The following is a 72089-nucleotide window of genomic DNA, read 5'->3' on the forward strand; positions in this document are numbered from 1 at the left end:
GGGCCCCACCTGTGCCACGCCGCAGGCCGCAGGCAGGCAAGTCTGGGGACCCCCGTTCCTAGAACGCCGACAGCTATTCCGTCCAAGCCAGTTGGCTCTCGATGAACACGACGACGACATAGTTTCTCCGTTCTGACCCAGCCATGTAGATGAGCCCTGGCCACGCGTATGCGTGATTAGGCGTTCGAGACCCCGCCCGTATGTACGTACGTGGCCGTATTTACTTTCTTGCACCCTGGCCGCTGTACATACGTGTACATGCTACGTGCACGCCTCTACTACGACACGTGCCCTTCCTTACACAGTCACGGTTCATCGCTGCAGCCTGCAAGCAGACCGATTGACCAGTATGTACGTACATGTTCGCGACTAGAATGACAATGCTACATACGCTTCAACCAGGTGGGTCCTGACTGTCAGGCACTTCCTTTCGTGCGAAGATGTAGCTGGTGGGTCCCAACAGTCAGGGGGGAAACAATTTTTTTTGCAAAATACGGTGGCTCGTCCGGTGGTTCCCTACTGTCAGGTGCAGGAATAATTATTTTGTGCATAATAAGGAGGCACTTCCTTGTTGCTGCCATGGACCCAGCTGTCAGCCTCTCCACGTATAGTACTCTTCTGATGGAAGTCATTCCTTGATCACGTTGACCACGCCATCCCAAGAGCACCAGGGCGGTGGACGACGGCGAGGCCTAGGAAGGGGACGACACGGAGCCAAGGAAGACGCGGCAGTGGATGCCCATGCGGAGGGGAGTATGTGGGTTGACTGCTTCGGCTGCGGTGTGAGGGTGCCGTCGCCGGAGAATAACAGGATGTGTGGGTGAGTATAGCGGGATGGCATGGCCATCGGTGGCAGGATCATGTGGCACGGCCGATGCTGGTTTGGGCGGCTGGAGCAAGAAGACCAGAGGTTGAATAAGCACGACGGCCATCGGATGGATATCGTACGGTCACTCTAGCTAGAGTCGTTTATATTGACTAAGTTGACAAAGCCCTTGGTACGCGTCAATTTAGTAGGCCCATAGGTCAGTCTCCGAAATGGTGCGCCCCAGATGTCAGGGGGAGGAATCATTTTTTGGGCGGCTGAAGCTAGAATATCCAAGATTTAAGAAGAAGCACAACATCCGTTGGATGTCCACTGCTGCTAGAACCATGTGTTGACTATAAGTTGACAAAGCCTTGCATATGCGTAAACTTACTTTTTTAGGGGACACGTCAACTTAGTAGGCCCACAAGTGTGTGGCAGAGAACTTATAGCCCATTTGCAATTTGTAAGAATTCACAGCCCATTTTTGAATTCTAATGGAATTTACTACAACCCATTTACAGTTTGTTAAAAGTACATCCCATTAGGACAACGATTAATAATTTCAACCAACCACTCAAAACAGAATTCAATAAAATTTCCCACATTTTGATGGCATCCGAAATATTTTTATCCTGAAATTTCTAGTCAGATTAAATACAATTTCAATATAAATTTGTATTACGTTAAAATCCAACGAAATATTGTGCGCGAAAAATTAATGAAATTGAAAATTTTAAAATCCAAAAATAATATTTTATAAACTAATTACGTGTTTGGTGCATTTTTTTTATAGTTACTGCCTGGTTTTTATAATTACATCCCATTTATTATTTCTACCATTTTTTTGTTAAGCCTAATGCATCCCTTCTAGGAAAGATTTGCAACCCAGCGGGGTGGAGAATAACAAGTTGACCTTGCGTGGGTATTCCTCAAAAAAAGTATAGTTGGGCTAGCCATTTTCAGCTTGAAAAAAATTAATATCTGGGCTGGATATCTGGCCTGGGCTAGACGGGCCATAGCCCGCCCAGTTAATACCCTGCTCTCCTCCGAACAACAACGAAAACATCGCTCAAGAAAAACTCTACAGTGCTCACACCTCAAAAACACAAATACTACTCGAGCTGCTTGGTCCTAGCTGTCGGCCGCTCCTTGTCAAATTCTCTCGTTTATTGACTACATAGGTTGACAATGGTGTGGGGCCGTGATGTCAGGAAACTAGGAGGAAGCAAAAAAATTATAGTTGTATATAATAAGCAGGCAGTTGCGTACGTGCAGATATGGCCCTGGTGGGTCCCCACTGTCATCCTCTCCAAGTAAAGTAATCTCCTCATTCCTCATGTCCGTTGATCATGTTGACAACACGAGATGGTGGCGCCACGTTGAGCGCAACAACTCAAAGGACGACGGAGAGGGCCTTGCGGGCCCTACGGATGGTCTGATACAGCGCCCACTGCAAATTCGGGAAGCCAGGATCATCTGGCCACATGTCTGTGACGGCATTGTCGTTCGCTTGTTCACCAGTGCTTGTTGAGGAGACGGAGGTTGCAGCACAAGTTCTCCTGTGCTTGTAGCTCTTCCGCCATTAGGGCATCAAAGTGCGGCTGCACCTTCTCTATGGTGAACACAACATGAATCGGCTTGGACACTGGCGCCGGATCCTGGTCGGAAGCTACGTCCATCGTCTGATTGTCGCCGCTCAGCTCGGCGAGCTCGCTGGCGAGCCAGCATGTTCGGCTGCTGGACCGACCCGCTGCCAAGCACGAGTCTGACTGCCCTGGCCAACCCAGACCGCCTCCCTCGCCCACGTGCGTTTTCCGCCCAAAACGGTCAGCGCCGCTGGCCTCGCTTCTCGATGCAGGCGATTGCTCCGCCTTCAAAAGACACAAGGGTCGTTCGTCTGTCCGTTTTCCGCCCACATTAAAGATATGCGGTTGCCGAGGTGGCTAATCCGGCGCCACACGTCCGTCCCTCCGCCGCCCACCATTGTTATATAAACTGCTGCGCCAGCCATAGTCACAGTAATCCACCTCTATTCCCTTTCTCCTGTCCACACCACTACTACCCACCATGGCTTCCTCACGCTCCAGCGCTCTTCGGGACGGGCGGACGACGGACCAAGCCGGGAGGCAGCCGGAGGACGACGATGTCCCAATCGAGAACATGGTAGTCGACAATCTGGCGCTAACCCCCTCCTTGGCGCCATCCTCGCCAGTGCATTGCACCATGACCATCAGCGAGTCCCGTGCTCAATACATGGACACGGTGAGGCAGAAGCTTGAGGAGAAGTTCCGGGAGGTGCAAGCCGACACCGCCTACAACCACCATCTCCTCCAGGAACACCTGTGGGCGGAGGAGTAGATCACCGCGCAGCGGGCGGAGCAGGAGGCGCTGCTCGACTCGTACCGCTCTCTCCACGAGGGCCGCCTCGAGTGCTGGTGGTACCGCATGCTGGTGGCGGAGACTGTGGCCAAATACAAAGAGGTCGATGAAGTGGGCGAGGCGCTGTTTGGCGAGACCGAGGACAAGGCAGAGGACAATGCCGGCTCTGACGAGTCCCTGCTCCGCTAGCATCGACAAGGCCCTACTCCACCGAGGCCCCGTGGTGCCAATAACGAGGCAGAGGACACCGCCTGCTCCGCTGATGCCCCGCCCCGCCGGCACCGAGGCGAAGGATTTCGCCGGCTTCAGCGAGGCCCTTCTCTGCCGAGCACCCGTTGTGCCAACAATGAGGCAGAGGACATCGCCGGCTCTGCCGAGGCGCCGCCCTGCCGGCACCTAAGCAGAGGACCTCACCGGCTTCGGTGAGGCCCTACTCCGCCGAGGCCCCGCCCCGCCAACAATGAGGCAGAGGACATCGCTGGCTCCTCCGAGGCCCCACCCTGCCGGCAACGAGGGGGGATTTCCTCCGCTCCGTCGAGGCACCGCGCCACCGACAACAAGATAGAGGACATCGCCGGCTCCGTCGAGGCCCCGCCCCGCTGCCAACGAGGCCTTGCCACACAAAAACGAGGAAGAGTAGAACACCGCTACTACCCTCAGGTTGAAGCCAAGCTAGGCAGGTTGACCATTGATGGCCGATTAGCTTCTTGGCGGTGATGTGGAGTCAGAGAGCTATTTTGGAGAAGGAGGCTTCTTCAATTACTTAATTGCTGGTGCAGTTGGGTCACTAACATGTGGGCCCAACAGGCATCTGGGCCACATGTCAGTTACGCAACTACACCTGTAGGTAAGTAACTGAAGCTCGGTCCGCTAGAGAAGAAGCTTCAGTTCGGCTCAGCCGGACACTGGTGGGTAGCTTTGGTTAATTAATTATACCTCCAGTGCACCCCTTTTTATTTCAAGAATGTATGAAATGTAATGAAATCCGGCATGTTTATATGAAATCCGACCATGTATGAATGAATTTAGTTCGATTAGTTCGAATTATTGTATCACTGGCATTGGATGAACATGCAAAACAATACGTACTAGCATTATTCCCAGGGTGATCACCTCGTTTGCAGCGGTTTCACATGTACTCCCTCTGGTCCTTTTTAGTCTGCATACAAGTTTTGTCTGCAGTCAAAGTATCTCTACTTTGACCAATCTTATAGAAAAAAGTATGAACATTCACAATGTAAAATCAACTGACTTGAAAAAAAATCAAATATGCGAAGTAAAAAGGAACATAGGGAGTACAAAGAGTTTGAGCAGCTTTTTAGCATTCCTGTACATTGCAATCAAACACACAGGCTTGGCAATTCATAGAGAATATTCAAAACAATCAATTATTATGCATCTCAGCGATTCACATGTCAGAGCCAATATTTACTTCACAATTAAATAATAAAGAAAAATCGATCGATGTTGGGCGTCCCATTTGAAAATATCAAACGCATGTCTTCTTGCTAACATCAATGAGCAAAATTTGACAAGGTTGTCCCATTCCAAAATATCATATGCGTGTTGTATTGCACAGATCGATGAGCAAACTTTGACAAGGTTTTCCCATTCCAAAAAATCAAATGCCTATGATTGTGGAATGGGCAGGGTTTGCCATTAGTTCGGACATTGACATGGCACCACGTGCTAAATAAACCAGCTGTTCTTTTTGTGCAGTCCCACCAAAATCAACCAAATTCACGCGTAGCTTGTATGATTTCGCCTTTATATGTTGAAACGCCTTGAACATATCGGCCCCTCCTTTCTTGTGGTGGAAATGAATGATTTGATGTATTCATGGACATTTTGTGCAGTTCCCATTGAAATCAAGTTGAGCGCCCCTGTTTGCACAAATACAAAAAAAAGTGATTAGTATAAAGCAATCTGTACTATGAATTGACAGCTTAAACAGGCACCTACATGGTCCATGTAGAGCACACTTTAAAAAAATGGAACTCACCAGAAAAAATCCTAGAACAACATTGTACTTGCGCATCACAGCAAAAAAGATGGAGATCTGTCAGTCCTTCTGAGCTGAAGTTAGTTTGGTCTTTTTCGGAGTAATGTAACCATCCTTCAACTATTCCTTCTGATGAGAAGATAGACATGGCTTCTTCATCCTGGCATAATCGGAACTAGTCACTTCACATACTCCATATTCTTCTTCAGAGGATGATGATCCTGTTGTGCAAATACAAGAGGACAACTAAATGCCAGCATCCCTGTTTGCTCGAAAAAAGGAAAGGAAATATTTAAAACAACATAGATGAAGCACTTCTCAAGGACAATACCACTTTCTCATGACAGTATCTAAACAGTAGCACAACACCAATAGAGATGACAAAGCTCAATCATATGGATGAAATCTGTGGGCGAGTACCAACCATTGTCAGGAGGCTTATTGTGTAAAGCATACAAATCAAGCACTTCTCCGGAAACATCTGTTGTTATCTACTGTGGTTGCCATGCTTACTATATACTCCTCGATTAGTTTAATGTTTCCAACATCTTCTTGTGCAGTTCCACTAAAATATATGGTATCTTCAAAGAAGATCCCTGTTTGCACAAGTAGAGATAATTACATATTAGATTAAGAGTGGCATCAAATCAGTGGCAAAACAATTGCTCATTCCATCCATAGCAATAAATTAAGATGCAAAACTATATCATTACTTGTGTCATCACAGTTCCAGTGCTTCATTACAGCACCGGGAGTTGATTTTTGTTTTTCTTCCACTTGTTCTTCCCCTTCATCACTTGGTTCAATAACAGACAAGCTTAGCCTTCAATGTAAGATTTGGCATGTCAATTAGGGAGCACAAGTATAATACTAAACAATGACATTAATTTTCCGATGGAAGTGGAAAAATAAAGGCCAACAGTTGTGAAATATCCTTATCTTACCTCAATGGGATATTATGGTGCACATACAGATTGGAAGTCTTGTCTCCATTTGTACAGTTCACTAAAATTAAGCAACATTACCGTACAAGTAGCACAACATATGAAAGCACACTGCACAATCATGTGAAAGAAGGCTAGTACTGACCTCTCATGACGCGGAACTCAAACAACTCACAAGAAGAAGATCTGAACCAAATTTGCAAACACGGATAGGAAGTAAGATCTCCTCTTGTGCAGTTCCCCTAAGATCAAGCAATGAAGCAATGTTTTTGGTGTAGGACTAAAAAAGTCCCTTTCAGTCCCATATAAACCAAATAGGAGGGACTTTTAGGGACTAAAAGTGGGCATTTGGGACTAAAGAAAGAAGACCCCGAGGGAGAGTCTTTTTGGGACTTTTTCCAATAGTTGCCCTTGCCCCGCATCGCACCTTATCTTTATTTGTTCATTACTAGGGGTAACATGGTCTTTTAGCATGTCATTTAATAACCTCTAGTCCATGTTTAGTCTCTGGAACTAAGAAGGTAGGGACTAGGGACTTTTTAGTTGGGACTAAAAAAAGTCCTAGGACTTTTTACCCAAACAGGGCCTTAGATTAACAACAGCTAAAGAGTTGCACAGGACAGTGGACGCACCAGCACCATGTGCATCTACTGATGTATGAAGGGGTGATGCACAGTTTGTTGCAACAAAGAACAAACAACCAAGGAGCATATTTGTGTTGGTCCCAGTTTTGTTAGGTTTAGATACCTTTCCCTATGTGAGCGCAGCAAATCTAGTCCTGCTCAAACTCTACAGCCTTGTCCCCCAAAACAAAAATACCAGTTCATTACAGATGTGCGTACTGCGTCTATACTAGTAATTTCCCCCTTCCTTTCCTCTTTGAACCACGTCCTAGATTCATGCTATACAACTTTCCCCCTTTCCTCTTTGAACCACGTCCTAGATTCATGTGATACAACTTTCACCACTACTTTCCTCCTTACTTTCCTTTTTGAACCATGTCCTAGATTCATGCTATACAACTTTCCTCACTACTTTCCCCTATTCCTTTCCTCTTTGAACCACGTCCTAGATTCATGCTATACAAATTTCCCCACTACTTTCCTGTTTGATCCAACACCTAGATTTGAGTGCAGAAGCGGAAAAATCCCACATGCAACTAGAGCAATGCATGTGGAATAAGTAAATTATACCTTAAGGTTCTTGGAGTGTGGTTCGGTGGGCGACCGGAGGCCGTTCTGCCCACACTATGTACAATGGCGAGGAAGAAGGGGTCCGAGGCCCTCCTGTGCCGCCGCTGGGTGAAAGAGAACAGCTGCGCCGATAGTGGATTCCTTCCCTCGCCGACGGCGACAACGTTAAGCCTCCTTCCCTTCTCGGCGGATGGATCCTGCTGTCTCTTTGACCAGCAGTGAGGGGAGAGAGAGGCCAATGAAGTCTTGTTTAGATCTAGAGAGGATGGGAGAGTGTGAAGAGAGCCACTACAAGCGCTGAGGCTCCAGCGTGTATATATATAGTAGAGATAGTGTGAAGAGTGCAAACCCTAGAAAACAAGCACCTAGGCTACAGCGTATATAGATGGAGTGGTTTTCTTTTTCTCTCCATAAAAATCGATTTAAATTATGCACGAAATAGAACTCTTTATTTAACGTAGTGAAGAAAAATACTAGGGGCAATGCTAATACGTGAAGAAAATTTAACGCTCGAAGGAGTCAAGTCGCAATTAACAGTGCACGCCTCCCGGTCGCGCTTACTAACGTTCACGTGTGGTACACGACCCTCCAAAAACAACTAAACCACACACGGTCAAAATATCGGAAAGGTGGGATGCACCAACCTCCAATTTTAAATATTTTGGGCACTTGTATTTGGCCTAAGTTAGTGTGCCACCGTATGTACTAAGGTTACAGCGGGTGCTAAGAAACTAGGGCGTATTGAGAGTAATTGCTAAGTTCACTTTGGTCACTGTACTCAAGAATGCGGTCACTATATACGTGATGAGGTGATTGGCGGTCACTAGGAGATCATATAGCTCCGTATCCATCCATTTTGACCAGTCAAAGAATCCTCCTGGCATCGCCCCAGATCACTTTCTGTCTCTGTCATGCGGGGCCTACCTGTCATTGGGTGGAAGAAAGAAGTCAAACAAAAACAAAATTATGCTCAAGTGCGGTTGAACCTGAGACCTCAGGTTTGATGAGCGAACAGGCTAACCAGCTACACCACCCTCATGTTATGATTAATGAGAGGAAAATAACCTTTTATACATTCCTGCATTCATGTGACAAGCATGCCGTGTTTTTTTGCGTGGGAGTCATTGGGATTTAAATCATAATTGTGTCATGTGGCTTTTGTGGTAAGGTCTTTTGGGATTTAAAGCAGTGTTGGTAGTACAGAAATAATGCAGCCTTAGTCACCTTGCCTCTCTCCACGTAGTATGTTGGGTCCCATCGGTCAGAGGGTGAAACAAACAAATTAATAATAAAAAAATAGAAGCGCCAGTGGTGTATCTTACCTCACACATCTCGCTACTGCTCGTGAACACTGTCCAATTGGTCCCTCTATTCGCTCACATACTATTTTAAGTGAATCCTTATTATAACACGCACACAATACACATGCATGCACTCGGACACTAGCACACAGCGGGCAAACACACACTAGTTAGCCGCAGGGTCGTACTTCGGCAGTCGCACGGCAATCGTGCGCACAAGGCGAGTAGAGCGACCTAGTGTGGGTGTCATCATAATCATCATTGATGGCCATGTCATCTCACGCAGATGGAGTTCATATGTGTTGCGCCACAAGCAGCGAGAGCTTGGACTTGGCATAGTGGTAGAGCAACAGGTCGACGACCTCAGGTGGCAGGGTCAACAACGGGAACAGCGGACAACAGGCGAGGTACTGCACGAACTTGCGGCAATAGAGGCCAGCGTGTGACTTGAATCCGTGCTAGTGTGTGTGCATGCACTGCAAACTGTGCGCTGCATGCGTGTGCCGCTACTAAATGTAGAAAACTATATTTGCCACTAGTTAATCACAATTGGAGGTTTTTGTGGTCAAAATGGATGAATACAGAGCTATACGATCTCGCAGTGACAGTATAATCACCTCATCACGTATATAGTGACCGTATCGACCGTATTCTTGAGTAAAGTGACCAAAGTGAACTTATACGATAAGTTCAGTGACCAACAGTGCATTTTACTCTTATAATTATTTAGTTTGTACACTTTGCTCTCTTCCAATAATTTTGGGCACTTGTATTCGACCTAAGTGGGTGTGCCACCATATCTTGTACTACTCCCTCCGTCTAGGTGTAAGTCACGTTAGAAGGTGTAGCGGAACCAAGGTGCAAGCAGATTGGAGGAGGAGAAACATGACTGGTCCTTCCTCCAATCAAAGCCCTGATTTCTGTCGCTACACGCAACAATTAATCACAACAACTAAGAGATGTCGTTTTAGCTACCATGCAAGGCAACGTATTAACTTGCATGCATGCCGACTTTGATTTCTTGACTGATCAACACGTAGTTGCGCTCCATGCATTGGGTTTCCAGGGGAGATAACAAGGGAGAATAAGGAGATTTTGGTTACATTGCTTAGGCTGGTCATAGTGGTGAGTAACTTGGATTAGTAACATGCATATGTTACTAGTCTATGTTACTACCTTCATAGTGGGTAGTAACATATGGATGGTAACATGCAAGTCTTCATTAATTGAGATATAGACTCATTTTACCTCGGGGTGTGTTACGTTACAGTAACATATTATGTTACCACAAGCATCTCTTTCCTCATTAACTCCATGCCACATAAGCAATTTTTTCTTGGGATGTGCTATGTTACTAGTACCTAAGTTACTCCCACTATGGCTAGCCCAGCTAGCCAGCTTTTGCTTTGCCAACCTTGCCTGGTCAAACGGTTTAGTGCTTTTTCTTACCAGCCTTGCCCCATGAAAATCCTTGTCATGAGCGGGTCACCGATTTTTCCGTGCGCAAAGTTTGCCGTCGGAAGCGAGACGATCTGGCTCTCCTGAGCTAGCAAGGTTTTTCTAGCCCACCCAAGCTAGCTGGCTCACAAAAGCTAACATATTTTAATAGTTCCAAACGCCTAACCTTGCCCGCCTAGGCTATAAACTGTTCTTTCTAAGGATCCAAACGGTCCCTAAGTAACAACACTCGCTAGCAACAAGGCCAGGAGGGGATTGAGATGCGAAGTTAATGGACGGCGCCTAAACATTTTGGGAATATCTGATTTTCGTAAGATGACGTAACACCTAGACAGAGGGAGTACTACTCGTCAATCCAGGTTTGATGGAATATTCATCACCTCTTCTCTTCTTGTACATACTCCATTTGTATCTCGCTTCCTGTGGCTTCGCACTCACAGGATATTCCTATTATATGAATTTGTGTGTGTGTGTGCGTGTGTGTGTGTGTTTAACAGCATGTGTGTGCTAGAGAGAGCGATACATCGACCTACTCCTACAGAGAGATGGCGTGTATTATACGATTTAGTTGCGACAGTCGGTGAATCCTCTCATTTCCGGGCGTCCGGTCGGGACAGGCAAACAACTGCCACGCCCGCTCCTAACCAACATGGCCCACCCAAATCCCCTCCATCGCCCGCGCGCGCTTCCGCCCGAAACGGCCAGCGCCGCTCCAAAGAGTCGGTGCTGCATTCATTCCCGGGCAGTGCGGACACGACCTCTCACTGGCGCCTGCTTTGAAGGGAGAAGCGGATTCAAGAGTGATGGTTGCTTCGTCCGTCCAACTTACTGCTGGGTCTATGTGATTTGATGGCTCATTGGTCATTATTACTGAGGTGGTACGACTGCTAGATGTCCCACGCTTCGGCAAAAGGAGGTACTACTAGATTACAATTTTCTCCATTCTTACAGTGAAGGAGTGCGAAAGCAGTGAAAACACTCGCGCTCAGTGATTACATGGCCCACCTCACACTATCACCATATTTTATGGACACCGTGCGACACCTAACTCTTTACTTAGTACTAGTATAGTACGTACTGTAATTTCTCAGTGATAAATTTGTACAATTCTATGAAGCTTCCAGCTTCTGTTTCATGTATCTTGCGTCCAAGGTTTCCCGTTGCAACATTTCATCAAATACAAAGGAGACTAACATGCATGCTATTGCATCTCAATTATTAACAGATCATAGCCAATATGTACTCCCTCCATTACAAAATAAGTGTCTCAACTTTATGCAAACTTTAGTACAAAGTTTTACTACTACTAAAGTTGACACTTATTTTGGAACAGAGATAGCTAAAGAAAAAAACAATCCATGCAGTCCCTAGCCCAGCAACCGTAAACTCTAACCGGGATTTAATTTTCTGGCAACGTTGGAGCTTCCGAAGAAATGAAGTTTGCAACCCTTTGACCATCGAATCATTTTGTGCAGTTTCACCAAAATCGAGATGAGCATCCATGTGGCAAACAAATTGAAGAAGCGTGATTAGAATAAGATTACTGGGACTAGTTGATGAGACATAAACTCATCACAAATACCGTACGTAGAAGCCAGTAGAGGTATGTGCGGGGCAAAGAAGTAGAGAAATATCCACATGGAGTGATGTGGGCAGCTAGAGGAGTGGTGCAAGTTGGCTGTAAAGAAAGTTGTACCTGAGGGATGTCGGGATGTACCTCAACCTAGAGGAGGGCGGCGGGAGGCGGCAACTGCCCACGTCACGACAGTGAGCAAGGGACGAAGGCAACCTCACCGGCTTTGTGAGAGAGAATGGCGGGGACCCCTGATCAGGACGTGTCGACAGTGGGTTTTCACCGTCGACAATAGCGACCGCATCTACACTAAGCATCCACCCGTTCCCTCGGCGAACGTGATCCGCCCGAATGTTAGAGATGTGGCCACAATCGTTTTGTGCGAGAGAGTGTGAAGAGTGCAACCCCAGCAAGCAACCGTCTAGGCTCGTCCTGGCTATGTATACAGTGGAGCGGTTTCCTTTTCTCTCCATATGAACCTATTTATACTGCGTACGTGGCACTGAAGAAAAAACTTTATTTATAAATGATGCGGCGCCATTCATGCGTGGTTCCCGACCCTCCATTATTTATAAGTGAGTAACTACTACTAGACGCGTCAAATTATCACGTGGGTTGCATCATCTTACAGAAATGAGCTCCACCATGTCACGTGTGTGGTTGGGGAAGACGCAAAAGATGCAAAGAGTGCTACTAGTACACTACGTGCGTGGGTGCGTGCGCCTCTTCTCTTCCAGCATGGTTATTAAAAGTATAGCCCACTACTGTACTACCACGCGGTTATTATATATGGGCAAAGAGTATAGGCAGTAATAATGACTAATAAGCCATGAAATCACGAGGCCCACCTTTCTCTATGTTTGACCGGGGAAGCAGCCATCATTTCACTCCTCGTTGAATAATATTCATCCACTGCTACCTCCGCGAATAAATAAAAATCCGCTTCTACCTCCATAGCATGGTTAATAATATAGCCATGTCAATCACGACATAGAAATATCATTCACTGATACAACAGGGCTGGATCTAAGGCTGGTCATTTTTTTTACTTTGTCTCTTTCCCTTTTTGTCTCATTTACTCATTTTACATAGGAGCACGTGTGGAGTATGGCTATTCCTTTCGATGGGACTTCTTCATGGGGTTTAAGACTAAGAAGCTCCGAATAATGCCCGTTGCCCACCACTCTGAATCGTGCCATCTATAATAGGGAGTAGTCCCATTGCAACAATGAGGTCCACTAGGTCTAGCACATCTTGTAAGAAGAGACTGTCACGCAAAACATACATCTTGTTGCCTTCTTCCTCGTACAGTACGTACCACTGGTACGTACTACTAGTACTACTACTACTCGTTCTCCTATAGACCTCGCGCTTGGCATCTCCAAAATATTAACCTTGCGATTGGCTCTTCGCCTCTTCGGGAACTCGAGCAATAATGGTACTGTAGTATATATCATTCTGGCTATATGAGACCTAATGAATTGATGCACGTCCACCACGTGGGCCAGGGTCGAGGGGCGAGGGAGAGTGCGTACTATTATGTCTGTTTCAATATATATGAAGCAAAATGAGTGAATCTACACTCTAAAATACGTATATATACATCAGTGTTTGGAATATGTACTAGTGGAGTAGTTCATATTGAAATCTACTAAAGGACATATATTCCAAACAATCTCTCTAACCAAGGCAGTGACGAGGACTAACCAGAGGGAGTAGTAAAATTTTCTCCTCGTCCTGTGAGCCACCGCGCGCATGGGCGAGGGAGCGGGCGTAAGGCACCCAGGTGCTGCTCTGGCCCATCCTAGGTGTTCTGGTCCATAAAAATTCTCCAAAAAGTTTCGTGGTGTTTGGACTCCGTTTGATATTGATTTCCTGCGATGTAAAAAAACAAGCAAAAAACAACAACTGGCACTAGGAACTAGGTCAATAGGTTAGTCTCAAAAAATTATATAAAGTTGCTATAAAATGATTGTAAAATGTCCAAGCACTACTAGGAAAAAGGCTACTAGCAGCGCGGGTAAAAAGGCTACTAGCAGTGCGGGTACCCGCACTCCTAGTATCCCGCGCTACTACTAACTTTGTTAGTAGTAGCGTGTGTGACACCCGCGCTACTGCTATTACTGAACCGCACTAGTACTAACAAAGTAGTAGTAGCGTGCTTATAATACCAGCGCTACTAGTATCCTAAATACTAGTAGTGTGCAGGTTTTTCCCATCGCTACTACTAACAAATTAGGAATTAAAAAATAAAAATTAGATGAAATATTCATGAATAGAGATCAGAGAACATCCAGTGCAAAATAAATTAAGGTCACACAACCATCTTAACTCTTGCAGTGTTCATGGATGCAACGTTGAACATCAACTCGAAGAGATCACGTGGACGCACACAACCATCATCAAAAGGTTGGTACGTTTCACCACCAACCTAGCCAGGCTACTTCTCTAGATGTATCTACAAAGCATCGAGGTCCTCCACCTTGAGGAACTCCGGACGGTGGCGTCGTCCTCCACCTCGATGACCTCTGAACGGTGTCGTCGAGGTCCTCCACCTCGGGGACCTCCGGCATCGCAATCACCCGGACAATCATCTGTATGACGTGGTCACGGGGCTTCACGGTGAAGTCTACCCGGCCCCGAGTAGTTGAAGAGCACGACGCCCATCAGGCCGTAGTAGTCCGCATCGATCACCCTGCACCCAGTCGAGAAAGTGAAAACTTGTTAGTTTGCATCCTCGTGTAGATCCAGTAGGGTATTTTCTTCAATTATCTGTCTCTTTTAGTCTATTATGAATCTTCAAAACGAAAAAACACCTACTAAATGCATACCCTAGCTGTACGTGTTCATGCTATCTTCTTGTTTTGGTGCATTCAAGAAATACTAGTGTATTTGAGCTATATATTCTTGAAATATTTGACAGTTAACATTCTGTTCAAAATTTATTATTGCATGGATAGGGAAATCGCCAACAAAGGACTTCAGAAAATTGATTCCCACTGCTCTTTAAAACATGGAATAAGCGAAGTCTATTTTGAATTTTGATATTCCATGCCAACTTCAAGTATATATGCTACCATGTAATCTTTGAACGTAGATCAAAATGAGATTTCAGGCTTTGTGGGCCTTACCATGATCAGTACGTATTAAATTCTCTAGGCTTCTCAACCTTTCCCCGTAGGCAGCATTTCTTTCACCAGGTATGTCATTGTTATGTTTGGGAAGAAACCTGGATCCGTTCAAATAGTCAACCATATCCTGAAGAAAAAACAATATACATTTTCAGTGACTCACAATATATCATCGAATACTGCTCAAGTTACTTCTAAGAATAATTGTTAAAGATCAGCCAATGTTTTCTTACGATCTTCCACTCTGCGAAGTAGAAGTTTTTTTTAAAAGCTAAACACACATTAAGATTACCTACGTAAAATTCTTCAGATAGCGAATGCGCGATGGACAAAAAATATATACTTCAGATAGCAAGGAGCAGGCCAACAGGCAACAAAATAAGTTTTTTAGCAGGGGCAACAAGTTACTACCGAGACATTGCTGGTGAAAAGATGAATTTTGGGTACCCTTCGTCCCCGACGAGCAGACTTTGTTGACAGTGGTGCAGGGTACAGTGCTGGGCAGGCGACGCGGGGAGAGGCCTGCCTGGCCGGGGCCTAGCCGAGCTTGGTGCTGAGGATGTTGCCCATGGACACCTCCGGCACCAGCGCCGGGTCGACGTTGACTCTCCGGAGAGCACCATTTTAAATCAGGCGTCAGAGCATCACTGACTGGGTGCTCGGATCCAACTACCATCTACTTTGACCATCCGAACCACATGTGACAACAAGACTCATCTGATCTCTTGTCCTCTACTCGATGTCATGAGATATTGAGATCCAATGTTATTTGTCCAGGTCTGCTACCATCTACTTATACTAATCAGAAGGCAAACCAATCCACTTACGCCCAGCCTGTTAGGACTAAACTTGTACTCCTAACAGTGGGGCTGTAAAATTTCCACAAGTGTTCATCTGGGTCTTATCCTACGCCATCTCCAAAGATTTAAAATGCAAAAGTTTTCAATTGACACGACACTTGCCATTATATATTGCAAAAAAAGTTTATGTCATCCTTGCAAAAAACTAATGCTGAAGTTCTTTCTACTGCCTTTTTTCTGAATTATTAGTTGCTGATGCCAATAAAAACAAGTACAGTTCGTCTAGCAGCATACTAAAAAATATACACAGCTCAGAAGTTGAAGATACAATAAATAGATACGGCTAAAAGCATGAGACCTGCTGCGTTGGAAGATAGTAACTTTCAGTATCCTGGAGAAGGCCTCCCTGTTCCCCTTGAGCGTCCACTGATCCTCTGCGCCGGAGGCGTAGTAGTCATACACCATCTTCAGGAGCTTCTCCCTGGCAAGTTTCCACTACTCGGACACGTTCGTAAACATCTCCATTCCCCTGCTCAAATTATTCATCGTCAATTCCCAGTTAATCTATCTGCCAAACAACAAAATAGATCATCTGCTTTTTCTCTGAAGAGTGAAGACGCTTGAACCTGAACTGTACATCCTCCGGATAGTTTGACAGGGAATATGAGAAATCAAGAAGGATGGCAAGACATGGAACAAATCTGGAGGCTGATCTATCCGTGGAGGAGTTGATTAGCTGAAGAATCGATCCTGGATTCCTGATTCGGTATCATATATATCACTCCATCAGTAGTTTGGGATGTTGCTTTCGAATCAGCTGTACTGAAAAACGAAATAGAAAGATTGAGCCGAGGTGATTTGACGAGTCTTGTTGTCTCATGACATTGAGTCGAGGCGATTTGAGCAGTTGCTTAACTAGTAGCGAGGATTGGAGTAAGAAAGCAGAGAAATTTCGTTACCCTGGATGGCGACGGAGCCGAGCTTGGTGGCGGGGAGGGACGAGAGGCAGCCAAGCAAGGCGTTGATGGGCATGCTGGCGACGCCGACGACGCACACGTCCATGGGATCCAGGCCGCCGTCGGGGGCGCAAGTGCTCGGGGACGGCGCCATGGCGTGCTGACTTGGCTGTTGGATCTTACCCCTCTGTGTGCTAGGGCTCACCGGTGGCGGGTGGATTGGGTTTGGCCGGAGAGAGTGAGAGGGAGAGGGACGATAGCGATCGGAGAACAACGACCACCACACGGGTGGACGGCAGATGAGAGGAGAGGAGGGTGGAAGGGAGGCCGGTGGTGGAAGGGATCTCGACCTGATCTAAATCGAGGGTGGGCGGTGTGGGAGTGGATCAGGGGTGGGAGGTGTGGCATCTGAGTGACACGCTTAACGGTAGCGTGGGTATCTCAAAAGCGCTGCAACTATCGACTTAGTAGTAGCGCACGTTTTGCAACCAGCATTATTAATATGGTCTATCTGCGGATCACGGTTAAGAATATTTATTAGTAGCATGTTTTTTAGACCACGTGCTACTAGTAATATTTAGTAGTAGCGCGGGTAAATGTAGCTCGCTACTAGTAAGTAGCAGTAGCGTGGGTCAATATAGCAAGCTATTAGTAAGTGTCTGCCTATAAGTTTTTCCCTAGTAGTGAAGAATGATAATATAATAACATGAATACTTCATAAATTATAGATACATTGGAGACGTATGAGTGGTGGCTGGAGTCCTTCCACGCCACTGCGGGTCATCTTCCACTCCGCGCCATCGTCGCAGATGCACATCACCAAGCTAGGGTATGTGTAGCACAAACTCGGGCCTCCATTTCTCTGTTCAAGTTCATTCGCGGTAATTTTTTCGTGAAATTTTACCGTATTTATCATATCTTCACCAATTAGGTAAAATCTGCGGATGCGGTTTGTAGTTGTCCCTCGCTCTTGATCAAATCTAGGTTTTGTGTTCTGTTTTGAGCGAATGGAATCGTTCTATTCCCTCGAAAATTGTTTTGTTTCAAAACCTTCGTCGTGTGCATTTGTAACCCTATCCCATTTTCCCTCGCATGTACTCTTATTCACAGGAAAATGCAGTCGATCAAAGATTCTGCCCAACCAGTGCGTCAGACTGACAGAGAGGAAGATCTATTCTTGGGCACGACTGATGAGTCAAAGGCACCGAATGCAAAGAGCCCAAAGCTAGGCCCATCAACAAGCAAGCAAAATAAATCCGATGATCTAAACAACGAGCAGGAAGAGACTGCTCCAAAGAAAAAGAGAAAGGATGGACGACAGCCATACACAAACAATGCTCAATATATATCTCATGACAAGTACAATACTATCGAAGGAGAAACCGAGGATCAAAGGGAAAAGCGTCTGCAAAAGATTTGACATCACTGGGTGTGAAAATGGTTCTTCTATAAGTTCATTCACACACGTTATGCCAAGAATATTGCTTTCCATCCTCCATGGGGCGATTGCCAGGAAATATCTCCCATACCTCGTCAGGGCCCTGAAGCAAGACCTCCTTCTCCACCTGATGCTGATGAATCATCTCTACGGAGACCCACTAACTATCCCGATGAATTACTCAAACAACAAAAGAATGCTGCCATTCGAGCCAAGCATGCCGAAAATAAGAAGCTCAAGGAAGCTCAAAACTTTCGCCTAATTAAAGATGATCTTGAGAAGAAGAAGGCCGAAGGGAAAGTTGAAGGTCGCTCTAAACATAAGCATGATCCCAGCTCTGGTTTGAAGAAGAAGGGTGCTCCAAGGAAAAAGAAGGCTCCACCTGTGGATGAGTATGGCATGAGTGATCCCTCGGATGCCGATGACCCTCCTATCACAAAGGAAGACATTGCTGCTTGTGAGCAAGTTAACATCACTACTTCCATTGTCTGCCATATCTTTGTGCTCAAGTAGTTCCTTAGGCTCCTCCAAATAAGATCATTGGTCAGAGAAAAACTCCTCATACAACTTTCACATTACAACAACATGTTGATACGTCTCCAACGTATTTATAATTTTTTATTGTTCCATGTTGTTATATTATCAATCTTGGATGTTTTATAGTCATTTTATAGTCATTTTATATCATTTTTTTGGTACTAACCTATTGACATAGTGCCAAGTGTCAGTTCCTGTTTTTTCCGTGTTTTTTACATCGCAGAAAATCAATATCAGACGGAGTCCAAATGCCATGAAATTTTACGGAGAATTTTTATTGGCCAAAAGGAACACAACGGGCCCTGGCTACGCCTGGGGGGTGCCCCGAGGGGGGCACAACCCACCAGGGCGCGCCAGGAGGCCCAGGCATGCCCTGGTGGGTTGTGCCCACCTCGGGTGCCCCCGGACCGCCTCTTTGCTCTATAAATACCCCAAAAATCCCAGAACCCCAGGGGAGATGATGAAATATTCATCCAGCCACCGCAGAGTCCAGAACCACCAGATCCAATCTAGACACCATCTCGGATGGGGTTCAACACCTCCATTGGTGCCTATCCGATGATGCGTGAGTAGTTCTTTGTAGACCTTCGGGTCCGTAGTTAGTAGCTAGATGGCTTCATCTCTCTCTTGATTCTCAATACAATGGTCTCTTGGAGATCCATATGATGTAACTCTTTTGTAGTGTGTTTGTTAGGATCGATGAACTTTGAGTTTATGATCAGATCTATCTTTTTATATCCATGAGAGTATTTGAGTTTCTTTGATCTCTTTTATGCATGATCTCTTATAGCCTCGTATTTCTTCTCCGATATTTTTTTGGCCAACTTGATCTAGTTATCTTGCAATGGGAAGAGGTGCTTTGTAGTTGGTTCGATCTTACGGTGCTTGATCCCAGTGACAGAAAGGGAAACTACACGTATGTATCGTTGCTACTAAGGATAAAACGATGGGGTCTATCTCTACATAGATAGATCTTGTCTACATCATGTCATCATTCTTATTGCATTACTTTGTTTCTCCATGAACTTAATACACTAGATGCATGCTGGATAGCGGTCGATGTGTGGAGTAATAGTAGTAGATGCAGGAAGGAGTCGGTCTACTAATCTCAGATGTGATGCCTATATAATGATCATTGCCTGGATATCGTCATAATTATTTGAAGTTCTATCAATTTGCCAACAGTAATTTGTTCACCCACCGCTTCGATATTTCTCTCGAGAGAAGCCACTAGTGAAACCTACGACCCCCGGGTCTTCTTTCTCATATATTTGCCTTTGCGATCTATTTTTATTTGCTTTTATTTTCAGATCTATTAATCCAAAACCCCCAAAATATCTTGCTGCACTTTCTTTTATTTGCGATCTATTTATTCAATCTATTACAACTTTTTCCTGTCACGCACCAATTTCTGGCACCGTTACCCAAAAGGGATTGACAACCCCTTTAACACGTCGGGTTGCGAGGATTTGTTATCTGTGTGCAGGGGCTATTTATGTTGTGTTGCTTGGTTCTCCTACTGGTTCGATAACCTTGGTTTCATATTTGAGGGAAATACCTACTGTCGTTGTGCTGCATCATCCATTGCTCTTTGGGTAAATACCGACGTAGCTTCAAGCGACATCAAAAGGAATTTCTGGTGCCGTTGCCGGGGAGGATCTTCAACATATACTAGGTTCCTAATTACAAATCTCATCTCCTCCCAATTTACATTATTTTCCATTTACCTCTCATTTTCCTCTCCCCCACTTCACAAAAATTTGCCGTTTTATTTGCCACTCTTTTTTGTTCGCCGTTTTCTTTTCAGATCTGTTTTTGAGTGCAATCTTGTTGTGTAGTCATCATGACTCAAGAGAACACCAAGTTATGTGATTTCTCAAATACCAACAGCAATGATTTTATTAGCACTCCGATTGCTCCTCCCACCACTAGTGCGGAGTCTTGTGATATTAATACTGCTGTGTTGAATCTTGTTATGAAAGACCAATTTCCGGTACTCCTAATGAGGATGTCGCGTCCCATCTTAATACCTTCGTGGAATTATGCGACATGCAAAATGAAAAATATGTGGACAATGATGTGGTCAAGATGAAATTATTTCCGTTTTCCTTGCGTGATTCTCCAAAATTTTGGTTCTCTTATTTGTCTCGCAATAGTATCAATTCTTGGAATAAGTGCAAAGATGCTTTTATAACTAAGTATTTTCCTCCCGCAAAAATTATTTCCCTTAGAACCCAGATCATGAATTTCAAGAAACTTGAACATGAGCATGTTGCACAATCTTGGGAAAGGATGAAAATGATGCTAAGGAATTGCCCAACTCATGGGTTAAATCTTTGGATGATCATACAAAAATTTATGTGGGGTTGAATTTTGTCTCTCATAATCTTTTAGATTCCGCCATGGGTGGTACTTTTATGGAAATTACTTTGGGTGAAGCCACAAAATTGCTTGATCATATTATGGCAAATTATTGCCAATGGCATACGGAAAGAGCTCCTACTAGTAAAAAAGTTAATTCGGTTGAAGAAATTTCTTCTTTGAGTGAAAATGTTGATGCTCTTGTGAAATTGCTTCCTAGTAGAAGTGCTCCTATTGATCTTAATGATATGCCGTTATCTACTATGATTGAGAAAAATAGTGATGCCATAGATGTGAATTTTATCTCTCGAAATAATTTCAACAACAATGCTTATAGAGGTAATTTTAATCCTAGGCCTTTTCCTAGTAATTCCTCTAATACTTCTGGTAATTCCTATGGAAATCAATCTTATAATAATAATAGGAACACCTCTGATCTTGATATTACTATTAAAGAATTTATCAACACTCAAAAAGTTTTCAACACTTCCATAGAAGAAAAGTTGAGTAAGATTGATGATTTGTCTAAAAGTGTTGATAGAATTGCTCATGATGTGGAAAATCTCAAGATGAAAATTTGTGTGCCTAAGGTTGATGAATCAATTAAGGCTCTTTATGTTTCTATGGATGAAAGTAAGAAAAGAACCGCTATGCTTAGAGCTAAAAGAGATTTTTTAGAAAAAGTGTTTTCTAGTGATTTCTTTCGCAATAGTGATGAAGATCTTAAAATGATTGGTGTTTCTTCTATTGATTCCTTGTCTAGTAAAGTTAAGATTGATGAAAAAGGGACTGGAGAAGAGTCAACTTTAGGTAGAAGGAGTCCCAATATTTCGGAGGGTGAAAATCTTGTTGAAAAAATTGATGAAAGTGGGTTTGGAGAGGTCCAAACTTTAGCTAGTAATGTGCCCACTCTTTTGGATTACAAAACTTTAATTATGATAGTTATTATTTTATTGATTGTATTTCTTTGTTGCAATCCATGATAAATTCACCCCATGCTTATGAACAAAATAAAGCTTTTACTAAATATATTGTTGATGCTATGATGAAAGCTCTTGAAGAAAAATTGGAATTAGATGTTTCAATTCCTAGAAAATTGCATGATGAACGGGAACCTACTATCAAAGTAAAAATTAAAAATTATGAGTGTTTTGGTTTGTGTGACTTGGTTGCTAGTGTTTCTACAATTCTGAAATCTTTATGTGATGTGCTTGGTCTTACTAATCTTGAAGAATGCTCTTTGAATTTGCACTTGGCGGATTATACTATTAAAAAGCCTATGGGAAGAATTAATGATGTTCTTATTATTGAAAATAGAAATTATGTGCCTATTGATTTTATTATTGATTGTATTGTTCTTGATATTGATTGCAATCCGTCTTGTCCAATTATTCTTGGTAGACCGTTTTTACGCACTATCGGTGCTGTGATTGATATGAAAGAAGGCAATATTAACTTACAATTTCCTTTGAGGAAGGGTATGGAACACTTTCCTAGAACTAGAATTAAGCCACCTTATGAATCAATCATGAGGGTATCTTATGGATCTCGAACCAAAGATGACAAAACGTAGATCCTTGCCTTATGCCTAGCTAAGGGCGTAAAACTATAGCGCTTGTTGGGAGGCAACCCAATGAATAAATTTTATTTTTTGCTTTTTGCTTCCTGTTTTTGTGTGTTAGCACAATTATGGTACTGTTATGGTTGTGTTTTTTATGTTTTAATTCGTGTTTGTGCCAAGTAAGGCCTTTAGGATCTTCTTGGGTGATAGTTGTTTGATCTTGCTGAAAAAACAGAAACTTTAACGCTCACGAAATTAATTTTAGTTTTTTACCAGAGAGAGATAAAATACCCATTCCAGTTTCAGTAAATCAATATACAAATTTCTCAGGTCGACCTAATTTTTCAGAATTTTTGGAGTTACAAAAGTATTCGAAATAGTCAGATTGTTACACACTATTCTGTTTTGATAGATTCTATTTTTCCTTGTGTTGTGTGCTTATTTTGATGGCTCTATGGTTTTCTTTGATGAGTTTTTGCCATAGAAAAGTTGGAATACAGTAGATATATGTAGCGATCCGACCTCAAACGGTCAAATCTCTATGTATAAGTGTCATCCATGGATTGGTAATGCTGACACACACAGTACTCGATGATTTATAATAGAGTTCAATCACGCACTTATTACATCGAATGTCTCAAAGGAGAGTACTTATTACAATAATATGTCTGAAGGCCATCTAAATAAGATAACAACGGAAGCTTCGAAGGTAAATGAGTCCATCAACTCCAACGGCATAGCTGAGTGCATGACAACGACCTAGCGCACCTTACTCTTCGTCTGAAAACTCTGCAACATAATACGTTGCAGTCTGTGTAGGTCAGCACATGGAATATGCTGGCAAGATAACACTATAGAGCAATGAACAAGTAGTAGCTATAACTATATGCATATATGGCTCGTGGAGGCTCGAAAAGCTAGTTTTTCCCTACAACAAAGGAATAGATTTTATTGAACTACAAAGTTTGTTGAAGACATTGAGAATGGTAACCTCATCTCAATCCCAAATTAATAATCATTAACCCAACAAGTTAATTAAGTAAAGTGATGAGATCAACATAGTAATTCAAGCACCAAATACTCAAGATGACCATAACCGGGGACACAGCTAATCATGATTAGTTTGTACACTCTACAGAGGTTTGCGCACTTTTCCCCACAAGACTCGATCTCCTCCGTTTTGTTTCTCGCACTGCATGGTGTTTGAGAAACGGATGACTGAGACACAGTCTTTTCGAAGAGGTCCCCTTAACCGATAGATAGGCCGTTACACCTACAATGCCCTACATCTGCTAGCTCATCATCGAAAGGATTCCCACAACTTACTCAACTATGCCAGAGTCCATAGTGGCTTGTGGATGCACATAAAAGTTTCCAGCATGAATAACATAATGATCCCTTTGAGCCTAGCTAGCAAAACCATAGGAAAAATCACACAGATACCCCGGGATTCTCCTTTGGCAGCACTGGATTTCCCTAGGTGCTCACAAACCAATCCACCCAGATGTGTGTTAAAGTAGCCACCTTAAGTAAACCCTTAGTTCATAATAATACTCACAACTGTCATGAATCACTCAAACCAAACCACGTCTACGAGCATAGCATAGCAAAGTATAATAAGCGTAACGTAGTAACTCCCAAGGTTTGAATAAAAGGGCAATAGGTACTACCTCAACAACTACTTCCAAATACCCACATGTTAAGCAGATCCTACTCATGAAATGTTTGAGGATTGAGACTAATGCATAAAAACTGGGTAATAAGGGATATGATCAAAGTGTTACTTGCCTTGCTGACGATCTGAAAACCCTAGTGACTCGTAGTAGCACGCTTCGCACTCCAAAGACTCTATCATGAACAAACAATAGCATACATAAGCACTCAAGTATAAGATGCAAGGGTAAAACTCAAATTAAAAGATCCAAACTGAAAGTTTAACTGAAGAGCTTTGATTTGCAAAAAGAATCAACCAAATCGGAGCAACGAAACTCAAACTACGGTCAAAAGAAGTTCGAATTCAAATCTTCTTGCAACCAAATTTTAATTTGTCAAAATCATGTTCAAGTTGGTTATCTGAAAGAGGGTAACAAGATGAAGATTTTGGCGTTGGTTTCACTAGATTTGGACAAACGAGCAAAAAGTTGCGAGGGTTTGAAGATTAGGGACTAATCTGTGAGAAAAGTATTCGCGGATAGGTCCCTGACCAAAAAAGAAAAACCTATCAAACGAACGTTCGCTAACAGAACCAAACGAACGAACGTTGTTTGCTACTGCAGATTAACGGACGAACGTCCGCAAATTAGACCCAAACGTAAAACTGAGAAAAACCCTAACCCTAAAAATAAACTGATCTAAACCGAAGAACCGAAAAAAACAAAAATGAACCGGCGAACCGGGACGGTTTTTATACCGATTCATGACAACGGCGGTCAACGGCGACGGCGGAACTCCGGCGGCACCGGCGAGGCAAAGCGGCGGCGGTGACGTGGGACGGCGACGGCGGACGGTGGCGTGCAAGCGGCGGCAGCGGCGGGCGGCGGGCTCGGCGGCGGCGCGGTGAGTTGCGGTGGCGGGGGCTGCGGGGCGGAGTGGGGAGGAGGCGGCGGGGTGCGGCGATATATAAAGGGGGGCGGGGCGGCGCAAGCCTTGGGCGAGGGGGCAGCCATGGGAGTCTGGCTCGGACTCCCCTCGGCGTCCGTGCGGCGGCGGGGCGATGTGGGCTGCGACCCGGCTCGGCTAGGCCTTTGGCCCACTCGGGCGGTGAACTTTTTTTAAAATAAATAAATTTCGCCCAAAGAAAATCCTAATAAAATATAAAAAAATCTAAAAAAATACCAGAAACAATTTTCACCGTCTAAACCTAATATTTAGAACAAGGTGAACACTTTTCTAGCCTAAAATGCAATATTCAAAACTGCATTTTTTTCTAATTCAAATAAAATAGAAAATAAAATGCCAAATAAAATTTTAATTTGATTTTAAGTTTTTTCTCCAATATTCCTTTCATTTGAATAAGTCATATTATATTCTCTCTTTTATTTTTCATATTGGAAATAATTGGAGAGAAAATAATTAAAATCAAATTGATCCTCTTTTCAAATTTGAGAAAAATTCAAATATGAAATTTTGTGAAACCTCCAACTCTCTCCTTGGGTCCTTTAGTTGCTTAAGATTTCTAGTACCACAACCAAAATGGAAATAAAATATGATATGCATATGATGACCTATGTATAACATCCAAATTGAAAATTGGGATGTTACAATATAATACAAAAACAAAATATGAATTGGTTTGATCCAGTACTTATAGTAGTGATTTATTATTCTTATACTAACCGATCTCATGAAGGTTTTGTTGAGTTTTGTGTGATTGAAGTTTTCAAGTTTTGGGTTATCTTATGATGGATGAAGGGAGGATGGAAGAGCCTAAGCTTGGGGACGCCTCGGCATCCCAAGCTATTATCCAAAAATGAGCAACCAACTAAGCTTGGGGATGCCCCCAAGTGGCATCCCCGCTTTCTTCCAACGATCATCGGTATTTCACTCGAAACTATATTTTTATTCATCACATGATATGTGTTTTGCTTGGAGCGTCTTGTATGATATGAGTCTTTGCTTGTTTTATTTTGTGTTTTAAGTCATCATTCCTTGCTGGACACACCTATTTGAGAGAGCCAAAATTATGCCATGACTTGTTAGAATTGCTCTCTATGCTTCACTTAAATTTTATGAGCAATGGACTTGCTCTAGTGCTTCACTTATATCTTTTTGAGCACGGTGTGCTTTAGTATTTTTGAAGAAATGCTCTCTTGCTTCACTTAGATTTACTTGAGAGTTAGTAAAATTTTCAAGAAATTCTCTCTTGCTTCACTTAAATTAATTTGAGAGAAATAAAAATATATTATGCTCATGATCTTCACTTATATTTGTTGGAGCTTGTCAAAAGCAACACATAAAATTAGTCCCAAAGTGATAGATATCCAACAAGGATATAATAAAAACTCTCATGAGGATCATTGGACAAAATAAACTTGATTCTTAGTAAGAGTTTTGAGATATGATGATGTGATATGTGAGTCATCTTGATGAGTAATTATGCTTTAGTAAGAATATTGGTGTTAAGGTTTACGATTCCCTATGCAAGTACGAAAGTCAATAGTCATGCAATGAAATTATATCCTACTTGTGGTGCATTATTCGGTGTTATTTATGCTTAATGATTGCTTATGAGATTATTCGTTTCTTAGTTAGTCGCTTCCCAATCTTTTGTTAGCCTTCATTTTGCACTAAGTATGATCACTACTTGTGCATCCAAAAACCTTAAACCAGTTTTGCCACATGAGTCCACTATATCTACCTATATGCGGTATTCTTTTGCTGTTCTAAGCAAATTTGCATGTGGCATCTCTAATTTTCAAAATAAACTTCTCTTTTGTGTGTTTGTTTCGCTCGCGGAGCGGTGAGGCGTGGCTAATATTTTCCATGCTAGACGTGTTATTCTCAAGAGGAGTGTTTATTCACTTGTCATTACACAAGAGTAAGGCAAAGGTATTAGGGATGCCCAATCCCGAAATGCGAAAAAAAATATGAATTTACTTTATGTTGTCAAATAATAAATTCCTTGGAAAGTGTTGGTATGAAGGGCAACCGTGGATACGGCTAGCCATGGAAAGTGAAAGTATGGTGCAAAAAGGAATAAACTTTATTTTCTGTTTGGGAACCGCCTATGATATATCTATGCATGGAAAGTATTGGGAACTCTAAGTCATTTTTGTTGGTGGGATGGATACACCTCTCAAAATGTTTTTATCTCTAAGTTTTTCGCTTTGAGCTCTGGCACCTCTACAAATCCCTACTTCCCTCTGTGAAGGGCCTTTCTTTTACTTTATGCAATTTTTATTTTGAGTCTCCATCTTCTCTTATAAAAGCACCAACTAGGAGGCAATATGATCGTACATAAGTATTGGGTGTAGCTAATATTCGAGTGTGTTTCATGAATGGATCAATGTTTGAGCATGATGGGCTAGGGATAATTTATTTTAGCATTGATATTTTGAAAGACATGGTTGCTTGTTGATATGCTTGTGTATCTAAATTATCATGTCAAAACTAGACTATTGCTCTGAACAATATAAAAGTCCAAATGTCCATGCTATAAAGAAAAGAATATGATATGACATGATAGGAAGCATTCAACATCAAAAATTCTGTTTTTATCACTTAGCTACTCGAGGATGAGTAGGAGTTAAGCTTGGGGATGCTGATATGTCTCTGACGTATCTACAATTTTTTATTGTTCCATGATGTTATATTATCAATGTTGGATGTTTTATAATCATTTTATAGTCATTTTATATCATTTTTTGGTACTAACCTATTGACATAGTGCCAAGTGCCATTTCCTGTTTTTTCCGTGTTTTTTACATCGCAGGAAATCAATATCAGACAGAGTCCAAATGCCACGAAACTTTACGGAGAATTTTTATGGGCCAAAAGGAACACAACGGGCCCTGGCTGCACTTGGGGGGTGCCCCGAGGGGGGCACAACCCACCAGGGCACGCCAGGAGGCCCAGGCACACCCTGGTGGGTTGTGCCCACCTCGGGTGCCCCCCGGACCACCTCTTTGCTCTATAAATACCCCCAAAAATCCCAGAACCCAAGGGGAGTCGATGAAGTATTCATCCAGCCGCCGCAGAGTCCAAAACCACCAGATCCAATCTAGACACCATCTCGGATGGGGTTCACCACCTCCATTGGTGCCTCTCCGATGATGCGTGAGTAGTTCTTTGTAGACATTCAGGTTCGTAGTTAGTAGCTAGATGGCTTCATCTCTCTCTCTTGATTCTCAATACAATGGTCCCTTGGAGATCCATATGATGTAACTCTTTTGCGGTGTGTTTGTTGGGATCGATGAACTTTAAATTTATGATCAGGTCTATCTTTTTATATCCATGAAAGTCTTTAAGTTTATTTGATCTCTTTTATGCATGATCTCTTATAGCCTCGTATTTGTTCTCTGGTATTTGGGTTTTGTTTGGCCAACTTGATCTATTTATCTTGCAATGGGAAGAGGTGCTTTGTAGTGGGTTCGATCTTACGGTGCTTGATCCCAGTGACAGAAAGGGAAACGACACGTATGTATCGTTGCCACTAAGGATAAAATGATGGGGTCTATCTCTACATAGATAGATCTTGTCTACATCATGTCAACGTTCTTTTTGCATTACTATGTTTCTCCATGAACTTAATACACTAGATGCATGCTGGATAGCGGTCGATGTGTGGAGTGATAGTAGTAGATGCAGGCAGGGGTCAGTCTACTAATCTTGGACGTGATGCCTATATAATGATCATTGCCTGGATATCGTCATAATTGTTTGAAGTTCTATCAATTGCCCAACAGTAATTTGTTCACCCACCGCTTTGCTATTTTTCTCGAGAGAAGCCACTAGTGAAACCTATAGTCCCTGGGTCTTCTTTCTCATATATTTGCCTTTGCGATCTATTTTTATTTGCTTTTATTTTCGGATCTATTAATCCAAAAACCCCAAAATATCTTGCTGCATTTTTTTATTTATGATCTATTTATTCAATCTATTAAAACTTGCTCCCATCACGCACCAATTTCTGGCACCGTTACCCGAAAGGGATTGACAGCCTCTTTAACACGTCGGGTTGCGAGGATTTGTTATCTGTGTGCAGGGGCTGTTTACGTTGTGTTGCTTGGTTCGCCTACTGGTTCGATAACCTTGGTGTCATATCTGAGGGAAATACCTACCATCGTTGTGCTGCATCATCCCTTCCTCTTTGGGGAAATACCGATGTAGCTACAAGCAACATCACATGTCAACACCACTCCTCATCCCGATGGTATAGATATGAAGGGTTTGGTTGTTGATGCTCTAGTCGAGTCTGCTAAACCAGGCGAAAAGAATTCTAAGCCTGCTCTTAATAAGATCAAGGATCCCACGCCCAATCAGAATGCTCCACTAAAACATGATGATGCAGCTCCGAAAGGAAAATCTACCAAGTTTACTCCCACTTTGACTCAGCCACTGGCTTCTAAGCCTCCAACCGGGAGTGTTACACCACAACCTGCTCTTGTTCAAGCAACCACTAAAGTCGCACATCATTTCAATCACACATTCATTATGGAACAACTTGAAAAGTTTGTGGAAAATCCATTTGATGGAGAAGTGGCATCACTCCCAATTCCTGTTGAAGTCATTGCTCAGGCAAGATCCCTTGTGAATGATATGTGCGAAGACGCTATTGAAATCAATTTGTCCATTGAGATAACTAATTTGGACAATCGAATGAAAACTGCCTCATCCAAGTTTGTCATTCGTGAGCTCGAAAATTCCTACAAGGATGTTAATCGTATCATGACCATGCTTCGACATCAGCGATTGGGTTTTCACTCGAACCTAGATACAATCGTGTGTAAGATCTGTGTTGAGCATGAAGCGAAATTAACTGGCTATAATGACCTCATCAAAGGTCACATTGATGCTGAAGTTCAAGAAGAGAGGAGGCAACGTAAGAAAACTTCTCACAAACCAGTTGTCACTGCTCATGAAGAGATTCCGCCTAGTCCTGCTCCTCCTACGAAGGGAAAGACTCCTGAACCTGCTTAGGCATCCGAAAATCAACTCTCACCAAGGTCAAATGAAATAGTGCATGTGGCATCCACTGATCGTCTTGTCTCTCCCTCCAAGTTTAGTCCTGAGGAAGGTGAACTTGTTCGTCCGAAGCATCTGCTCCACCTCCTCCCATACTATCAATTCCCTTAGAACTACTATTGGTTGAACAATAGCAACCCTCTCAATCTGAGGCCGAGTGAAATCAAGCTCCACCAACTAAAAAATAATCAGTTCCAATTGCTTCCAAAGATCAACATGCTGAAACAACAACTCCTACAACCTTTGCTCCATCATTGCTCCAATTGACAACTAATTGGAACGCTCATTCTGGTGACCCTAGACCATCTGCTTGTTGATTTCTTTCTAGTCGTCATCCAGACTCCATGGTTTATGGTGATGAGTTTCTTTCTCCCAAAGAACTCAATTTTCCATTTCCTCGAGAAACATTGCATATATTTCGGCTGGTGCTAGTGCTAAAGGCCCTCTGTTCAACAGGAACACTCTGATAGAACATGTGGTGCCCCCATGTTTGGTTCTGGTAATTGATGACAATCTCTATGGACTAAGGGTTGCCTTGATTTATATTCGTAGGATTAGTCCATAGGCATTTCTTGAAGACCATTTGTTGGTTTCAAGGTTATTAGAAGAAGAATATGTGTTGACTAAGGTGTTATTGAAGGATTTATCCAAAGATTGGTCACGTGAGAGTTGAGCCTATTGCAAGTATGCTTGAAGAAGAAGATTGCGTGAAAATTCATGTTTACCTTCAAGACATCATCTTAATGAGGAGAGTTGGAAAGATTCAAGGTTTATCAAGACTAAGTACACAGAGTGATTCAAGTTGATAAAAACACAAAGCATAGAAGATGTACCAAGCGGGATCAAGTGATCTCATGGTATGGTAAGCATTTTCCATTACGCTTTGTGTACTAACTCGTGGTCTATGTAAGAGTTGTTGTGGCGTTAGGTATATTTCCATGGTCATGCATCCAAAGGAAAATACCATATAACCCATGGAGGATGACATCAAGTGGTGATCGCCATCAAGGTTGTGGTGTGAAAGTTCAAGTGGATCATCACGAAGAGATCACATGCTTGGATCTTGCCGTCCATTATGGTGACAATGGGCATGTGAAGATGTGCGGAAGAATGGCTCACCCATAGTGGAGTATGGGGAGCAATCAACTAGTCTTCATCGAGCCAATGCAATCAAGAAACGTGGTCCAACTTGAGGAAGTCGAGATCGTCATCATCTAGCTCAAGTGGACTATGTGCAAGGCAAAGGTTTGCCCTTGATAGGTTTCTATTTTTCCGGTCTCATGGTGGTAGTTTGGAGACTGGGTTATAGGATCAATTGTCGTACTATCAAAGGGGGATCTCAAGTGAGTAGCTTGATCGTATCATTCATAGAGAGCTCAAACCATTGCATCCTTGTATCATATTTCTTGGTTCTTATTTGGTGTTTCTCTTTGCGAGTTTTAGAGCATATGGTCATCTTCATGACAAGCTCGAGTTCATAAAAAATGGAGTTCATATGCATCTTCTATGATGTTTTCGATGTTGGAGTTTATGTTGGTTCTTCACTCATGGAGGTTTCACATCTCTATATCATAGGCATAATCTCTATTGCCACTCTGAAGTTTTCCAGATGTGATTTGGCAATTATTGTCGTTAGCTTTCTATCAAGCTTAAGTTCATCGAAATCGGAGTTCGTTTGCAGAAGTTATGGCAGTTTTGGTCTTCGTGCATCCTTCTATTTTGCTTGGGCAGTTTTTCAGCTTGAGCGGTAGTAGAGCGCGGTAGTACCTCTCCCACGAGCGGTAGTACCACTTAGGCGGTACTTCCGCTGACTAATACCGCTTCCACTTTCTGTAGCGACCCAATCCCAATGGACCGGAGTCTCTATGCTTCTGTGTCATCCCTGGATCGGTATGCTGACACACACAATACTCGAGGAATTATAATAGAGTTCAATAACACACTTTATTACATCGAGGTCCTCATAAAGAGTATTTATTACATAAATATGGCCGAAGGCCATCTAAATAAAAAAACTATGAAAGCTTCAAAGGTAAATGAGTCCATCAACTTCACGGCAAAACTGAGTGCAGAACAATGACCTATTGCACCTTACTCTTCATCTGAAAATCTGCAACATGAAATGTTGCAGCCACAAAGGGTCAATACATTGAATGTATTGGCAAGTCATGCCCAAAGTATGAAAACATACCTATCATCTACATGCAAGGATATAGCAAGTGGATAGCTCTAAGGTTTATTTTGCATAAAGCCAATTTTGTCCTACATCTACTCACTAGCAAAATTTTATTCCTTTACATTTTTATTAACCTATTGTTAAATTGGACCGCCTCCAACTTAACCCACCTATGAGAGCCTCCGAGGATCATAGATTCCCAAATTGTTATTTCCGTGAGAACCCCCGGGGATCATGGTTTAATTACCACATCAGAATAATTATTTGGGATGAGAAGATCTTCCAGAGGTTTCAAGTCCAGTTGCTCAAAGTTGTCCGTAACCGAGGACACGGCTAATCATGATTAGTTTGTACACTCTGTAGGGGTTTTCGCACTTTTCCCCACAAGACTTGATCTCCTCCGTTTAATTCCTCGCACTGCCTGATGTTTGAGAACCGTATGATCGAGACATAGTCTTTCCGAAGAGGTCTCCTTAACCGATAGATAGGCTGGTACACCTACAATTCCCCTACATCTGCTAGCCTATCATGGAAAGGTTTCCCACAACTTACTCAACTATGCCAGAGCCCATAATGGCTTGTGGCTGCACACGGAAGCTACTTGATATGGAACATGTCCAACCTTTTTGAACCTGGGCGACATTCCACACCTTTTCCTGAGTAATGCAGAGCCTCTCGGAGGTTACATACTCGTCAACTGGTCTCGACAAACCTTTCGACCCCAGATGATTGATTAATTGGTATTGCAGAGCCTCCAAGGAAATACAATACATGTAAGTTCTTAATGTAGTCATTGCTTAAGTTCTCTTGCAACTTTCATGAATCACGCGATACCCAATCCACGTCTACCATAGCATGGCTAAGCAATAACTACACTATAACGATTCCCAATGTGGCGGCAAATACTATCAGGATCAGTCTATCCTATATATCTGGCTTTAACATGGCATAGTAGTCCTATACATGCATACTACTGTGTTAATAGAGGGCACTACATGCAGAGCAAAAAACATAGGATTGGTATGATCAAAAGTGCAAACTTTCCTATTAAACTTTATGAAGTACTCCACACTCAATGTCCTGACAATTGTACTCTTGGCACTCTGGACAATCTAGCGTGAGCAAGCAATAACATACATAAGCACTCATGCACAAGATTCAAAGAAAAGATCTCGGAAAACTTCGAAAACAAGGAAATAACTCTTGCAAACAGAAAACAATTTTCAACACTACTAAAATTATGTGGATTAGATCTTAACAGAAAGTTTAGGTCAAGAGCTTCGGTTTGCAAAAAGAATCAACTCAAACGGAGTACGAAACTTAAGATACGATCAAAAAAGTTCAAATTCAAATCAGTTTGAGTTCAAAATTTAAAACTTTAAAAATAAAGTTGAGTTGGTTTTCTGGATAGGTAAGATCATGAAGAAGAATTTGGCGTTGGTTTTATCTAATTTGGATGAACGAGTAAAAAGTTATGGCTATTTAAAAAATCAGGGCCAAGTAGTTTTACGGAAGAAAAATAGTTACGGCTAAACGAATTCTAGGTCTAATGTATAAATACTGAGACTAATTGGTAATCTAATTATTCCACCGTACTAGTCTAGAAATAATAAGCTACGAGAGTATAAAAATATACGAAGAAAGATACCTTTATAAGGTAGAAAAAAGACGACTTCAGAGAGAGGAGACAACTTCCAGAAGTCCCGCCGGAAAGAAGATATATATTTTTCTTTTGTGAAGCTAGTCAAACCAAAATATTGATTTAACCCGCAGTGGATTATTTTTGAAGGCTCTATGAGTCTATATTTATAGGTGGAAAAGAGGTATAGGGGTCAAAGGCTAGGCAGTGTGAGACTAAACTTAGACGAAAAGAAAAGAAATATAGGCGAAAAGAGAGGCGCTCGCATGGGCCTAAAAGTGTTCGGCCGGCCCCACGAGCTATAGTTTTTTTTTACAAAATTCAGCCAAAGTGAAAAAGAAAATGGTTGGCTGGGCCTGGTCCATGTAGGAGAGAAGAAAAAAAATGATGGGGCGCCCAATGTCACTATGCTGCGCACGTGTGCGATAGTTAGTTCCAGGCGCACGCGCAGTTTTTAAAAAAATAGAAACAGAAAAGAAATAACTGAATAACAAAAATAAAAATAAAATTGTACATAGGCATATTATATATCAAAAATTTCAGAAAAAGATTTCCTAAATGATGAACATATTTTCAGCGGAAAATAAATTCCACAAAAATTTAAATAAAGCGAACAGTACTAGTGGTTCATTTAAAAACCAAATAGAAAATATTTTAAAATACCAAAATGATTTCAAACTCATTTTTCTCTACTTTTCTACTGTAGGGAATCATTTTACCCTATTTCCCATATATTTCATTTTTGGAGAAAAATAATTTGAATAAAAACCAAATAACTCCAAATTGAAAGTGGGTTTAAGAATAACTTCAAAGGGACTTTCAATTTGATTCTTTGAAACTTCTAACTCTCTTTCTTAGCATTTGAAGAAGTCATTTTATCTTCTCTCATGAAACTCATTGAGTTGCATAAAGTTTCCTAATTTGAAATATTTTCAAATGGAATTCAAACCTTTTCAAAACCACTTTTTCATTTAATTAAATGGAAGAAGTCATATCATCTTCACTCTAGGGTTTTGTGATGAAATGAATTTTGAATTCATGGAGATCATAAATGCAAGGTGAAAGTTTTGGGAAAGTCATTTCATTCCCTCTCTTTCAATTTCAAAAAGAAAAAGTTTTAGATTCCACTGAATTTCACACAAAAAATCACTCAAGCAATCATTATTTCCTAATTAATATAACATTCCAAAATTTAGAATTTTGGGATGCTACACTTTCGCTTATTTTTATGCTTCTATTACCCAGTCTGCGTGAGCGGTGAAAGGATCGATATGGTTGACTAGAGGGGGGGGGGGGTGAATAGGCAACTAACAATTTTTAACTTTTCTTTACCGAATTAAACTTTGCATCAAAGTAGGTTGTCCAGATGTGCAACTAGGTGCGCAACCTATATGATGCAGCAACAACAAACAAGCAAGCAAGCGAGAGAAGTAACACTAATGAGCTTGCACAAGTAAAGGTAAGAGATGACCAAGGGTGGATCCAGTGAAGACGAGGATGTGTTACCGAAGTTCCTTCCTTTTGAGGGGAAGTACGTCTCCGTTAGAGCGGTGTGGAGGCACAATGCTTCCCAACAAGCCACTAGGACCACCGTATTCTCCACATGCCCTCACACAATGCGAGATGCCGTGATTCCACTATTGGTGCCCTTGAAGGTGGCAATTGGACCTTTACAAACAAGGTTGGGGCAATCTCCACAACTTAATTGGAGGATCCCAACAATACCATGAAGCTTCACCACAATGGACTATGGCTTCGTGGTGACCTCAACCGTCTAGGGTGCTCAAACACCCAAGAGTAACAAGATCCGCTAGGGATAGGTGGGGGAATCGAAAATCTCTTGGTGGAAGTGTAGATCGGGGCCTTCTCGACCACTCCCGAGCAAATCAACAAGTTTGATTGGCTAGAGAGATAGATCGGGCGAAAATGGAGCTTGGTGCATTAATGGAGCTTAAGGGGGAAGAGGTAAGTCAACGGGGAAGAAGGGGACCCCCTTTTATAGTGGGGGCAACAATCCATACCGTTGCCCCACTAAACAGCCCCGCAGAGGGCGGTACTACCGCGGGAGACAGCGGTACTGCCGTTGGGTTAAGCGGTACTACTGCTCCCTTCGGCGGTACTGCCGTGCAAAACGAAGGCTAAAGGGAAAGCGGGAACCGGGCGGTACTACCGCGGAGGAAGGGCGGTACTGCCGCTAATGAGCGGTACTGCCGCAGCGAGGTACCGCACAATCCGACACAGAAAAAGACCCCTCAAATCGACGTGGTAGGGACCTGGCAAGCCAGCGGTAGTACTGCTGCGGAGTCACCGACAGTACTACCGCTGCGGAGCAGTACTGCCGCTTGTGACCCCTGAGCGGTACTACCGCTCGGTACCACGGTACTACCGCTGGGACCCAGACAAAACCCATAAGAAGAGAGAAGATCTCTCCATAGAAGCGGAAGGGCTCGGAGGGTGAGAAGCGGATGTGTATGTGTTGATTCCACCCATACCAAAGCGGACCCCCTCTTGATAGTACGGTGCCCTCTATGCAACTAGTCCACCGAGAAAGAAACAGAGAGCTACACCGTCTTGAATGACACTCCGAGGGAAGAAATCGTCTCGTGCCAAGGATGAATATCTGAAATGCTCAAAGCACACGATTAGTCCGCAAACATGTCATCAATCACCAAAACCACATCAAGAGAGATATGCCTCAATAATCTCCCCCTTTTTGGTGGACTGATGACAACTAGGGATTTGCACAAGGAAAAGATATAAAAGTAAGGATACTTAGAACTACAAAATATAGATGGGCTCCCCCTGAATGTGTGCACCTAGTTAGTGGAGCCTTTGGAATGCAAGACACACACATTCGGATCAACACTCGCCCTGTATTTTATAGTCAAACAATTCTAAGCACAGGATATATGAGAGCAGGGTATAAAATAGGATAAGCATGCAACTCATAAGATACTACAGTACTGAATAGACATAAGTAATAAGGTAGCGATAGGGTAGCATATGTCTCACACCATATGTCTAGAACTTAGGTCTCACTGGCACCAAACCAAACCAAGCAAAGACAACGAGAAAACACACGAGAAAACACAAGACAACACAAAGACACACTCGCAACACGGCAACAACACAAATCCCTAAACTCTCTCCCCCTTTGGCATCAAGACACCAAAAGGGAAAAGAGCGACGCTACGGCTCCAGGTGATGGCAAGCTAAGGATCTCGAACATCACATCTCAGCGTGATCGTCTGCATCTTCGTCGTTGGTCGGAAACTGCTCGGCGTCTGAATCGGTCCAAGGGCAATGCTGGTGAATCCATTCATCCTCTGCAGTGATCTGTCCCTCAGAACCACTAACAACGGTTGCGCCCAACTGACGCATGAGCTCCTTGTGACGCCCCCTGGCCTTCTTCACCGCCACATGAGTCATGTACTGGCCATGTGACTCCATGCAGAAGAGCTTCCTCATCTTGTGCTTGAGTTTCTTTGCCCAAGAGGGCTCTGTCCCAGACGGCTCATAGTCCTCATCGTCAGCATCAGCCTCAGCCTCAGTCTCCATGGCAGCGGCAGCAGTAGATGGGCCCCTGGGTTTAGGCACTGGGGTGCCCCAATTGTCCTTCTTCCTTAGACGCTTGATCTCATGAGAAATCAAGTCTCCAGTTTCCAACATCACTCTGGGATACACACGTGCCCAGGCCTTCTCAATGATCCTCATGATGAATGGACCATATATCAGGCACTTGTGCTCAGAAACGGCAGAGAGAAGTTCAGACCACATAACATGAGAAATGTTCAGGCTCTCCCCAGTGTTTGCTTCCTTCTCGTGCTGGCAGAAAAGAAGCATGTCCACGAGATAGGAGTGGACCATATCCAGATTCCCGATGCAAGGGAAGAGAGTCTCACGGAAGACACGATGAAGAATGTCCAGATAGGTAGACAACTCATAGGTTTCGTTCTTAGTCATTGGGTTAACCTTCACAGTACAGTAGGGCCAAAGGGCTTGCTTGTGAGTGGATGTAGCATTGCGGTGAGGGCGGAAGTCGACTGGAGTCTCAAGCCCGTGATCTTCCACATCAAGTAACTCCATGAAGGCCTGCCACTTGACGGAAAGCAATTTGCCATTGGTCATCCAAGTCAGAGTCCTGTCGGCATCAGTTCCAAGATGAACGGTAGCAAAGAATTGAGCCACCAAATCTGCATCAAAATCCTTGTTGAACTGCATGATCTTGAGAATGTTTAGCTGAGAACACATCTGAAGGGCTTCGCCAAAGTACTCAGGGTCCTTCTCCATAGCATCCATGTCGATGGAGCGTATATCAACATAGAGATTCTTCTTGGCTTTGATCACATCAAAATAGATGGTAAACTGAAAGTGGTTCCAGAACGGGCGGTTCACCAAAGAGGGATCTTGGTCTTCCTCATAGGGGTTGCGGCGATGCTTTGCCCAAAACTCCTTGGTAGTAATCTCAGTCATAGTATTTCCCTTTGGCTTGTTGGCGGATCTCTTCGACTGCTGAGGTGGTGGTGGAGCACTTGAGGATGCGCCTGCTGGTGGCGGTTGAGTACTAGAGGAACCACCTGCTGGCTCAGAGGTACGGTAGCGCTTTGACATTGCACGCCCGGGGTTGACATGGCGGACCTGCTGCTCAGGATGATCATCACATGGAACCAAACACACGACCATCAGAAACACACTAAAGAAAAGAGCATAAGCCACCAAGCGAAACAAAAAGGATCAAGGTGAGGTAGAAAATATTGGAACTGGGCATCCGACGGTAGTACCGCAATCTACCCGCGGCAGTACTGCTCGGGCGGCAGTACCGCTCAAGGAGAGCGGCAGTACCTCTCGTGCGGCAGTACCGCTCAAGGTGAGCGGTAGTACCGCCCAAAATGGGGAACAACGGTTTTATACTTCCGTGGTCAGATCCAGCACTACCGGGATGCCAAATTCAAAATTTTATCCTACCAAACATCAATCCAAAGAGCCTAGAAGCAATCTCCATCCACCACAAGCCTCTTCATAGCCAAAAAACTAGTGAACAATGCCTATTGCCCCTAAGAACTAGATGCAAGATCTAGGCAAAGAGAAACCGAGAACGGAGGCAATACCGGCATCCATGGTAGGAGGAAGAGATGGAGAATGACTCCACCGGAGGGAATGGAGAGAAGCGGCCAGAAAATGGCGGCCAACCAGTGCCCTCCCGCGGCGAGGCGTCGCTGGAGCGACGAGGAAGACGAGCAAGTGGGGGCGAATGGGTATGGGGAGAAAATAACTCCCCCGCCCTGATATAACCCCCAGCGCCCGCCCCTCAGCGGCAGTACCACTGGTGAGGGTGGTAGTACCGCTTAACCCTCATAAGCGGTAGTACCGCAATCGCAGCGGTAGTACCGCTCAGCCGCATAGAGGACTAGGCAAAAAGGGGCTTAACACTCGAAAAAGAACGAAAAGAAAACGGGAACAAAAGACACACACAAAAACGACAAAGAGAACGAGAAGCACACACCTCTTCAAGAGAGGGTGGTGGCCGAGGCCACCTATGTTTGAGTTTAGAGGTATGGCGCCGCGAAGATTTTAACCTTGGGCCCATGACCAACACTCATCTTTGAAGCACAAGTGCCATAAATAAATGGCTAATGTGGAAGAGTTTGGTTAGTTTATGCATTGTGAGGGGAGGGAAAATTCATTGACAGAACAACACTCCCCTATGTCCATGCCTACACCTAAACTAGACAACACATTGAGTGAGGTGGGGTGTGCAGGGGTTCAAGTCACATTGCTTGAATCAATGATATTTAGCTCATGCCTTAACTCACGAAATCTTGCTTCATCCAAAGGCTTCGTGAAGATATCTGCAAGGTTATCATGAGTGTTGACATAGTTGAGCTCGATCTCCCCTCGCCTAATGTGATCCCGGATGAAGTGATACCTAATCTCAATATGCTTTGTCTTGAATTGTTGCACCAGGTTGAGGGAAATCTTGATGGCACTTTCATTGTCACACCAAAGAGGCACTTTGTCACAAGTGACATAGTAATCCTTTAAAGTTTGCCTCATCCATAAAAGTTGTGCACAACAACTACCGGCAGCCACATACTACGCTTCCGTGGACAAGAGAGACACACAACTTTGCTTCTTGGAAGACCAACTTACCAAAGAGCAACCAAGAAACTGGCACCCTCCGGAAGTGGACTTCCTATCCACTTTATCTCCCGTCCAATCCGAGTCCGAATAACCTACAAGCTTGAAATTTGCTCCTTTTGGGTACCATAAGCCAAAGTTTGGGGTATGAGCCAAATATCGAAAGATTCATTTGACCGCCACATAGTGACTTTCCTTAGGTGCGGCTTGAAACCGTGCACAAATTCCCACACTCAACATGATATCCGTTCTAGATGCACAAATGTAAAGCAAGGAGCCTTTTGATCCACCGCTTTACCATTGGGATCAATGTCAAGTTGGCACTTGGTGGGCATGGGAGTGGACGCTGGCTTGACATCACTTAGCTTGAATCTCTTAAGCATGTCTTGAGTATATTTGGCTTGGTTGATGAAAGTTCCTTCTCTCCTTTGCTTCACTTTGAACCCTAGAAAGAACTTCAACTCTCCCATGGAAGACATCTCAAACTTTGAGGTCATGAGAGCGGAAAATTCCTCATTGAAAGCTTTGTTAGGGGAACCAAATATAATATCATCAACATATAATTGGCACACAAACAACTCTCCTTTGACCTTCTTAGTAAAAAGAGTGGGGTTAATTAGCCCCACTTCAAAACCACGGTCTTGTAACAACTCAGTAAGGTGGTCATACCACGCACGTGGGGCTTGTTTAAGGCCATAGAGTGCCTTATCGAGTTGATACACATGATCGGGAAAGTAAGGATCCTCGAACCCGGGGGGTTGCTTGACATAAACCAATTCATTAATAGGACCATTAAGAAAAGTACTCTTCACATCCATTTGTTGTAACTTAAAATTATGATGAGAAGCATATGCAATCAACATGTGAATGGATTCAAGACGAGCAACGGGAGCAAAGGTTTCACCACAGTCGATACCCTCGACTTGGGAGTAGCCTTGTGCTACCAAACGAGCCTTGTTGCGAATGATAATCCCATGGGCATCTTGCTTGTTCTTAAATATCCACTTTGTTCCAATGACATTGTGGTTCCTCGTCGGTCTTGGCACCAATCTCCACACTTTGTTGCGCTCGAAGTTGTTGAGTTCTTCATGCATGGCATTGAGCCAATCTGGATCTTCGAGCGCCTCATAGACCTTGTGGGGTTCGACACAAGAGACAAACGCGTGATGTTCAAAATAGTTTGCTAATTGTCTACGAGTGCTTACCCCCTTTCTTAAGCTTCCAAGAACATTCGTCATGAGATGATCCTTGGTGGAGAGCTTCGAAGCAACCTTGGCGGCACGACGCTCCAATTCCTCCTCGAGGTGAGACTAGGAGTGGTCACTTGATCATCTTGATCGTTGTCTTGAGCTTCTTGATCACGTGGGACTTGATCTTGAACTTGCTCGGAGGAGGGAGTTTGACCTTGGGCATCACTTGATGTTACAACACCATCTTGAGATTGATCTTACCCTTGGTCTTGTCCAAGGTTGAGGGCCCTCACTTTGTTCTTCGGAAGCGTGTGGGTCTTGGGTTGGTGAAGGTTCCACTTGAGTAGAACATTGTCCTTCTCCTTCGGCCACAAGGGGTTCCTCAATGGGTAGGATATGACCAATACCCATTCTTCTTATAGCTTGGGGAGGAATTTCATCACCTACATCACAAGTACCACTTTGCTCCACTCGGGAGCCGTTATTCTCATCAAACTCCACATTACACGTTTCCTCAATAAGTCTCGTGGACTTATTGAGAACACGGTAAGCATGAGAGTTTGTAGCATAACCAACAAATATGCCCTCATACGCTCTAGCCTCAAATTTAGACAAACGGACACCTTTCTTGAGAATGAAGCACTTACACCCGAACACTCGAAAGTACTTGAGGTTGGGCTTGTTACCGGTGAGTATCTCATAAGGAGTCTTGTTCAAGCCCTTGCAGAGGTAGAGCCGATTAGATGCATGGCACGCGGTGTTGATGGCTTTGGCCCAAAAGTTGTAGGGAGACTTGAACTCCGCCATCATGGTCCGTGCCACATCCATCAACGTACAGTTCTTCCTCTCCGCTACACCATTTTCTGGAGGGGTATAAGGTGCGGAATATTGATGCTTGATTCCCTCATCACTCAAAAACTCATCCAAGGTGTAGTTCTTGAACTCGGAGCCGTTGTCACTTCTTATTGTCAAAATCTTTGCATTGTGTTGTCGTTGAGCTTCATTTGTAAAGTCGATGACGGTTTGTTGGGTCTCGCTCTTCCTCTTGAAGAAATATACCCAAATGTATCTTGAATATTCATCCACAATCACCAAGCAATACTTTATACCCCCAAGACTATCAAAGGATGGAGGTCCAAAGAGATCCAAGTGAAGGAGCTCCAAAGGCCTCTTTGAGTAGATGATAGTCGTGGGAGGGTGAGCCTTCTCATGTAGCTTTCCTTCAATGCAAGCACTGCAAGCACGATCTTTGTCAAAACTAACATTTGTTAGTCCACGGACATGGTCCCCCTTGAGAAGACTTTGCAAAGATCTCATATTGACGTGGGCTAAATGGAGATGCCAAAGCCATCCCACGTCAACTTTAGCCATTAGGCATGTCGCGGTCTTAGTGGGTCGCTTTGAAAAGTTAATCACATAGAGACCGTTCTCGACATGCCCAACAAAGGCTATTTTAAGAGTCTTGCTCCACAAGAGGGCCACGGAATCAATATCAAAGAAAGTGGCAAAGCCAATGAGTGCTAGTTGACGAACGAAAGGTAAATTGTATGCAAGGGACTCAACAAGCATGACCTTCTCGATCGTAAGATCATGAGAAATGACAACTTTGCCGAGTCCCAATACCTTAGAAGACGACGCATCACCCCACTCAACATTGGTGGGCATGGATGGAATCTTTTGCACGTCCACCACCAAGTCCTTGCTTCCGGTCATATGATTAGTAGCTCCACTATCGAGCAACCATGATCCCCCACCGGAAGCAAACACCTACAAGAGATCAATGCTTGGTTTTAGGTACCCATTTTGTAATGGGTCCTTTGATGTTAGTAACAAGGGTCTTAGGAACCCAAATAGACCATTCAATGTAGTCATAAGGAGAACCAACAAATTTGGCATAAACATGCCCATCTCTAGCGCGGCACAACACATAAGAAGGGTTAAAGTCGCCGGCCTTGTTGGGAAGGGGAGCATTTCCCTTCTTGGCATCACTACCCTTCATGGAGTTTTTCTCCTTCTCCTTAGTAGAACCCTCACCCACCCTCACAAAGGTTTGCTTGAGAGGAGGAGGTAGTTTGGCCTTGTCATTCTTCTTCTCGTTCTTGGACTTGGACACGTACCCAATCCCTTCCTTGGCCACAACTCCATTTTGGTTGGTCAAGAGGTCGTTGAGGCTCTTCTCGCCTTGTATGCAAGACACAAGACCTTTCTCAAGTTGCACCTTTAGCTTAGCGTTCTCCTCAACAAGATGCACATGCTCACAACACGGGTTAGTAGCATTTGCATTATCAATTAACATCATACGAGGAAAGGTGGCTTTCTCCTTGGTTAGCTTTACTTGGAGTTGATCATGAGAATCTTTGAGGCTAGCATGAGCACCCTTCAAGACCTTGTGAGCCTTGTCAAGTAGATCAAACTCCTCTTTGAGTCTAGCAAGATCAACCCCAAGTTTGGCCTTCTCAGAGTTTAGCACACGAGAAACCACGAGAGCATGATAAAAATCTTTCTTTAACTTAGAATGATCATCGTCGTGTGACTCCTCAAGAGCCAAACGAAGACCACGCTCTTCCTCAAGAGCATTGGAAAGATCCGAAATCTCATCGGCATAGTCACAACTATGCCCCTCCATCTTGGAGATGGTATCTTCATGAGACTTGATCACATCATTGGCTTCACCAAGTTGTTCCAAGAGAGCAACAAAATGCTTCTTGGATTTACCCTTGAGTTTACCCATAAAGGACTCAAACTCATTTTCCTCCACATTAGATCCCTCACATTCATCAATGCAATCCGTCAAGGAAGGATCATTAATGATGGTAGTTTTGATGTTGGGAGTTACCTTGTTGGTGGCTTTAGCCATGAGGCACTTGGCGGTGATGTTCTCATTGGGTGAGTCGAAGAGAGATAGTCGTGGAGTTTTTGCAATGGCAACGGAGGCCATGGCAACCGACTCACCATCTTCATCATCATCATCGTCATCCTCATGGTACTCTTCTTGAACCACCAATGCCTTGTGAGGGGTTTTCTTGATGAAGTTCCTCTTGTTGGGGAAAGACTTGGATTTGTCCTTTCGAATGAGCTTGCCACCATTGTCTTCCCTCTTCTCATAAGGGAACTCCGCAACAAAATGACTCACATTGCCACAATTGTAGCAAGTCCTTACACGTTTCTTGCTCTTCGTGCCACTTGAGTTGTTCTTGTTGAAGTTTGGCCTTGAGTTTTTCTTACTCCAAAATTGCCTTGAAGCAAGTGCCATGTGTTCATGATAGGCATACTTTGTATCTTCGGGGTTGCTTTCCTCTTCTTCTTCTTCAACGCAAACCTTGGCCTTCAATGCAAGGTTGGGCTTCTTTGCCCTTTGAGAACGAAGCACCGCATTGTCGGCGGTCTTGTCCAAGATGTTCATCGCCACAAACTCATCCAACACTTCACTTGAGGTCAAAATGTGGAAGTCCGGCCTTTGACGAATGGCGGAGGACATGGCCTTGTGGTAAGGCATCATTTCCTTGAGGAATTTGCGCTTGATCCAATTGTCATCCGTGTCCTTGGTCCCGTGATCTCGGAGTGAGACCGTGAGCTTGGTTACTCTCCGATAAAGCTCACGAGGTTCTTCATCTTCTTTCATTGCAAACTCATCGGCTTCATCTTGCACTACTTCATAGTTGGAGCGTTGAATGCTTGCAATTCCCCGGTAGAGAGAGACAACACAAAGCCATGCATCTTTGGCCAAGGCGAAGGGTCGAAGGTGAGGTAGATCTTCAAGTGGAATTGCATCTTGAATGATGAAGAGAGCATTCTCATTGAATTGATTATCCGCGGCTTCTCGAGGAGTGAAGTTTCTTGGATCATGCGGATGGAAACCTTCTTCAATGATTCTCCAAATATTAGTGTTCACATGATTTAAATGACGCTTAAAGCGATAAACCCAAGAATCAAAGTCCTCATTTTTCACAATCTTAGGGGGAGGACCGGCATGATTCAAATGAGTGGAAGGAACCGGTCCACCATAAACAAGTGGTGGTTCCACATGAGCAAAGATGTCGGTGCCATTTTTACCAATAGAAGAAGGAGCCTTTTAACTACTAGCTTCCCCCTTGTCGGAGATAGCATCCGTCACCTTGTCAGTGGGAACACCCACTTTCAACGGTGAGGTGGATAGTTTAAGCCCTTCAATTAATTTAGTAAACATGCTTTCAACCTCGGTCGTCATGGAGGTTTTCAATATCTCCAAGGCCAGATTGAACTCCTCACGAGAGACCGAGGTTCCCCCATCGCCCGTAGACGAGATCGGATTCACACCGGAGTGTTCCTCCACACCGTCTACGGTATCAACCATACTCTTCGGACAGCAAAGTCCTTAGTAAAGAGACGAGGCTCTGATACCAATTGAAAGGATGGATATGGTTGACTAGAGGGGGGGTGAATAGGCAACTAACAATTTTTAACTTTTCTTTACTCAATTAAACTTTGCATCAAAGTAGGTTGTCTACATGTGGAACTAGGTGAGCAACCTATATGATGCAACAACAACAAAAAAGCAAGCAAGTGAGAGAAGTAACACTAATGAGCTTGCACAAGTAAAGGTAAGAGATAACCAAGAGTGGATCCGGTGAAGACGAGGATGTGTTACCGAAGTTCCTTCCTTTTGAGGGGAAGTACGTCTCCGTTAGAGCGGTCTGGAGGCACAATGCTCCCCAAGAAGCCACTAGGGCCACCGTATTCTCCTCACGCCCTCACACAAATGCGAGATGTCGCGATTCCACTATTGGTGCCCTTGAAGGCGGCAACCGGACCTTACAAACAAGGTTGGGGCAATCTCCATAACTTAATCAGAGGCTCCCAGCAATACCATGAAGCTTCACCACAATGGACTATGGCTCCGTGGTGACCTCAACCGTCTAGGGTGCTCAAACACCCAAGAGAAACAAGATCCGCTATGGATAGGTGGGGGAATCGAAAATATCTTGGTGGAAGTGTAGATCAGGGCCTTCTCAACCACTCCCAAGCAAATCAACAAGTTTGATTGGCTAGAGAGATAGATCGGGCGAAAATGGAGCTTGGAGCATTAATGGAGCTTAAGGGGGAAGAGGTAAGTCAACGGGGAAGAAGGGGACCCCCTTTTATAGTGGGGCCAACAATCCAACTGTTGCCCCACTAAACAGCCCCGCAGAGGGCGGTACTACCGTGGGAGACAGCGGTACTGCCGCTGGGTTAAGCGGTACTACCGCTCCCTTCGGCGGTACTGCCGCGCAGAACGAAGGGTAAAGGGTAAGAGGGAATCTGGCGGTACTGCCGCGGAGGAAGGGCGGTACTGCCGCTAATGAGCGGTACTGCCGGACTACTGCCGCAGCGAGGTACCGCACAATCCGACACAGAAAAAGACCCCTCGAATCGACGCGGTAGGGACCTGGCAAGCCAGCGGTAGTATTGCTACGGAGTCACCGGTGGTACTACCGCTGCGGAGCGGTACTACCGCTTGTGACCCCTCAGCTGTACTACCGCTGGGTACCACGGTACTACCGCTGGGACCCAGACAAAACCCAAAAGAAGAGAGAAGATCTCTCCATAGAAGCGGAAGGGTTCGGAGGGTGAGAAGCGGATGTGTACGTGTTGATTCCACCCAAGCAATACAAAAGAGGACCCCCTCTTGATAGTATGGTGCCCTCTACGCAACTAGTCCACCGAGAAAGAAACGAAAGAGCTACACCGTCTTGAATGACACTCCGAGGGGAAGAAATCATCTTGTGCCAAGGATGAATCTCTGAAATGCTCAAAGCACACGATTAGTCCGCAAACACATTGTCATGAATCACCAAAACCACATCGAGAGAGATATGCCTCAACAAGCGGTAGTACCTCTCTAAGAGGTAGTACTACTCCCCCGAGCGGTAGTACCTCTCAAGCGGTACTACCTCTCCCCCGGGCGATACTACCTCTCTGGCAAAACTACAGCTCGTGTTTTTCTGTCTCGTTGGGCTGTTTTGACCATGCTAAGTAGTAGTACCACTCCCCTAAGTGGTAGTACCGCTTTAGCACGACTTGTGGGCATAACGGTTGGACTCGGGGTGCCTATTTAAGGGGGCCTTCTTCCCTAATGGCCCCTATCCTTTGAGTCTGTGTTCTTCTCCCATTGTTGACCTTCTTTGAGCTTGCTAACTCTCATCCCTCCATGGATTCTTGCTAACTTTTGAGGGAAAAGAGAGAGGAGATCTAGATCCATATTTCCACCAATCACTTTCTCCTCTATGTGAGGAGAACCCCTTGGATCTAGATCTTGGAGTTCTTTATGTTCTCCTTCTTGTTCTTCCTCTCATATTCTTCCATAGCTTTTGTTGCTTTGGTGGGATTAGAGTATGAGGGACTTGGGCACTCTGTGTGCCCTTGCCATTGCATTTGGTGCATAGATTTGAGTTCTCCACTGTGATGCATGGAAGTGAAAGTTGAGAAGCTTATTACTCTTGGGTGTTTGGGAACCCTAGAGCTTGTTCCTCTTGGGTTCTTTTGTGCCCTAGATGGTTGGTGCGTTCGGAGCTCAATCATTGTAGTGCAAAGTTCTGTGCAAGCCTCGAGGTCTCCAATTAGGTTGTGGAGATCGCCCCGAGCAATTTTTACGGGTTTCGGTGACCGCCCCCAAGGGTTGCCAAAGTGTGCGAGATTGGTGACCGCCCCCAAGGGTTGCCATTTGTACAGGTTCGGAGACCGCCCTTAAGGGTCCCTTAGTGGAATCACGACATCTTGCATTGTGCGACGGCGTGAGGAGATTGCGGTGGCCCTAGTGGCTTTTTGGGGAGCATTGTGCTTCCACACTGCTCCAAATGGAGATTAGGATTCGCAAGGGTGTGAACTTCGGGATACATCGTCGACTCCGAAGGCTGATCTCTTACCCGAGCCATTTACTTATGCACTCTAATTTGTGATAACCATAGTGTTCCATGTTATATATCTTACTATCACTTAGTTATTTGTCTTGCTTAGCATAAGTTGTTGGTGCACATAGGTGAGCCCAGTTGTTTTAGGTTTTGTGCTTGACAAATTAAACACTAGTTTTATTCCGCATTTGTTCAAGCCTACACCATAATTATTTTAAAGCGCCTATTCACCCCCTCTAGGTGACATCCACGATATTTCACACTCATCCCAAGTTCTTTCAGAAGAGCCCCTACTATGGTCCTCGCACATCTGATTCACCTCGTTTCTAGACCAAGGAACGGGCTATCTATTACTCACGGGTCCTATATATATGAAAGAAAAAGGATTTTCCTCATGAATTTCGCAATATACCAGCAATGTGGAACATTGGTTGCTTCAACCGATTGCTTCAAGACTTGGATGATTTGTGCCTCACAAAGGTGTTTGAATTTGAACATCCCTGGAACATAGAGATTTTTTTTTCAGTTCTATGCTACATTGTATATCTCTGGTGATGAGAATGATAGCTCCAAGTGGATTTTTTAGTGGATGATAGAAGGAAAACGGATCAAGTGCGCCTCTAACAATTTTACCTCGCACTTCCATTTCCCTTGCTTTGAGCATGGCAATAATGAGATTCGGATGCACTTCATTGATGTTATCTCCGATGAAGATTTCAAGTGCACTATGAACAAAGAAAATATCAAAGTTTATTCTGGTACTCCACTGCCTGAGCACTTAACCTTTGACAATCAGACGCTATATCATTTGCTCACCTATACCATCTTCCCTATAGCTGGCATGAATGCAAATAGATACATTTCTGACATCCTTTGGAATACCATCTATGCTATCTTCGAGCGATATGCCTTTGATGTTGAAGACCTATTTCAAACACATTCTGAAAGATGCTGTCAGTTCCCATTCACTATGAAAGTATTTGCTCCATGGATTCAGAAGGTGATTGATCACACTGTGCAAACTGTGTATCTTGCCAAGGCTAGCCACAAATGTTTCATTCCACTAGTGTGTGACACTATGAAATCTATGGAAGAATTTTCCTCCAAAAAACTATCATCACCTCCCGAAGATTATCATCAAGCTTTTGATGGTCCATGGCTCCCTCTGCATGTGCGTATGCCAACCTCTCAGCCACCATCCCATTTGGAGGTCAGCATGAGAACGCAATAGTTGATTCCGCAACACATTGCTGATGATCGACATGAAAAAGAGCATCTTGCACAAGAAATCAATCTCCTCAATAACTGCATAAGGCTCATTCATCTGATAGTCGATGAGAATAAAAATTGCCTCTGGAAATTGGTTCGCAAGTTCTTCACCGGAAAACAACTGCTGCACGTGAACCTCAAAGAGTTGTATGACTGCATTGATCAAGACTTTAGTGTGGATGATCTTCAGGCGCGTAGCACTCCGCCTTCGCCCGCTCGAGTGCTTCCCACTGATGAACTTCATCTATAAATTGCTCGAGGAATCTGAAGCCACATCTCCTACCGTCAAACCACCCGAAGGCAATCTACTGCCCTCTGCTCCTCCGAAGGCTGATCCCAGTATGCCTAGTACTTCTGCTCAGCAATCAACCATTATGCCTGAAGACAATCCTGCTGCTGCTGATGATGAAGGAATTCCAGTCTCTTTCGAAGAAGAACTCTCTTCGGACAACTCTTCTAGCAATGCCTCAGAATGATATTTCCTTTGCTTTCTTGCCTCATGTTATTCGTAACTTTTTGGCCACTTTTTGAGAAAAAGGGCGAGAATTACATCGATTTTGTTAGATTTGCTTTTTGGTGTTCCGTTTGAATTAGTTTTCTCTCGAGTTTGCAATAGTACTTCCTCAGTTATATGTATCCTGTTGTAAACCTCTCAGTAACTTTTGTGCTGCAATGTTAATAACCCCTTGCGATGATTATTCTCTTGTAATATATATTTTGCAGGAGGTTACTTTATGAGAAGTTATGAATAATTGCACTATAAGTATCGATGGTCTCAATCAATCAGTGCTAATCATTGTCTCGAATAAATGAAATCTCCTCCATATATTACATCTATGGCTGGAATATCACTTTGTAAAATTAACATTCATGCATACATTCAGGGGGAGCATATTTCATTCTCGAGAATAGTAACAATTTATCACTCTCACCATGTTCCTTATCGCATATCTTTCTCTCTTCGATGATTATCTATTTTGTCAACAGTCGTTCAAAAAGGGGGAGATTTTTGGTGCAATAATTTGCCTCCTTATGTTTTGAAGATTGTTGACATAAACAACAAGTGACTAATATGTTTGCTAGTGCACACAGAGTAACAAGTCCCTAAAGTCATGAGGAGTTTGCTATAAAGTCTGAAGAATATGCCCTGTGCAGCAGCAAGTATTATTCACGAAGCTTATGCAGTGAAGCGTGACCCCTAATATTGTTGGCGCAAAGCAATTTGTTCGGTGGGCTCCGAAAAAATTGACTGCAGCTGAAGGAAGTCGAAGTCGAAGTGAAGACGTGGTATTTGTTTCGTTGTTCTTCTCTTCCTTCATTGAGTCATAGGACCACCATACTATCACAAGGGGTATAGTGTTTGAAGCTTAGGTTCTCTGATGCTAAAATCAAACCTATGAAAGATGTGAGAGAAATCTCTTTGTGTTCCGAGCAAATACTTGCCAGCAAGAAACTGTGATATTCTTCGCTATGAGAGATTTGACTCTGACCGAAGAGTTAGCGCTACTTGTTCCTCAAGTAATGTTATCGTTGCTTGAAAAATCCAATTATTGCAAACGTCTCGGTTGGCCATTGGCTGGACCGCTTGTCCAAAATGGCCATTTCCCATCAGGGAAGGTTGCGGCTATAAATAGCCACCCCATATCGGCTTTGTCCCGTGGCAGCTCCATTTGATTCTGATAAGTTTGCTGAGCAACCCCCTCTCCAGAGTGATTTGAGTTTAAAATCCACCGAGAGAAAAACCTTGAGCCGAAGATTTAGATAGTGGTTTAGCATCACTTGAATCGAAGTTCAGTATGCTCCACCTACACTACAAAAAAAGACACATCAGTGACATTTTAGGCCGAACGAAATTTTTTTCTGTCATACTTATGACACTTCTATGACGATAATTGTGACAAAACCCGGTATCATCATAGATGTGGTGGGATCCTACTTCTATGACAGAAACTCATGCCAGAAAATGGGCTTTTCATCCTGGGCGGGGCGGAGACGCAGCTGCATGACATTCTTTGGGCCGTCCATGATGGAAAAAAATGTGGTAGAAGCAAGGGCGAGGAAAATATCAGGGTGTTCCCGGTTATAGTGGGTGGTTGGGGGCCGAGCGATGCATGTTTCTCTCGTACGTACGCACGTGTGTGCGAGGCATTGCGCTCTATCTGAACCCGAGCGAGGCATTGGGATCTAACTGAACCAAGTGATTGCACTACAAGCTGCGCGTTACTGAACCTGAGCGATCGATCGATCCCTTGCTGTTAACTGAACCCGAGTGATTCCTTCGCTAGTGCTGCTAACTGAAGTCAATCAAACACTGCTGCCTCCTTCCCTGGATGAATAGTGAGCGTTGTTGAGGGGGTTTGGATGAACAGTTCCCGGTGGGGGTTGGATGAACAGGAACCCATGGTAGTAGAGGCCGTTGCCGGTGGATGAACAGTACCCCGATCGATCGAGCTGGTGGATGAACAGGACCCCATGGGGGGCTGGATGAACAGGACCCCATGGAGGGATGGTTGAACAGTAGCCGGTGGAGGGGTGGTTGAACAGGATCCCCGTGGAGAGGGCTAGTTAAACAGTAGCCGGTGGAGGAGCGCGCGGTGGAGGCTGGATGAACAGGAGCCCGTGGATGAATAGTCGCAGGTGGAGGCTGGAGTTGGTCGACGGTGGATGAACAGTAGCCCGTGGAGATAGTCGATGTGGAGATGAACAGTATCCCGTGGAGTCCCGTTTTGCGATACGCCACACCCCTCCCGATGAACAGGACCCCCGTTTCGACCATAGCGCTCCAACACAAGTCTGTTTCCTCCATTTTGCGGTACGCCACACCCATCCCGATCAACAGGACCCCGTTTCGACCGTAGGAGGTCCGTTTCCTCCGTTTTGCGGTACGCCAGACCTCTCCCGATGAATAGGATCCCGTTTCCACTATGGCCGGTCGAACACAAGGACGTTTCCTCCTTATGCGATACGCCAAGCCTCGTTTCTATCGCCTGTTCCGTCCAAGCCGGTTGGCTCCCGATGAACAACACGCATTCCGTTGCCTCTCGATGAACACGACGAGGACGTGGTTTCTCTGTTCCAACCCAGGCACAGCCATGTACACGAGCCCTGGCCGTACATACGCGCGAGTAGGCGTTCGAGACCCCGCCTGTATGTACGTGCGTGGCCGTATTTACTTTCTTGGACCCTGGCCGCTGTATGTACGTGTACATGCTACATGCACACCTCTAGTACCGCACGTGCACGCCTCTACTACCACACGTCCCCTTCTTTACACGGCCATGGTTCATCGCTGCAGCCTGCAGACAGACCAATCGACCAGTATGTACGTACACGTTCATGACCAGAATGACTACGCTACGTACGCTTCGACCGGGCGGGTCCCGACTGTCAGGCACTTCCTTGCATGCGAAGATGTAGCTGGTGGGTCCCAGCTGTCAGGGGGGCGAATCATTTTTTTGCCCATAATATGGACGCACTTCCTTGCATGCGAAGATGTAGCTGGTGGGTCCCAGCAGTCAGGGGGAAACGTTTTTTTTGCGAAATACAATGGCCCGTCGGATGGGTCCCTCCTGTCAGGTGGAGGAACAATTATATTCTACGTAATAAGGAGGCACTTCCTTGCTGCGGCCGTGGACCCAGCTGTCAGCCTCTCCACGTACAGTACTCTTCCGATGGAAGTCGGTCATTGTGACGCCCCGAGACCGTTGAGCCAGGTGTCTTCCATTTATTCGCTATTGTTGCCTTGTCATTTGTTTGCGTGTTACATCTTGCCATGTCATCATCCACATTGCATCATCATGTTTTCAAAACTTGCATCCGTCCGGGTTCCCCCAGTTCCGTCCGTTGTCCGTTCTGAGCCCAGACACACTTGCCCGCGCCTGCGGCACGTCCGAAATATTATTTTATAAGTGGCCGAAAAATGTTCTCGGAATGGGATGAAAGTTGGCATGCAGTGTTATTTTGTTTCCACTAGACCGCCTGCCAAGTTTCATCGCATTCGGAGTTCATTTGATAGCCCAACCGTTAAACTATGGCGGCAGTAGTAGCCGGTCTAACGTCGGACGTTTTAGGTCTCCGAAAACCGCTGTCGGGCCCTCTCTCTCTCTTCTCTCCTCTCAGCCTCACCACAACCTACCTAGTCCATCCACCTACCCCTCTTCGCGTCCGGAGCCGTCCGATGCGATCACACGGTCCGAAAACCCCTCTTTGCACAGTCCACCGACCCCTCACGTGCGTGTCCGAAACTTCCCCGGACCCGACACGGGCAGTCGTCACCGTTGTGTCTGGATCATCCCCAATCATCTACAAAACATCATTGTTTTCTTATTTTGCCTCCCTAGCCTATTTTTCCCGACCGTCCGATTTTGATCGGAGGGACGAGGTAGCCCCTAACCTAATCTGAGATGTATATATACTCCACTCCTAGTCTATTTGGACAAACCATAAAATATAGGGACTTGTCCCGTCGAGCCGCCGCCATCCACCTTGGGATCCCTCTGGATCCAATTCCACCAACCGAAGCCGCCTCCTCCTTCCTCGTTTTTCCCAATCGGGCCAACCATCCCCTCTCCCTTGATCCACCTTTCCCGCAGCTCCTCCCCAAGTCTTCCAAATTGAGCGAGATCGAGCTCGCGACCCTGCCGCCTCCAGAGAACGTCGCCGGCGACCACTTGCAGCAGGACCCTGCGCCCCTGCCTCTCCCTTCCTCGTCCTTCTCTCCTCCCTCTCTCACCTGTTCTCTCTTTGTTCGTGCAACAGAGAGCCCCGGGAAGTTTTGCGCCGGCCATCCTCGCCTCCTGCGCCCGGACGTCGTCGTCCTCGAGCTCCTCGAATTGTTCCCGCCTACCTCGTCGCCGGGAGCTTGTGTCAAGTCCGCCGTCGTCCGCTGCTCAGGAACGAGCTCCACGCCGTCCTCTGCTTCGCCCGCATGAATCCCGCCGCTGCCGTCGACCTCTCTGGCCGGTTCTCCCTCTCCGCCGTCAGGAATGAGCTCCCCGCGCCCTGTCATTTCGTCCACGCCGGCGAGATTCTCCCGCGTCATCGTCTTCTCTGCATCAAGCCGCGCCACCACGCCAAGTCCCCTGCGCCTCCGCTACATCCAACACCGCTCACCTCCTCGGGCGCCCGCGCCTACCGCCGGCCGGCCACGGCCAGTTCCTCCCCGCCTCGGAGCCCCCTTGCGCCGCTAGATCCCATCGTCCCCGCCACTCACTTGTCGCCGGTGGTCGCCTTCGTGCCAAGTCCCTCGCCACGCTGCATCTTGGCTGCAGCGAGCAGGAGCTGCAGTTTCCTTCGTTGACCAGGCCTCCTCTGCCCTGAACACCGTCAACCGGTCGAACCAGCCGAACCCGATCGGTCCCGCCGGCTCGCTCGAACCGTTCTGGCCCGATTTGTCCCAACCGGCCCCGACCCCCTGCCCATCTTCAGCAGGCCCGTGAGCCCCAGAGTGAGCGCTCTCATGCTATCCATCGCCTTGGACGAGATATTTCTCTCTTGCGCATGCTCCTGTGCAGCCCAGTTCATCCCAGATCCAGCCCAGCGCATGTTTTTTCCCTCTCTGCGAATTTATCTTTTATTCTAGAGAGACCTGTTTTATAGAAAAACCCTCAGCATTCATGCATTTAATAACTAATTAACCATGCATCAGATTGAAACAAACTTAATATGAAAAATGCCTAGAATTTCATCTTGTTTCATATTATGCCATTTTCATCCATGTTTAACATGTTTAAAATGGTGTTTGGTTAATTTTTGCTCTATGCCATGTTAAAATGCTTTAATTCATAACTAATTAACCGTAGCTCAAAATTTAATAATCTTTATATGTAAATGGGGTGGAAAAATGCCTAGTTTAACATGGTGTACTTGCTTTGCATGTTTACCAACTCTAAAATATGGTTTAGGGCAGAACAGTACCAAACCTAATATATGCATATGAGGATTTTCTGGACTTGTTGCTTGTTGTTCCGGCCTCATTTGAACTTGCCTAGATAGGTAGTTTTCCTTTGCTTCACCCTTGCCATGTTTAACAACATTTAATATTGTTGGGTCCATAACCGAGAGAGAACTAAATAAGTCATGTGGTGTTTCGTCAATATGCAACTCGTTGCATATTGAGCTCCACTTAATTTGTAGTGTTGTTTGTGCACCTTGCCATGCCATGCCTCATTAAACCGTACATGCATCATACTTGGTTGTGCATCATGCCATGTCTATGTGGTGGTTGTTTACTATGTTGTTTGCTTCTTTTCGGTGTGCTTCTTTGGGTTGGTTCCGATAACATCATGTGGTGAGGATTCGTTGGACTACGTCAGTTTGTCTTCTTCATGGACTCGTTCTTCTTCCTTGCGGGATCTCAGGCAAGATGACCATACCCTCGAAATCACTTCTATCTTTGCTTGCTAGATGCTCGCTCTTTTGCTATGCCTTTGCTGCGATACCTACCACTTTCTATATCATGCCTCCCATATTGCCATGTCAAGCCTCTAACCCACCTTGTCCTAGCAAACCGTTGTTTGGCTATGTTACCGCTTTGCTCGGCCCCTCCTATAGCATTGTTAGTTGCAAGTGAAGATTGAAGTTTGTTCCATGTTGGAACATGGATATTTGTTGGGACATAACAATATCTCTTATTTAAATTAATGCATCTATATACTTGGTAAAGGGTGGAAGGCTCGGCCTTATGCCTGGTGTTTTGTTCCACTCTTGCCGCCTTAGTTTCCGTCATACCGGTGTTATGTTCCTTGATTTTGCGTCCTTACGCGGTGGGTTATAATGGGACCCCTTGACAGTTCGCCTTGAATAAAACTCCTCCAGCAAGCCCAACCTGGTTTTTACCCATTTGCCACCTAGCCTCTTTTTCCCTTTGGTCGGCCAGCCGAGGGTCATCTTTATTTAACCCCCCGGTCCAATTGCTCCTCTGAGTGTTGGTCCAAACTAGAGCCCCTTGCCAGTGCCACCTCGGAAACCTCGAGGTTGGTTTTAGTTGTACGGGATTGCTCATCTGCTGTGCCCTGAGAACGAGATTATGTGCAGCTCCTATTGGATTTGTCGCACATCTGGGTGCTTTGCTGGTCTTGTTTTACCATTGTCGAATGTCTTGTAACCGGATTCCGAGCCTGATCGGTCTTCCTGGGAAGAATATCCTTCGTTGACTGTGAGAGCTTGTGATGGGCTAAGTTGGGACACCCCTGCAGGGTTTTGAACTTTCGAAAGCCGTGCCCGCGGTTATGGGCAGATGGGAATTTGTTAATGTCCGGTTGTAGAAACTTGACACTTAACTTAATTAAAATGCATCAACCGCGTGTGTAGCCGTGATGGTCTCTTCTCGGCGGGTCCGGGAAGTGAACACGGTGTTGGAGTTATGCTTGAACGTAAGTAGTTTCAGGATCACTTCTTGATCACTTCTAGTTCACGACCGTGCTTTGCCTTCTCTTCTCGCTCTCATTTGCGTAAGTTAGCCACCATATATGCTAGTGCTTGCTGCAGCTCCACCTCACATACCTTTTCCTACCCATAAGCTTAAATAGTTCTTGATCGCGAGGGTGCGAGATTGCTGAGTCCCCGTGACTCACAGATTACTTCCAAAACCAGTTGCAGGTGCCAATGATTACCACGAGGTGAGCAACCGAGCTCAAGGAGGAGCCCGATGAAGATCTCATTCTTTGTGTTGTCGTTTCCAGTGATCAGTAGTGGAGCCCAAGTCGGCGATCGGGGATCTTTTTGCATTAGGGTTGTCTTTCTTATTTGGTTCCGTCGTTGGACTTTATTGTATCTGATGATGTAATGCTATATTTCATGTATTGTGTGAAGTGCGATTGTAAGCCAACTCTTATCTCTATCTTATTCAGTACATGGATGTGTAAAGATACCCCTCTGCGGCCATGCCTACAATGCGGTTATGCCTCTAAGTCGTGCTCGGACACGGTGGAGATATAGCCGCATCGTGGGTGTTACAAGTTGGTAATCAGAGCCTTCCCCGACTTAGGAGCCCCCTGCTTGATCGAATCATTGGCGTTGTTGAGTCTAGAAAAATGTTTTGAGTCATTTAGGATTATATATATCGGAGAGTAGGATTCTTTTTACTCCTCAGTCCCTTCGTCGCTCTGGTGAGGCATCCTAATGTAGAGTTTTGATTCTTCTCTTATCAAATTTCACTAAAAAAAATTAGGATCACGTGGGTATATTGGAATCGTTCCGATGGTTTTGTGACGAGAACATTGTTCTTGGTGCCTCCTGACATTTAGGGGTTGTAGCAGTGTCCCGGGGAGTTGAGCTCCGAGGTATTGTCATCACAATTTTATCGTTGCAGTTCTGGAATACCTGAGTTTTTCCGACATCGAAAATATCTTTTATGCAGTTGTTGGTGAGATAACCTCGACGCCACCCAGTACTGGGGCGGGAGTTCGGGAGTATTGCCATAACTCGTATAACGGATGCTTTTCGAACGTTGAGGTAAATGATTTCTGAAGGTTTCTTGGTTATGTGGTGAAAGGATGGATACAGCTGGATGTAGGTATTGTTAGTTTGGGTGAGATATTATGCTTCCCCTGTATCCCCAACACCTGATTGCATAACTGGAAAGTTCGGGAGTTTATAAGTGGGAATTCAAGTAGCTCCTAGGATATCTTTCGACAGATGTATGATATGAAATTGGGGTTCGACGTCTAGTGGTCCGCCTATCCATGGTTGGTTTTACAGTGGTCTCGTTGTCTCTTAAAGAGTCCTTGGCTATGCTAACTCGGGGACACTTCATATGTCATGTGCACTGCCTTGTACATGATGGTGCTGTACGATCGAGCCCGTGTGGGCCCCACCACGAAAACTTCGGATGAAATCTCTATCATATGTTTGTTCCGGCTTATTCTGCAAGCCAATCCTTTGTTTTGTTTTGAGTTGTGGTATTCGAGTTGCTTCAATATCAAGTGTTGATTCCATACTTTCCCTAAGCGGTGTTCTCATATTTCTTTGTGGATGCTAATCCTTCTTGATCATCGAGTTTGTCATTTCAATTTCTTCTCAACCGGTGTGCTCCTCTTCAAGTGGATCCGTTCATTTCAACATCCGCAAGATCAATTCTAAGTTTCTCAACGGTGTTCGTTTCATCCATTCCAAATTGTCTTTGTTTTCCCGCCCTCCCTCCCTTTGTTTCTTCAAGGACTCAGATTTTTTATTCAAGTATCCTTTTATTGATGTGAAGTCTCTCCATTCTTTTCCGTCAATTTTCTTATCCGGTGATTCTTAGGAAGATGCTATGGAAGTTTCAAGATCATCATTCGTCATTCTTTTCTTCTCCGGTGGATTCAATTCAAGTTTTGTTGATCATATCCTTTCCTCGTTTTAAATGATTTACATGTCGTTGCATCTCTTAATCATCCACCTCTCACTACTCATTTGTTCCGGAGTGCCGAAGATATCTTAGAAGGCTCGTCTTGTCATTCAAGATCCATTCAACTTATTTCGAGGTTGTTATCTCATTCAAGCTGTTTATTCAACCAGTGTTATCTCCTTTTCAAGCAATCCTTACCCGGTGTTTCTTTTGAGTGGGCCCTAACCCACAGGTCTTTTCCCAGGATCTTACCTGACTCCTCTATTTTCCTGGAGCTATCCTAAATTCTTTTTGAAGTTTGACGTAAGAATGAATTATCATTAGTTAGTTTCGTTTCTCCAAGATCTTATAACTCTTTTCATCAGTGGCTCAACTCTTCGCTTTTCATTCTCCCGGAGTATCTCAACAATTCATGGTGCTGTTCTCATCGTATTTCTCAACATTTGTAGACCGAAGAAGAGTTTCCCTCTAAATCTTGCTCCTTTCTCTTCAAGACTCGTGGTTCTAGCTTCATGCCATCCTCTCATAACTGTTTGCGATTGTGAGAATTCTTTTCATCCATTCGAAGCATTTCAGGAGTCTTTTCAGTTTGATTATCCGGAGGCCATCATTTTGGAAGATTTATCCATTCCAGCTTTCAGCTCTCATTCTCTAAATCTTACCGGTGCATCATTCAAGTATTCTCTAATCAGCTCAGGATCTCTCCGTTCACTTGTATCTAAATTCTCTCAAGCATCTTCATTCATTTTCCAATTCTACCCGGTGATTTGTGCCTTTGCTACTTTCATTTTCAATACATACGGTGGGTCGTTCAAGATTTTTCTTCCTTCTTATCATATCAATTTATTCGTTGTTTCAATCAACGGTGGTTCATTGAAGACCTTCTCAAGTTTGCGCTATATCTCTCTTAATCCGTTCTACAAGAATAAGTAGTATGACAAATCCGTTGCTCGCCATCAATATATATTGGTGAAGGATAAGCATAATGTAATTCTTATTCTTGTTTCATCGAGTAAATTGAATTCCTTATTCCGGAGGTTCATTAAAATTCTTGATTTAAATTGTTCATCTTTCTTTTCCTGAGTTCCAAGTTTTCCTCGGTTGTCTCATCGCGAAGCGCCATCTAAATCATTGCAAGGCTGCACCTTGTGTTTTCAACTCGTCTTTCTTTCATCAGCCTTTTATTACCGGAATTCTTCATGGAGGCTCAACATGGTGATTCATCAAGGATTCTTTTCATTCTTCAATTGTTCTTCAAGATATCTCTCGAAGATATGATCCGTCAAGCTATACTCCAAGTATTCTTCATCTTGCATTCCGAAGTGCAATTCTTTCTACCATATCTTTTGAGATGGTGCTATGTCATTCTTCATAACTTGAGTTCATGTTTCATGATTCACATGTTGTCAAGAATGAGGTATCTTAAATCCATCAATCTCTTCATTAGACTTATCTTGTATAGATTTCACCTAAAGCCTTCCATTGGGAATGTTGCCATTACGGTGCTTATCTATGATCCAATTTCTGCTTCTCATCTCGATGAAGGAGTTTTCATCTCCTTGTTGTTCTCAATCCAAATGATTGATTTCGTTAGTGGCTGGCCTTCACCTCATAATTTGGGGATGTTTTCCTTAGGACCATTGGAAATCATATCTTTTGTTGTTGGTTTTCCAACAACTCTATTCGACCCTTCTCCTAAAGATGTTTCTTCAAGCTCATTTGTGGCAGAAATTGTCATTTTCTTCTCCTTCCCTTTATCCCAACAATCTAGCTTCTATTCTTTTGTTCTGGAAGCTTTGTGATGTTGCTCTCTTCACTCATCATCTCGGATTGTGAAGATCATGTTCTTTCCTTTGCTTATCCATTTAACCGGAGTGTCATGCCCTCTTTTCATGTTCTCCACATTTTATCAACTTTTGCCCCTTCTCAACCGGAGTGCCATCTAAAATCGTTCTTACCCATTGTGCCATTCTTTCATTAGTTCCGGAGGCAGTGTGTTGTTGATTTCGTCAAGTATCATCCAATCTTCCCAAATTCAATTTCAATTCCTTCTATTTGCAGTCGGAGTGCTGCCCAAATTATATCATTTTTTCCCTTCTCTATCTTGTTTTAACCGGAGTGTTGTGGCTATTATTCCTCTTCTAACCGGACTCTCATCCAAGTGTTTTCATTTTGCCAAGCTCATATTCCTTACCTTCCATTTCCAACCGGAGTGTTGTCATAATTGATGCTTATCATTCCTTGTACTTCTCAATTCTACTGGAGTGCTCGCATGTACTTCTTGTTCATTGAAACCCTTTTCTCATGTATTTCAACCTACAAGGTTCTTGTGATGTTCCTTGTTCCTCTTTCCTAACGGAGTGTTTTCCACTTCGTTCATCTTCGTTGTATTCTTTCTTTCAAATTTGTTCAACCTCGCAAGGTTCTTTGGTTTCACTTATTTGTCAAAGAAGCAACTTAGTTTTACCTCTTCCTCTTCCTCTTCCGTTTTCTCTCCGGTGCCATCCCAGATCTTGGGACGAGATCCTCTCGTAGTGGTGGAGTGTTGTGACGCGCCGAGACCGTTGCGCCAGGTGTCTTCCATTTATTCGCTATTGTTGCCTTGTCATTTGTTTGCGTGTTGCATATTTCCATGTCATCATCCGCATTGCATCATCATGTTTTCGAAACTTGCATCCGTCTCGGTTCCCCCAGTTCCGTCCGTTGTCCGTTCTGATCCCAGACACACTTGCACGCGCCCGCGGCACCTCCGAAATATTATTTTATAAGTGGCCGAAAAATGTTCTCGGAATGGGATGAAAGTTGGCGTGCGGTGTTGTTTTGTTGTCAGTAGACCGCCTGCCAAATTTCATCGCATTCGGAGTTCATTTGATAGCCCAACCATTAAACTATAGCGGCAGTAGTAGCCGGTCTAATGTCGGACGTTTTCAGTCTCCGAAAACTGCTGCCGGGCCCTCTCTCTCTCTCTCTCTCTCTTCTCTCCTCTCAGCCTCGCCACAACCTACCTAGTCCATCCACCTACCCCTCTTCGCGTCTGCAGCTGTCCGATGCACTCGCACGGTCCGAAAACCCCTCTTTGCATAGTCCACCGACCCCTCACGTGCGCGTACGAAACTTCCCCGGACCCGACCCGGGCAGTCATCCCCGTTGTGTCCGGATCATCCCCAATCATCTACAAAACATCACCGTTTTCTTATTTGGCCTCCCTAGCCTATTTTCCCTGATTGTCTGATTTTGATTGGAGGGACGAGGTAGCCCCTAACCTAATCTGAGATGTATATATACTCCACTCCTAGTCTATTTGGACAAACCCTAAAATATAGGGACGTGTCCCATCGAGCCACCGCCATCCACCTCGGGATCCCTCCGGATCCAATTCCACCAACCAAAGCCGCCTCCTCCTTCGTCGTTTTTCCCCATCAGGCCAACCATCCCCTCTCCCTCGATTCACCTTTCCCGCAGCTCCTCCCCAAGTCTTCCAGATCGAGCGAGATCGAGCTCGTGACCCTGCCGCCTCCAGAGAACGTCGCTGGCGACCACTTGCAGCAAGACCCTGCGCCCCTGCCTCTCCCTTCCTCGTCCTTCTCTCCTCCCTCTCTCACCTGCTCTCTCTCTGTTCGTGCAACAGAGAGCCTCGGGAAGTTTTGCGCCGGCCATCCTCGCCTCTTGCGCCCAGACGTCGTCGTCCTCGAGCTCCTCGAATCGTTCCCGCCTACCTCATCGCCGGGAGCTTGCGCCAAGTCCGCCATCGTACTCTCCTCAGGAACGAGCTCCACGCCGTCCTCTACTTCGCCCGCATGAACCCCGCCGATGCCGTCGAGCTCTCCGGCCGGTTCTCCCTCTCCGCCGTCAGGAACGAGCTCCCCGCGCCCTGTCATTTCGTCCACGCCGGCGAGATCCTCCCGCGTCATCATCTTCTCTGCATCAAGTCGCGCCGCCACGCCAAGTCCCCTGCGCCTCCTCTGCATCCAGCACCGCTCGCCTCCTCGGGCGCCCGCGCTTACCGCCGGCCGGCCAGGACCAGTTCCTCCCCGCCTCGGAGCCCCCTTGCGCCGCCGGATCCCATCGTCCCCGCCACTCACTTGTCGCCGGTGGTCGCCTCCGCGCCAAGTCTCTCGCCGCGCTGCATCTTGGCTAGAGCGAGCGGGAGCTGCAGTTTCCTTCGTTGACTAGGCCTCCTCTGCCCTGAACACCCTCAACTGGTCGAACCAGCCGAACCCGCTCGGTCCTGCCGGCTCGCTCGAACCGGTCTGGCCCGATTCGTCCCAACCAGCCCCGACCCCCCTGCCCGTCTTCAGCAGGCCCGTGAGGCCCAGAGGGAGCGCTCTCATGCTATCCATCGCCCTGGACGAGATATTTCTCTCTTGCGCATGCTCCTGTGCAGCCCAGTTCATCCCAGATCGCCCAGTTCATCCCAGATCCAGCCCAGCGCATGTTTTTTCCCTGTTTGTGAATTTATCTTTTATTCCAGAGAGACCTGTTTTACAGAAAAACCTGCAACATTCATGCATTTAATAACTAATTAACCGTGCATCGGATTAAAACAAACTTAATATGAAAAATGCCTAGAATTTCATCTAGTTTCATATTATGCCATTTTCATCATGTTTAACATGTTTAAAATGGTGTTTGATTAATTTTTGCTCTATGCCATGTTAACATGCTTTAATTCAATAACTAATTAACCGTAGCTCAAAATTTAATAATCTTTATATGTAAATGGGGTGGAAAAATGCCTAGTTTAACATGGTGTACTTGCCTTGCATGTTTACCAACTCTAAAATATGGTTTAGGGCAGAACAGTACCAAACCTAATATATGCATATGAGGATTTTCCGGACTTGTTGCTTGTTGTTCCGGCCTCATTTAAACTTGCCTAGATAGGTAGTATTCCTTTGCTTCACCCTTGCCATGTTTAACAACATTTAATATTGTTGGGTACATAACCAAGAAGAACTAAATAAGTCATGTGGTGTTTCGTCAATATGCAACTCGTTGCATATTGAGCTCCACTTAATTTGTAGTGTTGTTTGTGCACCATGCCATGCCATGCCTCATTAAACCGGACATGCATCATACTTGGTTGTGCATCATGCCATGTCTATGTGGTGGTTGTTTACTATGTTGTTTGCTTCTTTCCGGTGTGCTTCTTCGGGTTGGTTCCGATAACGTCATGTGGTGAGGATTCGTTGGACTACGTCCGTTTGTCTTCTTCATGGACTCGTTCTTCTTCCTTGCGGGATCTCAGGCAAGATGACCATACCCTCGAAATCACTTCTATCTTTTCTTGCTAGATGATCGCTCTTTTGCTATGCCTTTGCTGCGATACCTACCACTTGCTATATTATAACGCCCTCGATGCGGCTATATCTCCTACGTGTCGAAGCACGACTTAGAGGCATAACCGCATTGAAAGCTATGTTGCAAGTAAGGTAATCTTCACAACAACCCATGTAAATAAATAAAAGGGGAAAAGATACATAGTTGTCTTACACTCGCCACGTCACACAAATACATTAATAACATTACAATCATCCAATACACTCATGGTCCGACTACGGTACCAAAATAAGATCAACCCCCACATGCGACACGGTCCCTGATCGCCCCAACTGGGCACCACTACTGATCATCTGGGAAAGACACATAGTAACGGCGAGAGTCTTCATCGAAATCCCACTTGAGCTCAAGCGCATCGTCTGGAGCGGTATCATCGGTCCCTACATCTAGTTTGGAAGTAATCTGTGAGTCACGGGGACTCATCAATCTTGCACCGTCGCGATCAAGTCTATTTAAGCTTATAGGTAAGACAAGGTATGATGTGGAGCTGCAGCAAGCGACTAGCATATATGGTGGCTAACATACGCAAATGAGAGCGAGAAGAGAAGGCAAAAGCACGGTCGAACAACTATGATCAAGAAGTGATCCTAGTACAACCTACATCAAGCATTACTCCAACACCGTGTTCACTTCCCGGACTCCGCCGAGAAGAGACCATCACGGTGACACACGCGGTTGGTGCATCTTAATTAAGTTAAGTTTCATGTTATCCACAACCGGACATTAACAAATTCCCATCTGCCCATAACCGCGGGCACGACTTTCGAAAGTTCAAATCCCTGTAGGGGAGTCCCAACTTAGCCCATCACAAGCTCTCACGGTCAACGAAGGATATTCCTTCTCCCGAGACATTCTGATCAGACTCGACATCCCGGTTACAAGACATCCTCGACAATGGTAAAACAAGTCCAGCAACACCGCCCGAATGTGCCGACAAATCCCGATAGGAGCTGCACATATCTCGTTCTGAGGGCACACTCAGATGAGCGCTCCACACAACTAAAACCAAACCTCGAGTTTCCCCGAGGGGGCGCTGCACAGGGCTCTAGTTTGGACCAACACTCAGAGGAGCACTGGCCCGGGGGGGTTAAATAAAGATGACCCTTGGGCTCCGAAAACCCTAGGGAAAAAGAGGCTAGGTGGCAAATGGTAAAACCAAGGTTGGGCATTGTTGGAGGAGTTTATTCAAGGCGAACTATCAAGGGGTTCCCATTATAACCCAACTGTGTAAGGAACGCAAAATCCAGGAACATAACACCGATATAACGGAAACTACGGCGGCAAGAGTGGAACAAACACCAGGGATAAGGCCGAGCCTTCCAACCTTTACCAAGTATATTGGTGCATTAAGATAAACAAGATAATATTGTGATATCCCAACAATAAACAAGTTCCAACAAGGAACGATCTCCAAACTTCACCTGCAACTAGCAACGCTATAAGAGGGGCTGAGCAAAGCGGTAACATAGCCAAACAATGGTTTGCTAGGACATGGTGGGTTAGAGGTTTGACATGGCAATATGGGAGGCATGAAAAGCAATTGGTAGGTATCATAGCATAGGCACAGCAAAAGAGCGAGCATCTAGCAAGCAAAGATAGAAGAGATTTCGAGGGTATGGTCATCTTGCCTGCAAAGTTCTCAGAGTTGCCTTGATCCTCATAAGCGAACTCAACGGGCTCCTCATTAACTAACTCGTCTCCTGGCTCTACCCAAACAAGAACAACAAGCAAAATGAGCACAATCAACCACGTGCAATGCTCAAGCAATATGATGCAAACATGGTATGATATGTGGGATGCGATATGTGATGCATATGCAAGATTTGACAAGGAATGATTGAACCTGGCCTCAACTTGGAAATCCAAGAGTGCTACTGGAAAGGTGAGGTGATTTTGGTTGAAATCGATATAAAGATCACCGGAATCGGATGCACGGTTTGAAAATGGCAAGCAAAACAAATATGGCACCGGTCTGCGATAATCAGCAAGTAACCAACTAAATGCATCAAGATAAATATGCTACAGCACTCAAACATGACAACAAAATACATGACAAAAGAAGAACACTGAGCTACGGCTAATTCATCCATTAACAGGTTCACACAAGCATGGCAAAAGAGAAAATGACAATAGGTTTCAGACTTAGTGAAATTAACACAAGTCTGGAATTTATCATCAGGAAGCACACTTTAGAGCATGAAAACTACAAGCTACAAGATCTTAACATGGCACAGCAAGGCATGTCATAAAGCTACTCAAAGCACTTAACAAAAGTCCCTTAGTAACCTTGAGCCAAAAGGGATCAGAAAATGGAATTGCAAGCATGTGAACATGGCAAAAACATAAACAGATTCAGACTTAGTGAAAAACTAGAGCATGCAAAACAGTCAACGAGTAGGCATGTTTACGAGCTCGATGCACTCACTACAGAGAATGGCATGACAAACTAAGCATACACCCATCAAGAATACATAGCATAGAAGCTAGACATGGCAAGAACAACCACATAGCATGCACGGATCAATAGCAACATCCTTAGGGAAATCGCTAAACATGTCAACAATCTGCTAGGATTTTTTTATAGCAAAAGTAGAGCTCGACTGACTCAAGCTAGGGTGCTCCATAAATGCAAACAAAGACATGGATGGATAGAGCACCACAATATTAACAGAACATCCTTACTGATCATCCTCAAAAGAGGCACGGATCACTAGGAAACAACATGAACATATGGCATAACAACACACACAGGACAAGGACTTAGTGAAATTCTAAGTCCCTGAAATCAGCATTAACGATTACGCTACTTTGCAAGCTTGTGCTAGTCACCACAAAGATCACAAAAATACATGGCATACACCCCTGTAAAGATGGAATGGCATATAACAAAACACATCAGAGCTCAGGATCATAGCATGCACACATTAATCATGGCAAAAATGACAAAAGGCTACTTGTTGAAACAGATCTGACAAATTCATCACATAGCCCTCTTCCAACAACATTTCGGGCATCAAGATGAGCTCAAATGAAAATGATGAAATGAGATGAAATGATCTACTCGACGAGACGAACATTTTGATATCTACATGCACAAATCGGATCTACGATGAGAGAGTTATGACATGCCAAAGTTTGCAAAAAAATTAGGGTTCGGGGATGAAAAAGTCAAGCCTCAAACTCAGATCTGGATCCTGATCGGCATGGTCGACGAGGTGGCGGCGGAGTTCCCCGGAAATGGAGAGGAGACGGCGACCGGCGAGGCTCTCTGGCGCGGGGAAGCCGGGGAACCCGAGGGACGACGAGGGCGCGGCGATTGTCGGGCGCGGCGCGGCGCTCGCCGGCCCGGAACGGGGCGGCGGAGGCGAGATGAGGCGGCGGTCACCGGAGCTGAGGCCGGCCGGAGCGGGCGGCGGTGGCCGTTGTCAACGCCGGCGAGAGACGCGGCGGCCGTTGCAGGCGGCGTCGAGCGGAGGTAGGCGGCTGGGCGCAGGCGAGGCGGCTCGGCCTGGTCGCTGGCCGGGAGGGTCGACCGTGGGCCGGGCGGGCCGCGGCGGCGGAGGGACAGGTGGCGAGGCCTCAGTGGCCACAGGCGGCGGCGGCGGCTGTCCGTACCGAGACGGACATTGTCCGGCGCGGAGATGGGATTTTTAGGGTTTCGGGGAAGAGGAGACCTAGGATTTCGGAAGGGGGTTTATTTATAGAGGTAGAGGGAGTTAGGAAGCTCCAAATGAGGTGCGGTTTTCGGCCACGCGATCGTGATCGAACGCTTTAGACGATGGAGGGGTTTTTGATGGGTTTTGGGCCAAATTGGAAGGGTGTTGGGATGCAACACACACGAGGCCTTTTCGGTCCCTCGGTTAACCGTTGGAGTATCAAACGAAGTCCAAATGGTACGAAACTTGACAGGCGGTCTACTGGTAGTAAACCAAGGCCGCATGGCAAGTCTCGGACCAATCCGGAAATGTTTAACCCCCACACACGAAAAGATGTAGAAAGGGGAACCGGGTGACATAGGAGCGCCGGAACGCAAAACGGATAACGGGGAAAATGCTCGGATGCATGAGACGAACGCGTATGCGAATGCAATGCACATGATGACATGAAATGAGATGCATGACAAAGACAACAACACATGGAGACAAAAACTCGACAACGACGAAATCAAATAACTTAGTGCCGGAAACGGCAAGAGTTGGAGTACAGATAAGGTAAATTATATCCGGGTGTTACAACACTCCACCACTACGAAAGGATCTCGTCCCAAGATCTAGGACTGGAAAAACTCCGGGTACTCAGAACGGAGGTGATCCTCGCGTTCCCAGGTGGCTTCACGGTCGGAATGATGTGACCACTTGACTTTGAGGAATTTGATTGACTTGTTGTGAGTCTTGCGCTCAGTTTCTTCAAGAATAGCAACTGGGTGCTCATGATAAGAGAGGTCTTCTTGGAGATCAATGTCTTCGAAGTTGACGGTGCGGTCAGGGGTCTTGAAGCACTTGCGGAGCTGAGAAACTTGAAACACATCGTGCACGTTTGCAAAGTTGGAGGGAAGCTCGAGTTGATAGGAGAGATCGCCTGTCTTGCTGATGATCTTGAAAGGACCCAAGTATCTAGGGGCAAGCTTCCCTTTGATACCGAAGCGACGAGCACCTTTCATAGGAGAGACGCGGAGATAAACATGGTCTCCGATCTCGAAAGCCAAATCACGATGCTTACTATCATAGTAGCTTTTTTGGCGCGATTGCGCAGCTTTGAGGTTATCACAAATGACTTTGCACATCTCTTCTGCCTCTGTGATCAAGTCATTGCCAAGAAGTTGACATTCACCTGTCTCTGACCAGTTAAGAGGAGTATGGCACTTCCTGCCATAGAGAATTTCAAATGGGGCCTTGCCCGAACTCGCTTGGAAGCTGTTGTTATAGGAGAACTAGGCATATGGAAGACAATCTTCCCACTTCATAACGAAAGAGATATCGCAAGCCCTGAGCATATCTTCAAGAATCTGATTGACACGCTCGACTTAGCCGCTAGTTTGAGGATGAAAAACTGTGTTGAAATGGATGTTGGTGCCCATGGCCTTCTGAAAAGAATCCCAAAACTTCGAGGTGAAGATGCTGCCACGATCTGAAGAAATCAACTGCGGAATACCATGCAGAGAGATAATCCGAGAGGTATAAAGCTCCGCCAATTGAGCTGCTTTGATGGATACTTTGATAGGCAGAAAGTGAGCCACTTTAGTGAGTTTGTCGATGACAACGAATATAGCATCATTGCCACGCTTGGACTTTGGAAATCCAGTCACGAAGTCCATCCCAATGTGGTCAAACTTCCATTCTGGAATGGCAAGAGGTTAGAGGTGACCAGCTGGTCGTTGGTGTTCTGCCTTCACTCTTCTGTAGACATCACATTCATTCACGAACTGAGCAATCTCGCGCTTCATTCGAGTCCACCAATACGACTGCTTGAGGTCCTGGTACATCTTTGTACTTCCAGGGTGGATAGAGAGGAGTGAATTGTGAGCCTCGTTCATCATGACTTTACGAAGGTCACCTTTAGGCACAACAATGCGATCCTCGAAGAATAGAGTATCCTTGTCATCAAGGTGATAACACTTGTACTTAGGTTGACTCTTGGCAATCCCAATCTTCACCTTCTTCACCATAGCATCAAGAAGTTGAGCCTCGCGAATCTGATCTTCCAAAGTTGGAGAGACTTGAAGGTTGGCGAGGAAACCTTGAGGGACAACTTGCAGATTGAGTTTGCGGAAAGCTTCACAAAGCTCGGGTTGGTAAGGCTTGAGAATCAAACTGTTGCAGTAAGCCTTCCTGCTCAAAGCGTTAGCAATTACATTGGCCTTGCCTGGAGTATATTCGATACTCGGATTATACTCTTGAATCATTTCGACCCAACGAGTCTGCCTGAGGTTGAGATTAGGCTGAGTGAAGATGTACTTGAGACTCTTGTGGTCAGTGAAGATGTCCACTTTTCTTCCCAATAAGAGATGTCTCCAAGTCAAAAGAGCATGCACAACTGCCGCCAACTCGAGGTAATGAGTGGGGTAGTTCTTTTCATTGGGATTCAACTGGCGAGAGGTATAAGCCACAACTTTCTTCTCTTGCATCAACACTACGCCAAGACCTTGAAGAGAGGCATCACATAAGACCTCGAACGGTTTGGATTCATCAGGAGGAGTCAGAACTGGAGCAGTGACTAATTTCTCTTTCAGGGTGTTGAAAGCGATGTCACATTCAGGAGACCAAACATACTTGACGTGCTTCTGGAGAAGGTTGGAAAGCGGCTTCGCGATCTTTGAGAAGTTCTCAACGAACCTTCGACAATAGCTTGCGAGACCCAGGAAGCTGCGGAGTTGCTTTACGTTCTGAGGTGGTTCCCAATTCACAATTGCAGACACCTTCTCAGGATTGACCTCTATGCCCTTGGCAGAAATGATATGCCCAAGGTAGAGAACCTCATCGAGCCAAAACTCGCACTTTGAAAACTTGGCATAGAACTGATGTTCTCTGAGCTTATCCAGCACCAAACACAAGTGCTTGGCATGATCTTCCTTGTTCCTGGAAAAGACCAAAATGTCATCGAGGTAGACCAAGATGAAGTCATTTGTGTAGGGGTTGAAGATGAAGTTCATCATGCGAGAGAAAGTCGGAGGAGCGTTGACGAGGCCAAAAGACATGACAGTGTATTCATATGAACCATAGCTTGTTCTGAATGCTGTCTTGGGGATATCTTGCTCACGAATTCGGATCTGGTGATAGCCCATACGAAGATCAAGCTTGGAGAATACTTGAGCACCTTTGAGTTGTTCAAACAGCTCGTTGATGTTGGGAAGTGGGTACTTGTTCTTTATAGTCTTCTTGTTCAATGGACGATAGTCAACACAGAGTCAGTCCGTTCCATCCTTCTTCTTCACAAAAAGAACTCCAAAACCCCACGGAGAAGAACTAGGTCGGATGAGACCCATTCGCTCTTGAATATCGAGTTGTTTCTTTAGCTCCTTCAACTCTTCAGGTCCAAGCTTGTAAGGACGTTTGCAAACAGGTTCCGTGCCAGGCTCAAGATCGATGACGAATTCAACTGGCCGGTGCGGAGGCATTCCTAGAAGCTCTTCTGGAAAGACGTCTTGATATTTGCAAACGACTGGAATTTGAGAGATGGCATCCAACTCACCCTTCTCATTGAGAGAAAACAGACGGATGGTATTATCCCGAGCGGCAAAGACAATTACATCCTCAGACGAATGAGTCAATTGAATCTGCCTGGCGGCACAATCAAGCTGAGCCTTGTGCTTAGAAAGCCAGTCCATACCAAGAATAAGATCAATATCTGAGTTACCAAGGACCATTGGAGAAGCCAGAAACTTGAAATCACCCATCATGGTAGAAATGTCCGGAACCATCATGCTAGAACTCAAACGCTTAGCCGGAGAAACAACTTGCAATGCTTTAGGTAATGCCTTAGTCCCAAAATTATTCTCGGATGCAAATGGGAATGACATGAAAGAATGCGATGCACCCGAGTCAAAAAGTACTTTAGCTGGAATATCGTTAACAGGAAGGTTACCCATGATGACATCTGACGAGTCCTCTGCCTGAGTTGCATTCATCAAGTTGACATTGGCGTGCTTGGGGTTATGTTTGACCACAGCTGTACTTGCCAATCTCACAGGAGGAGGAGGAGGAGGGAGACGCCTCTGATTGAAGCATTTGTTGGCATAGTGACCCTTCTGTTGGCACTTGTTGCACGTGACCTCCGAAAGCGGACGGTGATACGGAGCACTTGATCTTGGAGCTTGAGACGAAGTCTTGTTCTGAAAGTCAGGGTTGGGTGGGTGGGAATATCCACTGCCACCTTTGCTCTTCTGCTGATAAGGCTGACGGAACGGAGGAGGAGGAAGCCAATGCTTTTTCTGCTTAGCCACTTGAGTTGAGGAAGAACAAGTTGCATCTCTGACTCGCTTCTTGGAAGCATCGCACTTCAGTTGAATAGTCTCTTGCTTC

General features: G+C 44.9%; 1 long non-coding RNA gene across 1 annotated transcript; it reads right to left on the reverse strand.

The window, feature by feature from the left end:
* Nucleotides 1-13896: 13896 nt before the first annotated feature.
* On the reverse strand, nt 13897-16902 carry LOC125524690. The gene is made up of 5 exons (XR_007290917.1): nt 16549-16902; nt 16216-16411; nt 15948-16118; nt 14790-14916; nt 13897-14353 (listed from the first exon to the last, which is right to left on the reverse strand). It is a non-coding gene; the product is annotated as an uncharacterized LOC125524690 (long non-coding RNA).
* Nucleotides 16903-72089: the final 55187 nt, after the last annotated feature.

Source organism: Triticum urartu, chromosome 7, assembly GCF_003073215.2.
Source record: "Triticum urartu cultivar G1812 chromosome 7, Tu2.1, whole genome shotgun sequence".
NCBI lineage: Eukaryota > Viridiplantae > Streptophyta > Magnoliopsida > Poales > Poaceae > Triticum > Triticum urartu.